The sequence below is a fragment of the Leptidea sinapis genome, chromosome 33, assembly GCF_905404315.1.
Source record: "Leptidea sinapis chromosome 33, ilLepSina1.1, whole genome shotgun sequence".
Classification (NCBI taxonomy): domain Eukaryota; kingdom Metazoa; phylum Arthropoda; class Insecta; order Lepidoptera; family Pieridae; genus Leptidea; species Leptidea sinapis.
This window is the reverse complement of record NC_066297.1, coordinates 11,003,842-11,075,930: the sequence shown is the minus strand read 5'-3', so window position 1 is coordinate 11,075,930 and position 72,089 is coordinate 11,003,842. Positions and strand designations below refer to the sequence as shown.

General features: G+C 34.8%; 1 protein-coding gene across 3 annotated transcripts; it reads left to right on the top strand.

The window, feature by feature from the left end:
- The first annotated feature begins 14,825 nt into the window (after positions 1–14,825).
- LOC126974651 (uncharacterized) lies at positions 14,826–54,506 on the top strand. 3 transcript variants are annotated; one of them, XM_050822189.1, is made up of 7 exons: positions 14,826–14,950; positions 20,618–20,716; positions 37,414–37,501; positions 44,240–44,325; positions 45,512–45,619; positions 52,816–52,875; positions 53,602–54,506. In XM_050822189.1, the coding sequence occupies exons 2-7, from the start codon at positions 20,618–20,620 to the stop codon at positions 53,686–53,688; spliced, it is 528 nt and encodes a 175-aa protein (XP_050678146.1). In that variant the 5' UTR covers positions 14,826–14,950; the 3' UTR covers positions 53,689–54,506. The 3 variants fall into 3 exon arrangements, with proteins under 3 accessions (XP_050678146.1, XP_050678145.1, XP_050678144.1); XM_050822188.1 differs by having other exon boundaries at positions 14,830–15,111; XM_050822187.1 differs by having other exon boundaries at positions 14,842–14,954.
- Positions 54,507–72,089: the final 17,583 nt, after the last annotated feature.

Here is a 72,089-nt window from a genome sequence, read left to right as displayed (position 1 = left end):
AGTTGTCCTACACTACGGTAACATCCGTCTACAAGCCGCCCAGCCATCCATTTCTTTTCACAGCCCCAAACAACTTCGGCAACATGAGTACCAGCATAATTATTGAAGGCTTTAACAGCCATAGATTCTCATGGGGCTACAGTGCAACAGATAGTAATGGAGAGGCTGTTGAAGAATGGAGCGAAGCCAGCAATCTTGCACTGGTTCGCGATCCGAAATTGTCCACATCTTTCAATAGTGGAAGATGGAAAAGGGGATACAACCCAGACTTAATCTTTGTTAGTGCAAACATTAGTTCTCAGTGCCAAAAACAAGTTGCAAAACCAATTCTTCGCACCCAGAATAGATCTATCTCCTGTGAAGTAAGTGTGGTCCAACCCATTACGGTCCCTTTCCGGAGGCGCTTCAACTTCAATAAGGCGCATTGGGAGAAGTTCTCAACCAAAATAGACAACAGAATCCGCACAATAGAAGCCAACCCACAGAATTATAACATCTTCATAGACATGGTAAAAGAAGTGTCCCACAAGACCATCCCGAGAGGGTGCGCCACATTTTATGTGCCCGGGCTGTCTGGAGAGGCTTCACGACTCCTACAGGAATACCAAACCGCATTTGAAAGAGACCCCTTCTCCCAATCCACAATCTCTATGGTAGAACACCTAATGCAATGCATCGGGGAATGCCGAAGGAAGAAATGGCAAGACCCGATTTAGTTAGTAGACATGACCCACAATAGCACAAAGGCCTGGTCAACTCTCAAGAAACTAACTGGTACTCAAAATTCACCCGGAGAGAACACAAACTTAACTGCAAACCAGGTCGCGCATCAACTGCTACTAAACGGAAAGACCAAATCCACTCCAGGAGCTACTAAAATCCTAAGAGATCTAACGACAGAAACGGATGCTCTGCATTAGCCTAAACGAACTAAAAGCTGCGCTCAAGAAGGTGAAGAGTGGGAAAGCGTGCGGACTTGACGATCTCACAGTCGAACAGATAAAGAATTTTAGCCCTGCAACGCTGGACTGGATTCTGAGGCTCTTCAACAAGTGCCTAGAAACTATAAACATCCCAAAAATGTGGCGCAAAGCCCGGGTCATTGCGTTACTTAAGCCTGGTAAACCTGCTGATGATCTCAAAAAATTCCGACCAATTTTCCTTCTTTGCCACCTGTACAAGCTGTTTGAAAGATTCCTTCATGGCCGACTTACACCACTCATTGATGAAAAGCTTATGCCCGAACAATCAGGTTTTCGCCCAGGCAAGTCCTGTTCGTCGCAAATTCTAAACCTGACCCAACTTATTGAGGATGGTTTCGAGAGGGGGAAAATTATCGGTGTCGCTTTTGTGGACCTATCGGCTGCTTACGAGACCGTAAACATCAGCGCAATGATCAAAAAGCTTTACGAAATCACGGCTGATTACACCTATCGCCAGATTGTGAGGCAGCTACTGAGCAGCCGCCAATTCCAGGTTTTCTTTCAAAATCAGAAGAGTCGGTGGAGGAAACAGCGTAATGGACTGCCACAGGGTAGCGTTCTGGCACCAGTCTGTTCAATATCTAACGACCAGCCTAGAGCACGGGTCACCAAAAGCTTCATTTTCGCAGATGACTTAGCACTAGCAGCCCAAGCGGACAGCTTCACGAGTGTAGAGGAAGCAATAACTATATCCCTAATCGAGCTCGGCAACTACTATACGGAAAATGCATAGAAACCAAACCCAAATAAAACCGAAGTCTGCGTAATACCACCTACGTAGTAAAGACGCAAACAGGGAACTTAACATCACATGGCAAAACACAAAATTATCCCATAATAGATTCCTCAAATACTTGGGCGTAACCCTTTACCGAAGCTTGACGATGAAACAGTACTGCATAAACACTCAGCAGAAGGTCTGCACATGCAACAACTTACTGAGAAAGCTGCCTTCGACTTCCTGGAGAGCTAAACCAACCGTCTTGCGTACTACAGCCATTGCACTCACCTACTCCGCGGCCAAATATGCCTCCCCTGCATGGGAACGGTCGGCACATACAAAGCTGATCGACGTAGCTCTGAATGAGTCCTGTCGTTTAAAAACCGGTTGTCTGAAGCCAACACCTACCGAAAAACTGTACCAGCTGGCAGGAATAGCCTTTCCTGGCTGGTTCCTGCCCCCTGAGGTGCGAAGAGCGGTCTCCAGCTCGGTAGAAAGAACAAAACAGACACAGGACAGACGGCACCCACTATTCAATCATAAACCGGCCTGCCCTATGCTACGCTCCAGGAATAGCTTCTTACACTCAGTACAGCCTCTCAAACAGTCCGCTGAAACTGCACGTCTTGCTATGTGGAGATTACGGCTAAGAACCTCAAACCCGAACATTAGCGTGAAAGAGAAACTAGCCGAAGGATACAACCTCAGCTGGCCTATGTGGAAGTCGCTCAACCACCTCAGAGCAGGAGTGAGGAAATCTAAGGCAAACTTAGCAAGGTGGAGTTTCATATCTGGACATGATCTGCGGTCATCCGAGACAGATTGTTGCGCACATGACAACATGCAGAAACGAGTAGCTACACAAGGCTAACGACCGAGCTATCACGGTTGCGGCTATTTGCGCTGCCCGTATTTGAGGTGACCGTCGATTCGATAAGAAGAAGACCTTGCGACATGAGATGTCTAGTCTAATTTGTCCAGTAATTTGACTAGCTACGGCGCCCTTCAGACCGAAACAATAATGCTTATACATTTTTGCTTCATGGTAGAAAAAGGCGCCGTTGTGGTATCCATAATCTAATCTGTGGCCGGCATCTGGTGCAAAGGAGCCTCCCACTGGTAATGATATTCTGATGGTCTACTGAACCGTGGTAAGCCCCAAGGAATTTGGCCAGGGCTTATTGAGTTCTAGCACCAAGATAGATAGATGATAAGGTATAGATTATGACACAAATTACGGTTTTTTTTAGTTAACCATCACTGGCCAAGCAGAAGTTTATTATTTAGTACGACAGTAGATTATATTTATTTAGTAGATCAATTTTTTAATTGTTATGTTACTGTTAGTAGAATTATATATTTATGTCTACCTCACGAGCAATGAGTTGTGATCCCCGCTGGGGACATTGCTATTTTCCACATCTGGTATCTGATTTTCTTCGACTATATTTCGGTTGGCAGAAATGCTTAACAACAATCCACCGTTGAGTACCCAATCAAAAGGCCTGTAAAGGTATTAAAAAAATAAAATTGATCCACTTTTATACAACTTATTATTTACAAAATTTAACATACATTTATACATATAAACATCCATGTCTCAGAAACAAACATCCAGGATATTCATCACGTTAATGTTTTACCCAAAATCAACAGGTCACTTACCCCTGATCTATATATGCAATGGCAATTATATGAAAATTTATGTAAAAACATCTTTAAAATTTCCATTGATAAGCCGTCGACAGATATAAATCTGCTTTATATACTAAAGTTTACAAAAGAATTAAATAAAAGTATTGCTTCCTACGAAAGCAATAGTTATTCCAAGTGCGACATCGAATATGCAATCATTAATTCAAATGCCAATATTTAAGTAAGGCCACAGTATTTTATATGCAACGATTCTACTAACTTTCGTACCCAGTGAGCACTCTTTGGAATAGTGCCAATAAAAACTATTAAACTTCGCTATTGAAGCAGAAATCTTGAGAGAATTTTTAGCAGACGAAAACTTTAAGGCCACTTGTAAAATAATTCAATTTAAATCCAATATTCTTACTTTATGGAAATCAAAAATTTTGGAAAAGAAACAAATACAATTTGAAAGTATTTTGGCATCTGATAATCTACAGTATCACATTTTTTTTTTTATGAAAATAAGGGACGAGTCGATCACGACGTTCAGCTGATTATAATTGATACGCCCTGCCCATTATGCAGTGCCGCTCAGGATTATAGAATAACCTAAAAATTATGAGCCGCACTACAATTGCGCTCGTCAGCTTGAGACATAAAATGTAAAGTCTCATTTGCCCAGTAATTTCACTAGCTACGGCGCCCTTCAGGCCGAGACACAGTAATGTTTACACATTACTGCTTCACAGCCAAAATAGGCGCCGTTGTGGTACCCATAATCCAGCCGGCATCCTGAGCAAAGAAGCCTCCCACTGGTAAATATTATACATATACTTTTTTATATTAAAATAAAATACTTTTTAAAAGATTAGGACGCCTATAATGTGTTTCTATATTTTTACATCAGGTATATTATTTATATTAACAGTTTATTGATATACATTTAATGATGCGTTTAGGACACGTCTGGGACATCATTCCCTTATGAATCATAATTGTATATAATATAATTGATTGAGGACAGTGTATGTTTGGTTTTGTTTAGTGTACTTGTTTGTATTGGCAATGACATTTGAAAGGAGGACGGCGAGTATGCATGTATTTTGGGACCCACTGAAAGAAGTGACGTACATCATGTATACTTATTAATAATAATAGTTTAATATAATTAACAAAAATAAGAAAAAGCATATCGTAAATAGGTCAAAAAAGTGGTAGAAAAAAGATATACCTAAAAGTAAAATATAACCTAAAATGATTAAACGATAATTTGTATTTTATGTGAATGTCTAACAGCTACTGTCTGCTTAAAGATAATATAATCATAATATAAATATATATAAGAGTTCTTAGAAATATTGCAGGTTGGAGTTTCATTGCTTTGCATATTTAATGGTAATTTTAATGCTGAATGGGCTGTTCGACCACCTTTAAGCAAAGTTGCTGCGATTCCCGACGAAGCGAGTGCAAGTGCAATTTTATTTTGTGAGCGAATCGTTGCTAATATTAATGAAATCAAAAAAGTTTTTCCTGTGCATCTAAGAAGTAAATCCCTTCAGTTTCATCATTTATTACTTTCATAAGATTTTCAAATACATAATTCTGTTGTTCATTCAATAGTGGAAGATTCTTTTGAATTAATTCTTTTAAAGTGTTGAGATCATAATTTTTTTCTCGGTTCAACTCTTGGTTAAAAGCATCATGCAGGACGATTGGGCGCGGCCAGGCCTAATTGAATTAATAGTTTGTTTGACATCATCAAGCGCATGTCCTATATTGAAATCAATGCTTCGTTGTAAATTTTCTCACTGATTTGTATATTTGGATTTCCCATTCTATTTCGTATTTGATACAAAATATCATCACACATGTTATTTTTGTACTTGATCCACAAATCAATTGGGTTTGATGGGAAGCATGTAGATATGATTATAGAAAACAATGTTCGTATTTGATGAGCGTGTAATGATATTACAACATCATTGAGAGTTTGATCCCAATGAGCGTCATTTTTTAGCAATTGCAAACGTTGACAGGCTTCCCTATAAGATCCACACAATTCACCATCAACATCACCATCGGCAACATGGTTTCATTAAAAAGAAATCGACAGCAACAAATCTTGTTGAGTATACTGAAGAAATTGTGGAAGCAGTCGATGGTAAAGCACAAATTGATGCCGTATACACCGACTTCAGCAGGGCTTTCGATACCGTTAATCAAGAAATTTTAATATACAAATTGCAGAAGTATGGAGTGTCGGATCCCTTGTTGAGTTGGTTTCGCTCATATCTCTGCAATAGGCAACTAAGAGTGGTTATCAATGGGTATACTTCGGAATCATACATAGCGACCTCAGGAATCCCACAGGGATCGCATCTCGGACCCCACCTCTTTAATGTGTTTATTAATGATATCTCTGAGTGTTTTAAGTATTCCAAAGTTTATCTTTTTGCTGACGATCTCAAGGTCTGTAAAGTTATCAAGTCACTGAACGATTCCTATCATCTGCAGGAAGAACTTGATAGTTTGGAAAATTGGTGCGAGCTTAACGATATGTCACTTAATGTAAGAAAATGTAAACATATTAAATTTAAGAAAAATAAGAATGTGCTGCCTACGTCGTATCACTTAAATGGAGTCATGTTGGAAGAAGTCACGTGTATACGTGATCTTGGAATTCATTTTGATACCAAATTGAATTTTAACACTCATACAGATAAAATAGTACATAAAGCTTCAAAATTATTAGGTTTTGTTTTAAGAGAGGAAAGAATTTTAAAGACCCAATGACTAATAAAATAATGTACAAATGTTTGGTGAGAAGTCATTTAGAGTACTGCAGTGTTGTTTGGTCGCCACATTATAAAGTAAATGTTGCTAGACTTGAGCGTGTCCAAAAAAAGATGGTATGGCATCTTGCGTTTGGTCATGGAGTTCTTAAAAAGATTAAAACATATAAAGAACGACTATCAGATTTACACATGAACTCACTAGAAGAACGAAGAAATTATTTGAACATAGTATTTCTGAAAAAAATATGCACTGGCCTAATTAATTGTCCCGACTTGCTCAGCAAAGTTAGAGTTCATATACCAAATAGAATTCCAAGACCATGTCAGCGACAAATCTTATTTTCATTACCAAATTGTCGCACTAATCTAAGAAAATTCTGCCCATTGTCACGAATGTATAACCTGTATGATCAGTATAACAAGGATTCCTTAGATATTTTCGCTTCCTCAAACTTTAAAAAAAATATTCTTGAAAGAAGAAGAAGGAAGAAGAAACATAGGTGTGTTGTTATCTTAATTAAGTAAAATTCTGTGCATGCTGTGATTTCCTGTAAGTGATTAGACACTTAGCATTAATTTAATTGTATTGTTTTTATTGTTGTTTTGGTGTACTTGTTGTTGGAAATCCTAATAAATAAATAAATAAACAGTTCGTAAATGTTAGAATGGTGTTGAGCCACGTACATTGACTAATACCAGTCGAAAATAAAAACATTCATCATTGCTTGGATGTACTGAATAAATTCGACCAATGGCATCGGTAGAATACAAATCTGCGTAACCTTGAACTTGTTTCCCTTGTTTCCGTCTTATAAATCTCCTTGAGGATTGATTCCAAGTATAATTTTTTGGCATTTCAGAATATAGCAATGTTTGTGCAAAATCATCGTTTTGGCATGTCTCATAAAAACTGGTTAAGAATCATCTCAGCCACCATCTTGGTAGATGGTGGCTGAGCAGCTCTTTGTACTGCGATCTGTGCTGTAAAATACACTATTTGTCCATTTTCTAAATGCACAGCTAAGTGAACAACAGAAGGGTGTCTCTCATGAATAGGAAAAGAAAATATTTGCCATACTGCTTCATTACCAGTAACATAGCGGCCCATTGGGTATTGTGTAACTTCATCATTGGAATTTTCTCCACCAATTCCAATCACAGCCATATCATTCCCTTTGGTTACATATTTGCAAATGTATTTAATAGATTTCACTGAATGGCAAGATTCTACTTTTATGTGTGCTTTGAAGGTCTTTGGTGAATATGGGACAATCCAACGATTATCTATTTCAATATCTTGTTGATTTAATTTGAAAATTGTTGATCTTCCATTGTCTGCTGTCGATCATCGACTATACAGTGGATAACCGTCATTACCTGTAATTGTTTCCGATATGAATGTCCGTGGATATCGTTTTTAACATTTACCAACTATCATACAGTGTGAATTTGGATTTAGAGTTCCACAGGGAAAATGTATCATATTTTTGATAACTACCTCATGCAATTCAGGATTTACTTGTACATTAGGGATTTCTGCTGATATCACTGCATCAACTTCATTTGGCCTTATCTTTTCAACCAACCAAATCAAAATGTGTGCATGTGGCAATCCTCGTTTCTGCCACTCCACAGATTACATCCAGCAGCGTGTCTCACCAAACACATAATGTTTTACGATGAAATCCTTTGAAGATATCAATTTTTGTCTAAAGACTCTTGCTGTTATATCATGATGATCAATGGGTGATTGCCCAGGGAATAACTCCTGCTTGATTTCTATCCATTGTGGATTGCATGTAAATGTGATGAACAAATCTGCTGTACCATAATGACGAACATATGACATGGCATCTTGAGCATATTCATGCATATGTCGAGGGCTTCCGATGTATGTTGCTGGAAGAATAGTCATCCGACCAACATTCTGTGCATTTCCATCAGTATTAATCGCATCTCGAAGGTGAATATACTCTTCAGATCGGAGTTTGGTCTGATTCCACCTGATGAATGTTAATCTCTCAGTTTCAATTTTGACATACATGTCAACAAGACATATGTGATATAATCGCCGACATTTCAATATGTGATTGTCTTCGTTTTCCCGAATCATTAGACGGTATGAATAATAGTTCATTGAACTGACTTTTTTATTCGTTTCAGAACCTGTAAATAGATTTTGTTTTAATAACATTGTTGAAATATAAAATTAAAATACATAATATAGTTAGTAAGTTAGTAGTTTATATTATCGCCATAGCTAAACTAATATTTTAATTACCTGTTTTAATTACCATGGGATTTATCATTTTTATTGAGAAATCATAGCCATCTTCACCTTGCCAAAATATAATGGGATATTGCAGTGCATCATATGAGCGGTCTGTTTCCTTTATACGTTGTAATTGATCTTTCCGACGATGTAAAACAATATCACGGGATTCCAAGTTTTCTCCAACTGCAACGATAGCAACTTCATCAATAGTTGGTACATTAAAACGTCTTGCATGTTGACCCGCAGGTGTTTTATCAGCTCTGATTACAATTTTGTGATTATCTGATGGCATCAGATCCAGGGCAGTTTTAAACAATATAATAAATTGATTGTGTTTATGAAATAAAGTTTGTAATTGTTCTACAATAGACCTCTTTACTAAATTGTTATGTGCACAACACATATTAATTTCTTGTGCTGAATTGCCCATAAAATAAATTTGAAGGAATTTGTAGTTGCCATCTGACACTGGTAACAGTGAACCGGCTCTATGATATATTTGGCCTTGTATCTGTAAATTAAAAAAAAAAATATTTTTGCACCAAACACTATAAAATAAAATAAATAATCAATGTGGGTTATAAATTTATGGATTGTCAATGATCAAACTTAAATATATATTTTTTCTTAAAAATTATATCTGTCTCCTAATTAGTTGTAACTAATATCTATCATCAAATAATTATATTTTGTTTCAAAATTATAAAAGTGTTGCTAAAAATGAATCACCAAGTAATATGATGACTAAGTGATGATTATGATTAGTGACACATCTTAACTTAGGTGACAGAACATATTGTTCGCTAAATTAATCATGATTAACTGCTATAATACATACCTTGAAAGTTGGCATAAAATTTTCCCGTACTACATTTGTTGACCCAAATGAAGTCATTTGAAAGCAATTGTTATATTGTTGGATATTTGTCAAAAATTTTATGGAATCTGTTCCTATTCCTGAAACCAATGAGTATAATGGCTCTGGTGGGGTTTCCAATGGTATCAATTTCACTTTACCATTTGCGCAACACAATCCATTAGCTTCGTTTTTATATTTCAATGCCGTACAATGTGAGCAAACCGAGTTCATCGAACCAATAACAACACATCGGTAGTTACTGTAGTCAATTGACACATCGTATCTGAAAGCAGCTCGATTCAAACTTGCGCGATTATTAGTTGAATGTCGCGCTCGCGCTTCACGCTTTTGAGATATCCGAATTCTTTCACGTTCATTTCGGTTGTTACGTTCTTGTGCAGCATGATTAGATCGGTAATCAGCTTAGTTTGTAGCATTTCGGGTTCTTCTACCTAAATTGCTTCGTCTAATGGGAGGCATATCTATATTATAGATTATTTTGTCACATGCAATAATTAGCGATCATAGGTAAATAAACACTGCACAAAACACTATATAGTTACGAATTTGTTATATGTATCAGTTGATAAAAGCAAACTCATTAGCTCATTAGAGTAGGAGGTAACCGAAAATCCAAGAAAAAAACCCACTGAAATTGAGAGTTTGTGGTTGTTTCAACTTTTTTTTTAATTTGATATGACTTGGAGTCAAATCCTTCAAGCCGTATTTAAAATAGGGATATGAAAAAATTTAAATATTAAAACACTTTTGGTAACGCTGTTTTTGTTTGACTGGTGTAATGACTTGAAAACTGATGCATTTTAAGGTAGAACAAATGAAATAATATCGCGAAACCGACCAAATTGAACTATTCGATTTCTTTTCCTTTTTTTTTTCTTCTTAATAAATAATAATAATATATTGGTATAATTTTACCCAAATTATTTTGTCCCACTCTAGGCACATAGGTTATGTATAATAATTATATATATTTAGTACAAAATACATAGTTAAACATCCATGATACAGGCAGAGTCACTAGCCATCACAAATGGGTCGTCATTGATTTAATGTTTTATATGACTTCATAGAATTTAATTAATTAGACACCCGCACGAACTTAACCAACACCATAATACAAATGGCGACTACGGGTCTCCGCCCAGTCACAAGATTGATATTTATTTGATTGATAGTCGATTGGAATTTATTACTTATTATTCACTTTCCTACAAATTACTATCAGTGTTTCGGTGATTTATTGCTAATACCAGTACTGGAAGACGTTGGTAAGCCCCCACAAGATGGAGCGACGATCTGGTCAAGATCCGGAATGCGTTGGATGAGGGCAGCGCATGTCCGATCGTCGTGGAGATGTTTGGTGGAGGCCTTGGTCCAGCAGTGGACGTCTTTCGGCTGATGATGATGATTACTACATAGTCAACCATAATGAGTGAGTATTATTACACATTACAATTTTAAGTTAGCCATTGTTCATATTTACATTAGTAAAAAAGACAAAAATTGTAATAATACCGAATCTATCGTATCACCGCTCTTCGACAACACTTCTCTTACTGCCTCGCCTAGTATCGGAATTCTGAGTCTCGAAATCTGAAGCGATTGCCAATTCCGCGGCCATCTGGAAAGCAAAGCCAAATTGGCTTCGATGAAGCTGGGCGTCATTAATAGAGCACGGCAATACTTGAAGCCGGCCCACATTCTAGCGCTCTACAAAGCACAAGTCAAGTCACAGATGGAGTATTGCTGTCACCTCTGGTCTGGCCCACCCCATGGTCTGGCTCGATCCATGTGACCGCGTGCAACGCAGAACAGTTCGAATTGTCGGGACCCAGTGCTCTGTGAACGCTTGGATCACTTGGCGTTGCGTAGAGACATCGCTTCATTTTGTTTTCTCTATCTCATTTACCACGGGAGCGTTTCGAAGAGCTGTTCGCTTGATTTCTGCCGCCGAATTCCACCTTGGCACGACATGCCATACATTAGGATATAAGCCCCACCATCTGGATGTGTAGTGGTCCTCCACAGTGCGGTTTTCAAGGAACTTTCTTTCATGTTCTACAAAGCTGTGGAATGAGCTTCTTTGTGCGGTGTTTCCGGGACGATATGACATGGGCATCTTGAAAAAAAGTGCGTACAACCTCCTTAAAGGCCGGAAACGCTCCTGTGATTCCTCTGGTGTTGCAAGAGAACATGGCAAGCATTTAGACAGCATTATCTGTAGGAAATAAAACCCGCATAATTAAGCTTTTTATTTGTGCCAATAAATATTATATTCCATCAAAAATTATTGGATTTTTTACAGTTGAAAATTGAACTTTCCGAGGGGACACACTGTACTTCATAAAGGCTATTATTACTATGATAAGAAGTAGCGACATGAGTGAGACGTACACCATGTTGAGAGTATGTCTCACAATTATTGCAACTGTAGTTAATAATTATCATCAGAAAAATTAACAAAAATTGTTAAAAAAAAATTGAAAATGCCCTAAACCACTATTAGGTGAAAAAAGCGGATAAAAGGGGAAAAAAAAGATTATCTCCTAAACTACGCAAAATCGTAGAACATACATAGGGGTGATTCGGATATTCATCACCATGAGGCTTTCAAATTTTGCTTTAAACTTTGGACATCATTTTCTCGGCCACCTGTATATTAAGATTAATATTTAGAACGGTTTATGATAATGGAACAAGTTATTAATTGAGTTATTATGATTTCAGCAGAGAAATTTCCTGTAAACACAGATGAAGATACACAGTTGTCCCGACAGAGGCGGACATCGGATTGATTCAAAAATGTTAAGGTATTTATTTTTGTTACATGTTTTATATATTCATGTTGGTAAATTCTCATGTCCCGGTGTTTGTTACCGAACTCCTTCGAAACGGCTAAACCAATTTGTTTGAAAATTTGTGTGTATATGATTGTATGTATATAATTGGCCAACAACTATTTTTCATACCCCTAAATCAGGGTCTTGCCAACCCTTAATATTTTTTTGGACATTTTTTTTGTGTTTGTTTTTATTATGATTCAGCATTGAAAAATGCATACAACTTCAAATTTTCACCCGTCTACGATCAACACCTATTTTTCTATCGCGATTTTAATATTTTTCTATTCCATCCACAGATACCCAACATGGCAATCAAATATAATGATTATTGTAGTACGATAAATTTCATGTACCGATATATTAGGTAGGTCTGAGAATCGGTCTTCATTTTTATACCCCAAAAGTTTTAATTTTTTTTTACTTTATATGGCAATACAACGTTTGCTGGGCCAGCTAGTATGTAATAGAAGTTAAATATCAGTAACTTTCTCTCTTAAATAATCACACTGGAATGAATGTCATAATTGGTTTCAAAATGTCATATTACAATATAGTATAATAATATAGAATAATTTATATTTATACAATTTATTCTTTATTAGTTTTTATGAAATGTTTGATCTTTAACTTTGTACATGATTCATATATTGGATGCCGCACCTTACAAACTAATTTGTTATGTATATCACAGCCATTGAAAATACCCTTCTACTTCTCACGAGCTCAACTTTTTCCGTACATAATATGATATTCAGTAATATAAAATAAATATTTATAGTGAGATTCAAAAGCGCTTACTTTTAGCCTAATTAAAAAACGATTATTCGACTTTAATTATGTTAATCTGGTGTTGCAAGAGACCATGGGATGCTAATAGAGGATCCGAATAGGAATTTACTTTCACAGTTCTATAAGTCTACTAAATTACGGAATATATATACGTTTCATAGATAAATTTAGTCTACAAATTTTATCTATAAACCATTATTTTTAACAATTTTAATTAAAAAATATATCGCTCTTTTTATTTTCTTTGTAAAAAGATTTTTTCTTAACTTAAATATTTCCAGGATGATTCAGAATCTGGTTCGGAAAATGAAAATAATGAAACAGTTATAGAGAGAAAACCTGAGGAGGAAACTAAATTACATGATGGTGTTAAAATGGAGACCAATGAACCCGCTGTGAACAACAAACCGGAGAAGACTGATGACAGCGAAAGGTTGGTAACTTGCTAGCTATGCTTTTGAAAGACCATTACACCCATATTTTTTTACATCTGTTAATTATTTACTGTTATCCACGGATGAGTTCAGGCAAATTTAATAGCAGGAGAATTGACCACTGCAATGTTGTAGTGGGGGCTTCTCACTCAGCTATGTACTTTTATCGGATGAGCGATGTTTCCGACAGGATAATAGGTCAGTCATAATATTGAGCTGGCGATAGTAAGAATTAACTGTATAAAAAAATGAATAGCTTTGAGGGATTTCAAATGCAAAAGCCTATCCTTGCAAATAAGAAATGCTCAAACTTAAATTTTTTATGAAAATAAGAGACGAGACGAGCAGGACGTTCAGCTGATGGTAATTGATACTCCCTGCCCATGACAATGCAGAGCCGCTCAAGATTATTGAAAAATCCAAAGATTCTGAGCAGTGCTACAACTGCGCTCGTCACTTTGAGACATAAGATGTGAGTCATAAGGCGCCCTTTAGACCGAAACACATTAATGCTTACACATTTCTGCTTCACGGCAGAAATTCGCGCCATCGTTGTACCCATACTCTAGCCGGCATCCGGGGCAAAGGAGCCTCCCACTGGTAAAACTTCGTTGTTCGTAAAATCTTGAGTTTGAAGACACATACTTCAGGAACATACATTACGAGGAATTCTTAAATTGTTAATAATTTTACTTCAATCGCGCGTAATGATTAGACGCGCACGAGTTTTTTATATGATTGACACAACAATATACGTACTTGCTGTAATAGATTTTTGAGACACTTTTATAATGCCCAGATAAATATTTATACAAGTTATTTATTTTGTACTTGGCCTTTTGTATGAGAATACAAGCTGACCCAGCAAACGTTGTATTGCCAATTAAAGTAATAAAAAAAAGTGATATTAAAATTTTTGGGGTATAAAAAATAGATGACGATCGATTCTCAGATATACCCGATATATAAACAAAATTTCTAACAAATTGGTTTAGCCGTGTCGGAGGATTTTGGTAACAAACACCGGGACACGAGAATTATATATATAAGTTGGACTTTTTGGGAGAGATGATAAATATTCTAAGTCATTCTATACGATAAAACAGATGAATAACACATCACGAATATATAAGAATATAATTTAGTTGTCAAATGGGCTAAATAGATGTTTAATAGACCACTGATTAATAACGCTGAATACTATAAAGTTAAAACTGTTTAGAAATCACAGAAAAAAAAAAAATTATGTCACTATTAGATCCTTAAATTACTGTTGCATTTATATAAAACATTTAACCGAAATTAAAAGTATACACGTTAAAATGTTCGCAAAGTATTAATGCAAGGAAAAGTCATTTATTATTCTCCAAACAAATCACTGATACCGTGGCTCGTAGGGAGAAAGCATTTTCGTAGCTGAAACGTAGCTTTTAGTCGCAACTTGTCGCCGTAGGCCAGTTTATAAGAATCCTTCGTAGAGGGAGCACGTCCCTTTGCGATAAATCCTATCTGTATTACGATTGCGAATATTAATATTGTGAAAATGTTAGTATGAAAACTGTGTTCAAAGTTGTAGTTCCATCATTCAAAAGGCAGGTAACAGAATATATGAAATGTTGTGGTTAAGCTTTTATTAACTGTTACTTATGTAATGATCATAAAAGTGTCGTAAAGTAGTTCGATAGATAAGTATTATGTGTAAAGACATAGCAGTTATCAGGCAACGAAGTCTCAAGGCTAACACAAAATAAAGGTAGTGATTATTTGAATTAGTTTTACTTTAGTAGCTAAAAAATTGTTTGACGTCGCGTCGACTACTATAGTATGTAGTCTCGATGAATTCTTGAATCTAAAAAAGTATATTTTTCATTTATGCTGTGTATTTTTTTGTTATTATTGTATTTTTATAAATATTTAACCAACAATATATCTTTTCGATTTTTTTAATTAGATTATTATGGATTTAGAAAAAAATTATTATTATTCTATTTTGATATATAAAATTATCCAAAAAAATAGAAAAATTATGAAACGCTTTAATTACGAAAAGGATAATATAATAACATTACGGGTGGCACGTCATTATATCTTATATCTTTAAACGAGCAATTCTTGTATATATATAATGAGAAATAGCTACAATGACATTAGAATACAAAGGTAAATTTCGCCTCTATATACATGACTATAATAGCTTAGATGGGACATCGGGTGATCCGGAAAGCAGAAGACCACGGTTCGAATCCAGATGTCCTATTAGATTTTTTTTGTTTTGTACATTCTTAAAAATCCGAGCAAGGCTCGGTCGCCGGATATTAAATAATTATTTCGAGATCAAATACTGGAAATATGTGGAAATATTTTATATAATCTCAGTAACAGATACGATAAAAGATGGACAATGGTAAACTGCAACAAATATTATAATGAAATAGCAATATGCTTTGAAATTAGCAAAACTGTTTCTATCGAAGATTTTATCAAACTAAAAATTCCTGGCTTCAGCCACAAATAAGAAAGTTATGAGTGACTTTGATAAAAAGTGGTCAATATATTCACTTTACAATTAAGAGGGTTTTGGTGTTAAAATAAATAAAAAATTGAGGGCATTTAATATCGGAGAGATAAATTGCTCGTTCGTCTGAGCATCGGCTGCCAAATTAAGCACACTCCAATGAACTATCTACAGTTCTGAAAATCCGACGCGCTATTTTAATTAAATTAACAATAAACTGATGCTTTATATTAAAACAAAATTCATAAATATATGCAAATTATATCATTTTAAAGATAATAATCATTCATATATGATAAAATATGTTAACCATTATGTCATAGGAACTGTTACGATACAGTTTATATATGAAAGTCCACAGTCCTTCCAGCTGTCTGTATGTTTGTCTTTCAGTGCGAAGTATTATATAATCCGTAATAGCTAACAACTGAAATTTTTATAGAATATTTCCGCATTACATAAAAATAATTAAAATCCACCATAACGATTTTAATTGATATTATATCTTGTACGATAGTATGGAAACATTCGAGTACAAATGTGAATTGAAATTGACCACCTGTTATATACGTAAATGATTTTATAATTGTTTAAAACCTTTTTATATTAAAGCAAGCAAAAGGGCAAGTAAATTATTAAAACTTTCGTGAGACATTGTTAAGTTATTTATTAATACGGCAGTAAGAGACGGGACGTTACAGCGAACTCACTACACTCACCCTGATGAAGGTCCTCCGATTGGTTTGAAACTAGTCTGTACCGACACCGATAAATAGTGAGTAAACCCGTATCTTATACCTCTGATCAAGCAATTCTTGTATATATATAATCTGAATCTCGGAAACGGCTCCAACGATTTTCATAAAATTTAGTATACAGGTAGTTTCGGGAGCGAGATATCGATCTAGCTAGGTTTCAATTTAAAAAAATGTAGTTTTATCCGTGTTTTAATGAGAGACAGCTACTATAACATTAGAATTCAAAGGTAAATTTCACCACTATATACAAGACTATAATAGCTCAGATGGGACATTGGGTGATCCGGTAAGCAGAAGACCCCGGTTCGAATCTAGATGTCCTATTAGTTTTTTTTTGTTCAAGTTTTGTACATTCTTAAAAATCCGAGCAAGGCTCGGTCTTCCGGATATTTAATAAAAAAAAGGCTATATGGTGCACATGGTGAAATAAACCAGATGTCCATGAAAATCGGCAATACTAGAGGTCCCGAGATGTAAATCCGGCCTTTGAGGTGGGAGTGCTTTAAGCTTGAAGGAATACAAGTCCTTGGGAATAACGCGGCCGGAAGTTGATTCCACAAAGTTGCTGTTCGAGGCGAAAAATGTTAATAAAGCTTTCGTCTTCTATGAAGATGTACTTATTCCTGATCTACACTTTTTTTATTGATTCACCGAGAATATTATTTTTCTGCCTTAAAATAATTTAATTAGCATGTATTATTATCACTTAAACGTCCTGCTCGACTCATCCCTTATTTTTATTTAAAAAAAAAAACACAAATTATCTCGTAGGGTTAGATAGTAAGGTATAGTCTGCAATGGGTTGCTAAACAGCGATATTCAGATATATCAAACACTTCCATACATTTAGTATGAGAATAGTAGAAAGGTCGTTCCCACATCCAACATACTTACTAAGAAATAAATATATTTAAAAAATATTTATAGTTTCATTTATTTGGTAATTAGGTTAATAAACAGTTGTCCTAATATCAGAACTAAGCTAAATTAACCTTTTAGAATAAGAAAAGTATAACATTTCTACTTATCTCATAATAAGTGTGTAGGAGAGTGTTTAATATTAAAAAAAAATGATACTTCTCGTTTGATTTAAAAAAAAGTTATTGTATTGTATGTATATGTCGTTTTATTGGTTATGTAACGTACTTTTCATATCAATTTATAGTTATGGAATTAAATGGCCTGGTCACACTTAACGATATAGCCTGTATAAAGTACAATATCCATTAACACATATAGCGTATAAAGGTTTGCATCTAGGATTTGAACTCGGGACCTTCAGCTAAGACGTCAGGATCACTAACCACTTTGCCATGAGTAAATATTTAACATGCATATGAAATTGAATGAATCGTTTATATCATTAAATATGTTTAGTTGTCGAATTTTACTTATTCCCCAATAATTATCAAATTTTAAAGAAATAAACCCATTTAACCCTTAATATGTGTAAAGTATATAAATATTTAGATATGTGTAAACTATATCTAATATCTTTAAACGAGCAATTCTTGTTTGTATATAATCTGAATCTCGGAAATGGCTCCAACGATTTTAATGAAATTTAGTGTACAGGTAGTTTCGGGGGCGAGAAATCGATCTAGGTTTCAATTTTAAAAAATGTAGTTTTATCCGTATTTTTATGAGAAACAGTTACAAAATAACATTAGAATACAAAGGTAAATTTCGCCACTATATACATGACTATAATGATGATGGGACGGGGTGATACGGAAAGCAGAAGACCCGGGTTCGAATCCAGATTACCTATAAGTTTTTTTTGTTCAAGTTTTGTACAATTTTAAAAATACGAGCAAGTCTCGGCCGTCCGGATATTAAATATTTAAATTAGATCATAATACTGAAATATTTTTTAATTTTAACATATATATAAATCATTAACATTAAAAATATATAATTAAGTAAATATAGATAAAAGTAATTAGTAGTAAATTCATTATTTTTATTTTTTAGTAACATCGTGCATACCTTTAATTTAGATATATATAAATAGTAACACTTGTAAATGTTTTTCTTATTCGTATATTTTAAATTATGTATCTAGTTAGTAAACTTTGATAAATAAATAAATATACATATATAGTTTATTATTCAATGATGGTATTATAGTCAAATAACCTAATGGGCCTTGGCGGAGTACTTTTGTAATCGCCATTTATCATTAAATTACTCAACTGGCACTGTTCATATATCATTAAGGTATTTAGAATGAATGACATAAGTTTATGAGAATACAAATGATAACAAAATACATAGATCCGATTTTCTATAGGTTTAATATTCATGAACACTTGGCACTCTCTCGTATTGGCACTTATCAGTGCTGGCTTGTATAATTTCTGTACTAATGGTACGGAACACATGATTTTCAGTGAGTTTTGTAAGAATTTTGTCCTATCTAATGATTGGCAATATTATTGACCATTGCAATGACGAATCGTCTATGTTTGCGATAAAAACTCGCAGGTTTAGTAGTAAAGGCTTCTGTTCTTACGAAGAAATTGGCCTATTCAATGATGTAGTTTAATTTCCGCAAGTACCAATCCACTAGGTTATAAGCAACTGTTCTCTTTAAAACTTAGCCAGATTATACTTTATCGCCAATCGCCATACTGTAATAATTATTATTTCAAACTTATGTGTCAAATCACTGCACGTTTCATACTAAACTAACTTTAATTCTTTACTTAGGCAGTCCCGCCTTTTATAACGTAGCATTTACCTCCTCTTTGAGTACTGCGGGGACATTATACACTTTTATAATACAGTCGCTTCTTCTCGCGGTAGTAGTATTTAGTATATTAGAAATGACATCAAAAACAATTTTAAGCGAATTAATTTTGAGAAAACAAATGCCTTTATATCATTGCAAGGACACGAAATAATAATAGTTATGATTGAACTTCTGCAAATTTCGTAAAATATGTTAAATTTTGTAGGAAGTTTTGTGTATTTGCATTTGGTTAGGTGAAGTAAAGCACACCGGTCACCAGATAGGATATGTGTTATGTTATATAAATATGTATTTTTATAATGTACCTATAATAATAATAATCCATTTATTCTATAACCCTTATTTTACAATCAAATGTTAGTAATTTAAAGTTCTTAAAATCTAGTGCTAATTTTATTTAAAGTGACCAAATTAATTATATTTTCTTATATAATTTTGGTTATGGACCCCATTTTGGGTATAGGCCTTCTTCAACTTTTTCCATTTTTCCCTAGCCTTGCCCTGATCGATCTAGTTTGTCCCCACCGCCTGCACGATGTCATCTGCCCATCGCTGCTTTGGTCTACCAGTGCTTCTTTTACCTGGTGATCCTTTCCAATTGGTGGTCTCTTGATGGTCCACCGCCTGTCTGTGTAGCGTGCAATGTGGCCACCCCATTGCCACTTCAATGTTAGCGCGAGTCTTAGTGCATCAGTAAGCTTGATTTTCTTTCTTATGTCTTCGCTACGTACTTTTTAAATTTTTTCAATTTAATGCTTACCAAACACTATTTCTCAAGTATATCAGATGTTATGTAACTCTCTGTGCGTATAATAAATACTGTTATCAGTTTGCTATTGTGTTTATATAGTATTTAGTAGTATTATTATGTATTAAGTATAGTAAATATATGTAAATTTGCTTTTTTATTTTTTATATTAATCATAAGTATGTGTGTAATATTATTGTTATTATTAAACAACTTAAATTGAGTAAAGGAATATTTACAGATATTATTTTCAAGATACCTGTTATAATAACTTATTGTATCCTGTATCTTTTTGGGTTGTCTGGAAGAGATCGCTTTAAGCGATAAGACCGCCAATTGCGTACCTGTAATTAGCTTTCGATCTTTTTTATATAAATTCCTATTTTTAAGTCTATATGGTATGCAATAAAGTGTCTATCTATCTATCTACTTTTTGTGTATAATGTACGTACGTACGTATTAATTACATAACTTGATTCACAGATGAAAGCGTGGTCAGCACATGAGCAGGACACAACATTGCCATGCTGTCGCACGCTGCACGTCAAGCATGCTGCATATGTAAGCGCATTGTATACTTTGGTAAGTTTCATGGAAAAAATTTATTTATGTATAAGGTATATACTTAGAAAGTTATATGAAAGAAATGTCTGAATTCAGAAATGATTAATAAAGAATACAGATAATTAAAACAGTAGGTATTGTGTATCTAAATTAACAACAACATTTTTTTCCTCTAACAAATAGTCAACGGCGCCTTTTTCTGTCGTGAAGCAGTAATGTGTAAGCATTGTTGTGTTTCGGTCTGAAGGGCGCCGTAGCTAGTGAAATTACGGGGCAAATGAGACTTAACATCTTGTCTCAAGGTGACGAGCGCAGTTGTAGTGCCGCTCATAATTTTTAAGTTTTTCAATAATCCTGAGCGGTACTGCATTGTAATGGGCAGGGTGTATCAAGTACCATCAGCTGAACGTACTGATCTCGTCCCTTATTTTCATAAAAAAAGTCACCACCACAGTATGAAAAGTAATAGATATATTGATGTTATATTTTAACCTAACTGGTTTTCAACGCCTGAGTTTTATGGTGTTGGGTGCCACCAACAAGTGAGCCCAAACAGGCTTTGACTAGTGGTTTTATAAAGGAGTTCGTTTATATATCCCGGCTTCATCACCAGATGAGTCTGTCGCTATAATTTTCATTTAAATCCTTATAATTTGGTTGCTTCAAGTCAAAAAGTTAATTATAATGTAGCATTTTTACCAGTGGGAGGCTCTGCTGCACAGGATACCAGCTAGATTATCGGGACCGCAACGGTGTCACTATGCCGTGAAGCAGTAATGTGTAAGCATTATTGTGTTTTGGTCTGCAGGGCGCCGTAGCTTGTGAAATTACGGGGCAAGTGAGACGTAACATCTTACGAGTCAAGGTGAATAGTGAAGTTGTAGTGTCGCTAAGCATTTATGAGTTTCTCAAGAATCCTGAGCAGCATTGTAATGAGCAGGGCATATCGATTAAGATCAGGTTAACGTCCTGCTCGTCTCGTCCCTAACTGGCATGAAACAAAAACCGTGAAACCTATAATTAGGAAGTTCCGGAAGCAATTTTACCACATAGTCATCGTCATCAAATTATTGCACTAAAACGAAACCTATAAAATTTGAGTGCCCTCAGGCCGAATCAAAGTACTGCTTCACGGCAGAAATAAGCGCCGTTGTGGTACCCATACTCTAGGAGGCATCCTGTGCAAAGGAGCCTCCCACTGATGTGAATATAATATTAAAATAAGCGCTCAAAATGCAGTTGAAGAGCACATTATAACTCTTCTTTTTTGATGTAGGTAAGTAAGTGAGGAACTATAACATTATACCTATAAATACACAATCTACTTCCAATATTAATGATGGTCTCAGCAGTGTAATTAATTAACTGTTTTCTGTTTAGATGATTGAGTAGACTATACCTGGAGTGCGCACTTGATGTAAATTGATTGAGATTTAGATAATGCTATTATTAATACGGAAACCTACCTTGTAAGTTCAAATAACAAATTAAAATCAAATCAATTAAATCAAATGCGGCTTCAGTCTATTTTTATGACGTTCACCTGGTTGTTAAAAAACACAACATTTTGAGCAGTATCGCAATGGAGTTCATCAACTCGCGCCTTAATTAAGATGTTATGTCTCATTAAGGCAGTAATTTAAGTAGTTATTGCGTGCTACAAAAAAATATATCAATGTGCCTGATTGTGACTCTAAGAATTGTGATATCTCAGTAATGGTAACTCTTAGGAAAAAAATCCTTAAGACCATTTTTGTAGAAAATTTTAAGATTTACAACCTTGGTTTGAGGATTGATTTTGATAAAACTTATCGTTTTCGTTTGTGTGACCCCAAATAACTTTTGTGGCACACATAGGATCGATGGGGTTTTTTAAAACTTTATTTGTAATGGTAATCCCTAGTTCTCCACCAAAATTTGCACCTCCGGCAATTTTTGTTATTTTAAATGTCTACATTAACCGGACTATTCATTTTTTTTATGACATTCACCTGGTAGTTGAAAAACACTACATTTTGAGCGGTATCGCAATGGAGTTCATAACCTCGAGACTTCATTAAGATGTTAAGTCTCATTAAGGCAGTAATTTTACTAGCTATTCCGCGCTACAAAAAAAACAACAATGCTCACACACTGACATGATAGCTACTTCGCCGACGAGTAGCTTTCAAGTCAAGAGGATGAGGCCTACACTATTAAGGTAGACGATGTTTATTGCGCGGTGTTTCCTGCACGATATGCCATGGGTACCTCTAAAAAACGCCTACATCTCTCTCTCTTTTATTAATTGGAGTTTAATAGAGTGTGCGCCCAGTGATCAGAAGGTGAACATAAGTTGGCTCACATGCTCGTCCTCTTCCATAAATAAATATGTATTTAAAGTTTTATAAAAAGTCTTTCGTACACTATCATCACTATGGGCCTTATGAGGAAGCTCATTGTATATAGGACAATGGAGAGGGCTATGCTCGGAGTTTCCGTGCGAGATCGAATAAGGAATGAGGAGATCCGCAGGAGAACCAAAGTCACCGACATATGCCATATGATTGTGAAACTAAAGTGGCAGTGGGCAGGGCAGGTAGTTCGACGGACAGACGACCGTCGGGGCAGTCAAGTCCTCAAATGGCGACCACGTACCGGATGACGCAGTGTCGATAAGCCCCGGTAAGCCACAAGATGGACCGACGATCTGGTCAAGATCACCGGAATACGTTGGACGAGGGCGGCGCAGGATCGGTCGTCGTGGAAATCTTTGGGGGCGGCCTTTGTCCAGCAGTGAACATGTTCCGGCTGATGATGATGATTATGATTTCGTAGAAAATAACCGTTTGCCCCTCTTAAACTCATTTCCCCAAAAACTTCTCACTCAAGTTTTATAAAAAATATATTATATCAATTTTATTACCTTGGAATAATCCCAGCAAATTCCAATTAATATAAAATAATTCCAACTCCAATAAGACAAAATGAATACTTTGATTATATGCAAATTCAACCCCGGAGCTGGTCGATTTGCTCGTCAACTTACCAACTCTAGCAAATGTTTCGAGGTTGAATAAATTTAAGAACATCGTTGTGAAATATTTAGCTGATATCGATTGTTTCCTCCCGAAGTGTTCTTTATAATCTGCGTAGAGGTTCTGAAAGATTTATTGAAAAATTCTTATGTTATTACCATATTTTCAAAGTCAACTATCATCAACTTCTAGAAACCAAGATTATGTAACATTATACAAAAAATGTAAACATTATATATACATTCAATGTATTCTATAAAGGGTTGACACGCGTGTAATTTTTGAAGTGAAAACTTCTTTAGAGGCGTTGAGGAGTTGTCTTCGCACTCGCGTCAGGACACGTGAACCTGATCGAAAATTCGTAAGACAGTCGTTGAAATCATGGTGAAAGTTTATAGGATTCAAATTAGATTGTCAAACTTTAACTTCAGTTGATATATTAATATCAACATTGACTATAAACATGCAGAGATGGAGCTCTGTACCATAACTCTGGTCTTTGTAACTTATTTTTTATGGGGTAGTATTGTCATCCATATTCAATTGATATTTTTGAAGTGAAATTTTCTTTAGCGGCGTTGAGTGCTTTTTTGGGATGGGTATAAAATATTAAACTCGCATCAGGTCAAGTGACCTGATCAAAAATTCGTAAGGAGGGACTTGAGTCTTTTGTGAAAATTGTAAACTATTTATGATATAATAACAAAAATTTAATTTCAAATATGTCACATAAATTGTTATATTTGTGTTCGATAGTGCAATAAATGAATATTGTATTTAACCACATTCACGCTAGCAGTTATATACTGATAGTTAAAAGTCAAAGTCATAATACATTTAATTGATCATTAGTCAATCACCAAAATTACAATTCAAATACATCTTAATTACTTACACAAAAGTTAAAACATTTATATTTTAAAAATAATGCAATCCACTGAAACAATAACATGCTGAACCATAAAAAAAACAACTATGATACTATTTATTCCAAATTGTAATATCGTTTAAGTAATCTTCAATACTATAATAAGCCTTCCACATAGGTCTGCGTAAATAATAAAGCAAGCATAATAAATAAAGCAATTCGTGCGAAATCATTCCTTATCAATTTCAAAAATGTTCAAGTTTTCACTTCTTCCGGCACACCCGGAGGGCAATCCGTTATTTTTTTTAAATTACATTAAGTAATCAATTTGAGTTGTCATAATATTTTTATCAGCCAATTACAAATATATTTAAATGGATATTATCTTCATAACTCTATGTGCTCTAATATAACTCTCGCTTACCAACTTTTCGAAATAAGTTATTACAGACATTTCTCAAAACTTTTATCACTACGTCGACTCCACCTTGTCATAACGGGAATTTTTCTCTTCGGATAAAGACAGGCTTTATTCCAAATAATTTTCCTTATTTTGAAACTCATTTATCCACGTTATTTTCTAATCAAGCCAGTTAGTGACGTAATTACTTATATTTTTACCTAATAAACATTTTTTTAAATCAGGAATCAGAGAAATTGTTATAATTTGAAAGATTTTCGTTATATTTAACCGAACTACATTTTCTCATTGATACCTGAAAAATTCAAAATAGATTTCATTCTAATGCGTATTTAGAATGTTATTCATAACTTGTTTACTATAATTCATTTTATTTAAATAAAAGATTAAATTAAAGCGCATGTAATTGTTTTGTAACTTTGCTTTTACATTAGATTTTTACGTAAAAGTTACATTTTTATTATTATTTTAGTTAACCCGACGTTTCAAGAACTTTCCAAATCTCATATTCACTCGACAGTCAATTCGGACCGGGAAATTCATTTTATACCATAGTACAGCTATTAATTTCTTACATAATATTATTTAGTAGTATGTCTCTTTTTTGAAGTATGAAGATATTATTGACTTCCGCTGCACTACCCCATAGTATAATTCCATACGACATAACGCTATGAAAATAACTAAAATAGACAATTCTTGCTATATCTATGTCAGTAAGTTCCCATATCCTTTTTACAGCAAAAGCTGGTAAACTCAATTTACTACTTAAATTGTGTAAGTGAGGCCCCCACTGAAGTTTGGAATCTATTGTTATACCTAAAAATACTGCATTATCATTAATTTTCAATTCTGTGTCATTAATATTTACTTTTGTATGTACTTGCCTTACATTAGGCAACGTAAATTTCAAACATTTTGTTTTAATTTTATTTAATAATAAATTCATATTGAACCAGTTTGATACTCCTAACAAAGCATTATTTACTTCTTCACACTGATCTTGCTGACGTTTGATTTTAAATAACAAGGATGTATCATCGGAAAATAAGACTACATGATGCTTGTTATTTATAAAAAATGGGAGATCGTTAATATACCTTACAAACAGGAAAGGTCCCAGTATTGAGACCAAGGAACCAGAGGATTGCTTTCCATTAACATTAACGAATTGGATTCTTCCTTGTAAATATGATTTTAATAGTTTCAGTGAGACTCCTCGTAGTCCGTAATGATATAATTTATTAATAAGGGTCTCATGATGAACACAATCAAACGCTTTTGTCAAGTCACAAAAAACACCCAAAGCATCAAAACAATCCTTCCAAGCATCAAAGATATTCTTTATTAATTCGATACCAGCATCAATTGTTGATGAACCTCGAGTAAAACCAAATTGATTTCGATGCATTAAGTTGTTTACATAAAAATGTGTCGTCAACTGTAATAAAATAATTTTTTCAAAAATTTTGCTTATAGTAGGTAAGACTGATATAGGTCTATAATTATTAGGATCAGTTACACTGCCAGATTTAAAAAATGGACTAATTTTGCTATATTTAAGTAAATCAGGAAAAACACCCTCATCAATACAGCTGTTATAAATTAAGGCCAAGTCAGGAGCAATAATTTCAATTAATGTTTTAACGATGTGAACTGAGACACCCCATAAGCCACTGGCTCTTTTGACTTTAAGTAAGTTAAATACTTTAATAATATAAGAGGGAGTTATATGAAAAAAATTAAAATTAATTTTACATTCTGGTACACTTTTCTTCATTTTGGCAACAGCGGAGGTCGTTGAGGAATTCAATTCCTTTGTTGTGGAGAGTGGAATATCGGTTAAAAATAATTCAAAAGCGTTGGCTACTTCAGTGTCTTCGCTTAAAAGTTTGCCTTTTATTTGTAATTTGTGCTTATTATTTACTCGACTTGCCCGTCCTGTTTCATTATTAATAACTTCCCATATAGTTTTTATTCTATTTGTGCTTTTTTGGATTTTCGAACATAGAAATTTGGATTTAGCTAAGAGACAGTCTTTTCTAAACTGCTTTGAGTACTGTTTAACATATTTCTTAAATGTATCGCTTCTGTTGAATTGTTTTTCTCTATATAATCCATACATTGTTTTCCTCCGTTTATGTAAGTCAGGTGTTGCCCATTCGCTGAACGTTAAAAAAATCGATACCCTTATCGGTCTAGGTGTAAATATTTCTTTTAAAAGATCGATAAAAGAATGAAAAAATAAATTATACTTTTCGTTTGAAGTCAGGTTGTCCGATAAAAACGGAAGTTTATGTAATAAAGATTCTTGCATCAATTTTGACCTAGTTTTAGTTGTGGGTATAATCTTTATATTTCCATATTTTATTTTTTTACTCATACTATGTTCGAATGTTATTAGCTGTCCTAAATGATCTGAGTCAAGTTTATGGACAACCTGTTTTGTTTTTGGAATTATATCTGTAAAAATGTTGTCGATACAAGTTGTAAGTAAATGTTAAGGTTATGAGATTGAAAAAGGTTAATTATGCTTTGGCTCATTGCGCACTTTTCCAAAATATTAACATTAAAATCTCCACACACAATTATTTTTTTATTCAAACGAGTTAATTTCGCTAATACGACTTCCATATTTGTAACAAATGTTTCAAAGTTCGATACGGGTGGTCTATACACACATACTACTACTAGTTGCTTCAATTCTACTGCGGATATCTCTATTGTTTTTTCAATTGAAAGCCCAACAATATCTCTCCGATTTTTAAAAGTTAAATCTTTTTTCATTATTATTAATGAACCACCATGAATAGAGTTTAATCTACAGAAGGAACTTCCTATTATATACTTACTAAAATTAAACATATTGTGTTCCTCAGCTTTCAACCAGTGTTCAGAAACACAAAAAATGTGAATATTTTCACTATTCAAGAACAAATCAATTTCTAAGTTCTTACCTCTAATAGACTGAATATTCTGGTGAACTAAATAAGTAATTAATTTTGCGGCAGTAGCTTGTTCAACTGATTTTCCAATACACTTCTTAGAACTATTACATTCAATATTATTATTTATAATATTAAGCACATTTATCGGATTGCTAGAGGAAATCTCTTTTGTCTTTGTATAAGTTTTAAAGAGTCTTTACTACTCAAGTTTTTTTCTGAAACTTCTAAGTAATAATATAGAGAAATAGCAATTTGTTTTTTATAATTATAGGTAACTTGAGTGTGTGCTTTATATATATAACAACCACCTTTGATGTAACTAAAATTGTTTTAATCAATAATTTTAAATTTATTATTATAGGTAGATAAATTATATAATGTCATGTTTAGTTTGTACCTCAATTCATTTTCTACGTGAGACACCTGATGACTATATGGAAACGAATATATGAAAATTTTTTTGACGTTTAAGTTAGACAGAGTATCAAGGTATTTTACCAAATAATCTCTTTTCAAGTCTTTAGTTTCCCCAATAAATATTATTAAAGTAGAGCTGTTAGTAATGTTTCGGTCTAGAATATTTTTTTTCATTATGTAGTCAAAGTTACAAGAGGGAAAACAATTATTAATTATTTCATATCCCTTCAAGTAAGTGTTAAATAAGGGTCCCATTTTTTCCCTATATCATTACTATACATGATTACTTTCTGTTTTGAAAGTTGATCGCAAGCAATTGGCGATTTTATATTTTTTTGGCTGTGACTTGTTTCATCACGAAGTTCAGAATTAATTCCCACTTTAATTCTATTACGGGATTTGTTACAATTACACAGTATCTGGTTATTGGTAAGAGATTCAAATAGCTCAGCATTGTAAGAGGAGAGTTTTATAATTTCGTCCATGTTGTGTGAATATTCATTAATTAATTTTTGAGAACTAATATATTTATCATTTAAAGATTGTATCGATTTTTGTTAATTTTATATAATAGATTGCAGTGACTGTGTATCATTTATATATTTTAATATATCGCTCTCTAGTTTTGTAATTAATTTCTCCGCTTTATTTTTTAATTTAATATTAGTTTTTTTGTATAATTTCCTTACCGATTGTTTATTCTGACTAATTAATTTTTGAGTTTTTCGAATACACTTATTTATTTTAACATATTTTTTTTATTTTGTTACCGCTACATGAAGCTAATAAATTATTTGGTGTAGTTTCCTCGTAAATTGTGAGTGGCTGTCGATTGTTATTAATAAGTTAAAATTCCGTGCTGTAATTAAAATGCATTCAACAGAGTATTAGACTTGAGCTCTGTGATACTAATATATTCAGTGGGTTGTGTAGTTATTCACTATAGTAAAGGATGTGACCTTCTTTTACTATGGTGAATGCTCTTCTCATTCCGTCATCAATTATTAATACGAATGCCAATGCCAGAGTCTTACATAATTTATACATCTAGATAGAGCCTTTTGCTGCTAAAAAACCTATGAAAACAGGCCAGGTACGTCAGACAAGCTAGGTCTTACACTCGCGATTTGTATGTCACTTTGTGTTAGTCAAAATAGAGGTTAGCAGTTAACCTCAAATTTTTTCGACGTTTTCACAGCTGTCACGTTGTATCTAGATGTATGAATGATCTTAGGCCACAGTATTATCATTTTTAACATGCAAACTGTAAATCATCCAAACCGACTGACCGTCCAACAACAAATCGCCAAAATAAATTCTTCAAAGGTATTATCCCTTATTATAATAATACTTTATTATAATAGACACTCAATTGTTAGTAAGATCTAAATTTTAATAGTAATATCAAACACATCTGCGAGATTTTAGATTTTTCAAATTCAAATTCAAATTTTTTTATTGAATGGATGTGACATCACTTAAATGAAAGTCAAAAAGTACCACCCATTCCAAAACGAATGCCTCAGACCTGAGAATAATGGGCGCAAAAACCTCTGCGGGCTTCTTTTTCAACAAAAAAATATGATTACAAACTAATATTGTACAATTAAACTTATTATTTAATAGCCTGAAGGCGGTCACTCCATTCTGTCAAGTCATTTATGTTATAGTAACCTTTACCACACAAATGTTTTTTAACAATTCTTTTGAATAACGTAATACTTTTATTTTGACCATTTTCTGGGATATTGTTGTAAAAGCATATACATCGCCCCACAAAAGACTTACTAACTCGACTTAGCCGAGTAGTAGGCATTATAAGTTTATGTCTGTTCCTGGTGTTAACATTATGGTTATGACAGTTTATAGACAGTTTCTACTTCACTTATGTGCCTATGTATATTACATTACATTATCAAGAATATATTGACATCCACTCTAGACTTGGATATAATACACACATCAAAAAAGTCTAAGCAACATGTACTAATTTAAATTTTAGGATGGTTTTGCACATTATACCGTTGTATTTTATTTTTAAAATATTATTTTTAGGGTCATATGACGTAAAAATAACAGCTGCTGTCTTTATAAGTTCTTTTAAAAACAGAAATTAACAATATTAGAATATACCGCAGAAACTAAGGTGCATAAGCAACTAAACATTTTTTTAACAAAATTTATTGTGAAAGAATAGGATAATTTAATACAAAGTATGGCCTCCTCTGCTATTTAGAACTTGTCGGCAATGATTATTCATTGAATTAATGAGACTGTTTATGTCATCTTGTGGTATTCGCTCCCAATGGAATTGTAGCAAACCCTTCAGCTGTTGGGTTGTTGTCACTCCGTCCAAGTACTTCAAAACACGTCTATGGAGCATGTCCCATGCATGCTCGATGGAGTTGAGGTCTAGCGATTGTGCAGGACAGTGCAATACCCGGACGTTCTCCGTTGCCAAGTATTGACTGGTTCGCCGAGCTGTATGTGAACGCGCATTGTCATGTATTAACGTAAAATTGGAGCCAAAGGTTTGTGGGGGGTTTGCAAATGGATGGACATAAGGTCTGAGAGTATCCTGAACGTAATTTTCAGCGTTCATGTTTCCATTTACATAAACGAGCTCAGTTCGCCTGTTCTTCATAATACCCGCCCATATCATAACTGTTTATCCGCTGCACTGTATGGATAAACTTCCTGAATGCACCTGAGCCTTTCAGTATTTCCGGGCCCACGGTACACCCCTTCTTGTATCAGGCCTAAACCCGAATCGCGACTCATCGGAAAACATAATTTTATCCCATTTTCCCTGGGTCCATGTTCTGCGTTCTCTACACCATTCATTTCGACGAGCCCCGTGACGTATCGGTGGGCACCTAATTGGGCGTCGAGCTCGTAGGCCGTACTCATGCAGTCGATTTCGTACAGTTTGGGGACTTACATCAACACCACTTGAATTTTGTAGCCTCAAACTCATCTCTCGAGCGATTAACATCGGCTGGCGTCTTGCAGTCAGTTGTATGTACCGGTCTTGCCGAGTGGTTGTACTCCTTTTACGGCCTGAATGCTGTTCAGCGGGTTCCCTTGTATTATTGAAGCGCTGCCAAAGACGACAAATTACACTACTATGAATGCCAAAATGCCGAGATAGCTGAGATTGATTACTTCCCGCTTGCAACATCCCTACAGCTTTTTGCATTTCATTTGCCATCAAATGACATCGCTCCATGACGTAAAGAATATCTAAAAATTCAATTTTGTCGCTAACTTTATTTAAATGGTTGTTAAAATTATAAAATCAAGACTATACGTAGCAATAAAACCGCACTTAAATTCAAACAAATTCCCTTTCATTTAATTTTATGAAAAAACAAAATATAATCGAATTTTTTTTTACAACCAGCCAGTATGTCATCAATAACAAAAAAGTTTACATACTTATGCACTTTGAGTGAATAAAGACTTAGAAATAATTTAATATAAATGGTAAATTTGTAATATCATGCATGTTGCTTAGACTTTTTTGATGTGTGTAGGTCGCAACTTAATGCTTCACTTCACTGCATCATATTTAAACTTGCCATTAATATGCACTTAAATGGAATGACGTCACCATTGTTAGAGCCAGTGAACATGAAATTTACCGCAGTTCTTTGTCTCTCCCCAGATGTGCGGTGATGTGGAAAGCTCTGCATAATTGTTGATATATGAATACACTTCCCGGAGTTGAATACTTGTAGCAATCTATACAATCCTCTTACATCTTTTGTTTAGTGTGTGCTTATAGTGGATTATATTTATTGTATTCTATAAAGGACTTGTATTGAGGTTTTAATAATAATAATAATTTAATTCAGCAAAAAAATTCCATAATAATTATTAGCAAAATGTGAGATGGATTGGTTTTGTGAAAGGATTAAAAATTAACTTTAGTAATAAAGTGAAACTCAGACGTCGCTTCTTTGTGTTCTTCTACTGCATTTATCACGGGGAGTGTTCCGAAGAGCTGTTTCACCTGATTCCTGCTGCCGAATTCCACCTCGGACACGACACGTCACAAGTTAGGATATCAACCCCACCATCTGGTTTTCGAGCGGTTTTCTAGGAACTTTGTTCCACGTACAACAAAGCTGTTTAATGAGATTTCTAGTGCAGTGTTTCCGGGACGATAGGATGTATTTAGTACTTATACACTCAACTGTGTAATTTAAGACTTAAATTAATAAACGTTTTTTGAATTTATATTTGAGTATACCGCAGTGTCTGAAACTTTAAGCGGTAATCTTCAGACTCGAAATTTTATTCTAAGCTTTTATTTGATTGAAGACGGCCAGTGGATTTTTTTTAAATTTTCTTCTTAGACTTGAGGCAAAATTTAACATTTCCTAAAAGTCAGAAGTCAGTCCTTGTTTATATACCCAAAGTAGCTTATTTGAAATAGAAATATATTTATTTATCATAGAAGAAACAGTAACATAACATATTGCAACAACGCTTGGTTAACGTCGTGAATGTACATCAGTTCGTACAGAGGCTTTGACACGGGGAGAAAAATAACTGATAAGAAATTCCCAGACCATCTTTTAAATCATTTAACAACTTAGAGTATTTAATGTTATATTATACAATTTTAGGTGGCCTAGAACCAGACAAGAACCATACATCATTATCCTCTATATAATCTACGAAACTTTAATATTTTTCTTAAATTTGTGCTCAGTGGATCCTAGTATATACTGTCTGGTATTTTACTGTAAAATTGAATAAGAAAACCTATGAAGGAGCCCTTAACTCTATCTAACTTAATTATTAATTAATGCTCAGACATAACTAACTAAAAGCCTACTGCCATCATCTGCCATTCCTCCAAAAACGTGAAGTACACTGTAAGCCGCCAGATCTAAAGAAACATACAGGCTCAACGTCATTTTCATACAGTGAGAGTGAATAGTTTCCGCTAATATAGATGTTGTAAAAAGTAAAAAATTAAAAATTAAAACTACGTTCAAAACAACCGATCTCAAAGTCGGTGCCAAGCTAATTCTAATAGTAGGTACCTACACTCGCCACGCGTGACTTTGAGGGGGATAGCTTCGTGAACAAAACAACCCAAGCGGGCACCGACTTAAGCCCTATCAATAAGTAATATTTTATTAATATTAAAGGTATAAGTATTAAGGTATAAGGTTTGCATAACAGGTGAATTAAATTAACTCTTAATAAAGTTATTTTATACTTTTCAGTTATTTTTAACGTAATTTTTTTATATAGTGAGAGTGTATTGCTTCCACTATTATATATATATTGTGCCGCTCACTTTCACATGAATTATTTTCTTTTCCAGATATAGCAACTGCATACAGGAAATGCGACAGTTACAAACAAACAATAATAATACATGGGGCACACTAAATATCAAAAAATGCAGCATTAAATAATTAACCAAACATTACATTAGAAATATTACATTAATTAATTATTATAATTACATCACACCAGAAAATAGAAAAATCTTGAACAACATCAACAACTATTTACCATAACAAACTACATATAACAATACCCTTGCGAGTTCATTCCACATACACCCAAAAAGGTCCACTTTGTTGTGGAGTTCATTTATAGTGCGAATTATATTTGTTTCGGATTGGTGTGCGCTCGTGAATCAAAATAGTTAACTCCGGCCAAACGCTGAAGTTCGTTGGCGTGATCCTGAGCGTCAAACTATTTATTCTTATATGAACTTATTAGCATTTGAAAACTGTGAATAAGCAATACATTAATCACTGCCTGAAAGGTACTTCCAATCAAACAATATTAAATTAACATTCCCAACAGGTTGAATCAAATTTCAAATGAGAATAACCTTGACATGAAACAGAAATTATCAAAAGCCGTTCAAATTATACTAGAACAAATTGAGTTACCTCGCTGAATAGAATTAAAACTCAATTGAATTATTCATTGGAAATCGAGTTTTGATATGAATTAAGTCTGCCTTGCTTCGCGTATTTCGATAAAAGGGTTGTTGAATGAATAATTCAATTATTATGAATAAATAATGAATACTTAAATAATACCTTTGGGAGCATAATTTTGTCACCGTATAGGTATAGGACAGATTAGAACTAAAACGTGACAAGAGATTAACGTAGAACTATTTGGACAAAAATTCCAGATTTTTCACATCCCTCATAATATTAATGTCAAGAACTTGTTATACCTACTACTCGGCTATGTCGAGTTAGTAGTATTTCGTAGGGCAAAGTTATGGCTTCTAAAAAGATCAAAGATTTTCTAAATGCATTTTGTCTTGCAAAATTTAAAATAATTGAAATAAATAGTAGTTAAATAAAACTAAAAAACTCGTTTTTTATAGAAAACCGAACTAAAAAATTGAAATTCATTTTGAAATTTAAAATTACCATTATATCCTGCCTTATAGCTGATTGATGATAATTAACAAAAATATTATTATGCAAATTGAAAAATGGGATAATTTAATCAAATTAATATACCTATTGTTATCGGTCCTCGGTAAATCAACGAATTTGAACGAAGACTGTCCGTTTAAAGTGGGCCAGGATCGCACCCAAATAAGTCGAAAACAAACAAACTAAAAGGTGAAGCTTATAAAAAGGCATAAAAGGCATTTATTTTCTCAAAATTGATTCCTTTAGAATTCTTTTTTGATGTAATTTCTAATATACTAGATACTACTACCGCTTCGAAAGCAATTGGCGCTCTGAGAGAGAAGAAGCAGCGCAGGAAACTCTGCAATCGTTCTTGTTTTTGTGCTCTTTCCAATAAAAATATACAATATTGTACATTCATTTCTATCGCTATAAAACAATCAAAATCTAGTCCCAGGCTGTCCGATCACTTAGATATTCAGCTGAGGAGTTGTAGGAGTTTTGACAGAGCCATTTTTTAATAAAACATTTAAATTTATTTATAGATGATGCCTGAACAGTGGCTGGGACTTTGTTATAAAAGTGTATACATTTACCCTTAAAGCTATTATGTATCTTATGAAGCCTACTAGAATTAGTTACAAGCAATCTCTTATTTCTAGTGTTATAATAATGAAAATCAGTTAAGAGGAAAAGCGTGTGTGTTTACGTCACCACAGAAGTGAAATAAATATAGCTTTACTCACCGAACGAGTGTCCGATAGCAATAGCCGTCTTATACCGTGATAGCTCACTATCATTATTACATTTTATAGTGCACATTGCGCCTAAACAGGTTTTATGAAAATAAGGGACGATACGAGCAGGACGTTCAACTGATGGTAATTGAAACCCTGCCCATTACAATGCAGTGCCGCTCAGGATTCTTGAAAAACCTAAAAAATTTTGGGTGGCTCTACAATTGCGCTCGTCACTTTGAGACATAAGATGTTAAGTCTCATTTGCCCAGTAATTTTACTAGCTGCGGCACCCTTCTGACCGAAACACAAAAATATTTGCACATTATTGTTTCACGGCAGAAATAGGCGCCGTTGTGGTACCCATAATCTAACCGGCATCCTGTACAAAGGAGCCTCCCATTTATAAACAATTGTGTTGAAAAGTTTGCTACAGCATAAATGACCATTGGGAGTGTAGCGATCGCAAACAGGCTATTTTGATTTATGAAGTAAAACTTACTTTGGCGTGCCGAGCACTTTCGTTTTAGGTATTAAATAAGAGTAAGCAATCACGCTAAATAAAGCTCGTTTGGGATAATGTTAACTTGAGTCGACTTAAAGGGTTCCAAAAGAAAACATTTCGAGTTGTTACTGTATGAAACAAAAATATTCTAGATTTATGAAGAAATAATGGAAGAAACAACTAACTTGTAATGACTTATCGACTTTTTTATCTTTGGTGATGGTGGGTTATTTTTTATGGAACGAATTCTCATACTGTTCATATCATCTCAATCTCTTCATATCACCTGTGGGTATGATCAGTATTATGCTGAGAAGACCACCAATTCTGCATGTTAATATAAACTAATAAATAAGTCTATTTGTATACTAGGTTTAAGTTGCAGAATAAATGATTTATCTTTGTTTCTTTCTTTCTTTCAAACTTCTGAATTTCAGACCTATTACACTTTGGAACTGAGGTATCGTAATATGAATGCATTTTTTATCATATAATGTGATATTGATTCAACTTATAGGTATTTATTTATTGAACTCCCATTAATGCCTGCCTTCAAATTGCCTGACCACGAATCTATAAATTTGACGCACTGACTCAATGTCGGCGAGTCGCTTAAAGCAGGCTGTCTTGTAAGCCTGATCATTAATTTCTTTCACGGTGGATCCAGGTCAAGATTTTTTTAGGGGGAAGTAAGTGGCTGATGGAAACTAATACCAGAGCTGAAGAGATGCGTTGCTTGCCATTGGGATGATGCTATAAGTTGAACGTCCAGAAATACAGAAACAATTTACAACTCTAAATGCTGTATGACATGGGTATTTTCACGAGAACCAAATGTTACAACGTGACAACTCTCATGTAATTTCTGTTGTATGTTGAAAGAGGATGAGCGACGGTTATGACTCACCATTGGGAGAAGAGTATTATTTTTTATTATTTTTCTTTATAAGATTTTTTTTTTAATGAAAATACTGGACGAGACGAGCAGGGCGTTCAGCTGATAGTAATTGTTACGCCCTGCCCATTACAATGCAGTGCCACTCAGGATTCTTGAAAAGCCCAAATTTTCTGAGCGGCACTACAATTGCGATCGTCACCTTGAGACATAAAATGTTAAGTCTCATTTTCCCAGTAATATCACTAGCTACGGCACCGTTCAGACCGAAACACAGTATTGCTTACACCTTTACCCTTACTCTTTACCCTTAATATAGTCGGCATCCTGTGCAAAGGAGCCTTCGACTGGTAAAAATACTCGGGATTTATTTTATTAGAATTTTTATTGTTGAAGATGTCTCCATTTATCTTTGAACTAAGTTGGATAATCTTTCAATAAATGATAGTATCAACATGTCACGTATAAATATAATGTTTCAATTTTTGTTTCAGAATATATCTATATTAGTGGTTCTGCTGTATAGTTGGAGAATCGGAGTTAATGCTAAGAAATATAAAGAACTAGATGATGTGTATTATGGTTAGTATAGTAGTTTTAATACCACACAAATAAAATTCAAACCCACGACCTCTCGCGATCTGTGTGAGTGCTCTGCCAACTGAGGTCACCATTCGAGTGACGTAACGTTGATAAAATCTTGTATGCTCTGTTCAACTCTCAGGTTGTGGCTTCATCTACAGGATCTACTTTACAGTTGATAACCTGCTCAACCCCAATATTTGCATATTAGCAAATGGACTTGTGATGTCGCTCTTGCTAATCTAAACAATTTGTAATGTTATGAAGCCACAACCTGAGAGTTGAACAGACCATACAAGATTTTATGAAGATTCGTTACTCGAACGATTGGCTCAGTTAGATTGCGAGAGGTCATGGGTTTGAGTCCCGCATCATTCATAAAATTTTGTTTTCGAATTTTATTTGTTTATTAGTCCTAGAAGTGAGGGTTATCACTTTAAAAACATAACAAATTGTAGTTTTAATTGTAAAATAGTTTTAATACTGTTACGATTTACTAGCTGACCCGGCAGACGTTGTTCTATTCATAATAAAAAAAACTATATATATAGATGAACCAGCTGACCCAGCACACGTTGTATGGCCATATAAAGTAATAAAAAATTTTTGGGGTTTCAAAAATAAAATAAATAAATATATCGTACATAAAATTTATCGTTCTACAATAATTATTATATTCGATTGCCATCTTGCAACCCAATCGGATTTGTGGATGGAAAAGAATAATATAAAAGTCGTGATACAAAAATAGTTGTAGATCGAGGATCGATAGAGGGCGAAAATTTAAAGTTGTATGTATTTTAATGCTGAATCATTATAAAATAAAAATAAAAAAGGTGTCAAAACAATAAAAAAATATATTAAGGGCTGTGTGACCCTTATAACATTAAAACACCTAATGTCTTATAACTATAACATAATGGAAACGAGTGTTGTAATGAAATTCTGTACAACATTACATCATCCGTTTTCATAATAACACTCCTTTGGTTACTAGGACTGGATTTTTTAATTTAAGCAGATAGCTGTTTCAGAATCTTTTATAGAGGATTCATAATATTATGGGTGTAGATAGAGTCTTGTATGCAACTGTTGATAATTAGGTATTAAAACATTCAAGTGGTACTATTATGAAACCCACATTCGTTCCACAACAGTTGCATAAATAACTATAAAAGGATATATTATAACATTATTATATTTTTCTTTTATGATAAAAATCTAAGTTTTATCATTTTGATTACAATCTAGCCTTACGCTTATAAGCAATTTAATTTTAACTAAATTTAGTAAATTGAGATTTACTAAGAAAAGAGTAAAACTAAGAAAGTGTCCATTAGCACTATTGTTAGTATCTCTATTAAGGGGAAGACGCTACGTCCTTGTTTTCTTTACACTTAGCACATGTTAGTTTCACTATTCACTACAATACATTGCACTAGCTTTTCACTACACTAAAATAAAAGGTTTCGTTCTTTTGAGGCTTCTTACTAGGTTTATGTTGTTGAGGAAATGAATAGGCGTGCACATGATGGTGAAGTCTTAGCTCATGCTACCAGTGGGAGGCTCCTTTGTACAGGATGCCGGCTAGATTATGCGTACTACAACCGCAGCTATTTCTGCCGTGAAGTAGTAATGTGTAAGCATTACTGTGTTTCGGTCTGAAGGGCGCTGTAGTTCGTGAAATTACTGGGCAAATGAGACTTAACATCTTAAGTCTCAAGATAACGAGCGCAGTTGTAGTGCCACTCAGAATTTTTGAGTTTTTCAAGAATCCTGAGCGATACTGCATTGTAATGGACAACGATATCAATTACCATAGGCTGAACGTCCTGCTCTTCTCGTCCCTTATTATCATTTTAAAAAAATTCTCATTTTTACTACTAAATTCACCAATTACTTATTTTAAATGATTAATATATTATCCCAATATGTGAAATTAAAAAAATGTTCAGTCGACTCTACTCATTTACAAACTACAAACGCTTGATATTTCAATTAAAAATATATTTTAGTTTGAGTAACTTCATAACTTTCGCAATTATAAAATTAGTTTGAAGTTACATTATTTTGATTTAAATAAAACACTTTCAAAATTATTAATACGCGTGTTACTGTGTTTTTACATTAGATTTTAAAGTTACATTTTTATTATTTTTTTAGAAAATCTGATGTTTCGTGACCTTTTCAGAGTTTTCAGGGGGACTGCGGTGGACAGGAGTTGAGATAGTATTTGTACAAATAACAGGGACAAATATATTAGCAATATTGCATGAAAACAGGCTTCTAAAAAAAGTTGATACTCTAATCTTAACAAAAAACAATATAAAATAGACGCAAAAATAAAGCTCAAACAAAAATACTTAAGTTATTGTTATGCTATCGCTACAGGACGCTCGGGACGAATTAGGGGAGTCGTGTGGGGTTGCGGGGTAAGGGAACTGGAACTCCAACGTAATGCCTAGTCAAGTCTCCCGTGGATATATTTTGACTTTAACGAACGTGTAATTCAAAGGTGGAGGAAATAATTTAAGAAGAAAAGAATTAATTAAGATTGATCTTGACTTCAGAATAAAAACAGTTGCCTGTTGACTTTAGCGACCTTTTTACGTAACGTCTGGAGTTATAATTTATACAAACAATAAAAGTCAAAGCTCCCGAAACTTTTAAATTGACGCAATTAGATGATTCTAACATTATTTTGAAGAAAGAAGGCTCAGAAAAAGGTGTTTTTGTTAAATCTTTATCTTTCATCGCTTTGAATTTGAATTTGAATGAATGAAAAAATATGAAAGAATTATCTTTTCTATCAATATTTTCTATTGCAAAACAGATAATAGATTTGGGTTTTTGCAAAGTTCCGTTATATTATGTGTAATAAGAACTAATGGTAGGAGAGTATTAAGGATATCAAGGATTGGGCAGTCCATTTTTTTAATGACAATAAGGGACCAGACGAGCAGGACGTTCACGTGATGGTAATTGATATGCCCTGCCCAATTACAATGTAGTGCCGCTCAGGATTCTTGATAAACCCCAAAATTCTTAGCGCACAACGATTGTGCTCCTCACCTTATGTTCTGGTCGTTGTCGAAAGCTGCTCTTGGTAACTTCAGCCAGCCGTCCATGCCGCCGTTGCACATGAAGAATGACACCCTGGCCCATACGGCAAAAGAGAAAGCCCATCTCTTGTGCACTCTTTTCAACTCCAACTCGACTCTTGACGTCAACGGAAAAACACCGCCGACCATTCCGCGGTGTCAGAGCTCTATGCCTGAAGTACAGTTCAGACAGAAAACTGTTAGGCGAGCTCTGTTTTCGTTGGACGTCAGGAAGTCGAGCGGGCCGGATGGCATTTCTCCAATCGTGCTTAGAACGTGTGCCCCTGAGTTGACGCCGGTGCTAACGCGTTTATTCCGGCACTCTTATTCTAAAGGCGTAGTCCCTGACTCATGGAAGTCAGCCTTTGTCCATCCGATGCAAAAAAAAGGAGACAGTTCGGATCCGGCAAACTACAGGCCTATTGCTATTACCTCCCTGCTCTCCAAAATCATGGAGAGCATAATTAGCCGTCAGCTCTTGGTATACCTAGAGGGTTACCAGTTGATTAACGACCGACAAAACGGGTTTCGCCATGGTCGGTCGGCAGGTGATCTTCTGGTATACCTGACACATAGATGGGCTGCGGCTATTGAAAGCAAAGGGGAAGGCCTGGCAGTTAGCGTGGATATAGCGAAGGCCTTTGATCGTGTATGGCACAAGGCGCTCCTCTCCAAACTTCCATAATTTGGGCTTCCCGAGAGCTTGTGCAAGTGGACCTCCAGCTTCCTCACTGGGCGTAGCATACAGGTCGTTGTCGACGGATATTGCTCGAACCCGAAGCCCGTGAATGCTGGAGTGCCCCAAGGCTGTGTGCTGTCTCCCACGCTGTTTCTTCTGCAAATCAATGATATGTTGGACACCGCCAACATTCATTGCTATGCAGACGACAGCACTGGTGATGCCATATACACGGGCCATGCAGGTCTCTCTCGGGAAATCGTCGACCAGTGCCGGGAGAAACTTGTGTCTTCTATCGAGTCCTCTCTTGAGAAGGTCGCGGAATGGGGAAAATTGAACCTTGTCCAATTTAACCCCCAGAAGACTCAAGTTTGCGCGTTTACCACTAAAAAAACCCCATTTGTCGTATCACCGCTCTTCGACAACACTTCCCTCAAAGCCTCGCCTAGTATCGGAATACTGGGTCTCAAAATCTCGAGCCAATTTCGTGGTCATCTGGAAAAGGGCAAAGCCAAGTTGGCTTCAAAGAAACTGGGCGTCATTAATAGAGCATGGCAATACTTCAAGCCGGCCCACATACTAGCGCTCTACAAAGCGCAGGTCCGGCCACACATGGAGTATTGCTGTCATCTCTGATCTGGCGCACCCCAATATCAGCTCGATCCATTTGACCGCGTGCAACGCAGAGCAGCTCGAATTGTCGGGGACCCAGTGCTCTGTGAACGGCTGGATCACTTGGCGTTGCGTAGAGACGTCGCTTCAGTGTGTGTCTTCTACCGCATTTATCACGGGGAGTGTTCCGAAGAGCTGTTCCTGCTTGCTGATTCCTGCCGCCGAATTCCACCTTCGCACGACACGCCACAAGTTAGGATATCATCCTCACCATCTGGATGTGTGGCGGTCCTCCACAGTGCGGTTTCCAAGGAGCTTTCTTCCACGTACTACAAAGCTGTGGAATGAGCTTCATTGTGCGGTGTTTCCGGGATGATACGACATGGGTACCTTCAAAAAAAGCGCGTACACCTTCTTTAAAGGCCGGCAACGCTCCTGTGATTCCTCTGGTGTTGCAAGAGATTGTGGGCGGCGGTGATCACTTCACAACAGGTGACCCGTACGCTCGTTTGTCCTCCTTTTCCATAAAAAAAAAACCTAGTAAGATGCCTCAAAAGAACTAAACCTTTTATTTTAGTGTAGTGAAAAGCTAGTGTAATGTATTGTAGTGAATAGTGAAACTAACATGTGCCAAGTGTAAAGAAAACAAGGACGTAGCGTCTTTCCCTTAATAGAGATACTAACAATAGTGCTAATGGACACTTTCTTAGTTTTACTCTTTTCTTAGTAAATCTCAATTTACTAAATTAAGTTAAAATTAAATTGCTTATAAACGTAAGGCTAGATTGTAATCAAAATGATAAAACTTAGATTTTTATCATAAAAGAAAAATATAATAATGTTATAATATATCCTTTTATAGTTATTTATGCAACTGTTGTGGAACGAATGTGGGTTTCATAATAGTACCACTTGAATGTTTTAATACCTAATTATCAACAGTTGCATACAAGACTCTATCTACACCCATAATATTATGAATCCTCTATAAAAGATTCTGAAACAGCTAACTGCTTAAATTAAAAAATCCAGTCCTAGTAACCAAAGGAGTGTTATTATGAAAACGGATGATATAATGTTGTACAGAATTTCATTACAACACTCGTTTGCATTATGTTATGGTTATTAGGACATTGGGTGTTTTAATGTTATAAGGGTCCCACACCCCTTAATATATTTTTTTATTGTTTTGACAGCTTTTTTATTTTTATTTTATAATGATTCAGCATTAAAATACATATAACTTTAAATTTTCGCCCTCTATCGATCCTCGATCTACAACTATTTTTGTATCACGACTTTTATATTATTCTTTTCCATCCACAAATCCGATTGGGTTGCAAGATGGCAATCGAATATAATAATTATTGTAGAACGATAAATTTTATGTACGATATATTTATTTATTTTATTTTTGAAACCCCAAAAATTTTTTATTACTTTATATGGCCATACAACGTGTGCTGGGTCAGCTGGTTCATCATCATCTTATATATATATGTATGAATTATAACTCCAGACGTTACGTAAAAAGGTCGCTAAAGTCAACAGGCAACTGTTTTTATTCTGAAGTCAAGATCAATCTTAATTAATTCTTTTCTTCTTAAATTATTTCCTCCACCTTTGAATTACACGTTCGTTAAAGTCAAAATATATCCACGGGAGACTTGACTAGGCATTACGTTGGAGTTCCAGTTCCCTTCCCCCGCAACCCCACACGACTCCCCTAATTCGTCCCGAGCGTCCTGTAGCGATAGCACAAACAATAACTTAAGTATTTTTGTTTGAGCTTTATTTTTGTGTATATTTTATATTGTTTTTTGTTAAGATTACAGTATCAACATTTTTTAGAAGCCTGATTTCATGCAATATTGCTAATATATTTGTCCTCCTGTTTTACCTCCTCAACAACATAAACCAGGGAATTTCCTCAACAACATAAACCAAGACTCTATCTACACCCATAATATTATGAATCCTCTATAAAAGATTCTGAAACAGCTAACTGCTTAAATTAAAAAATCCAGTCCTAGTAACCATAGTATCAACCAAAGCAGTGTTATTATGAAAACGGATGATATAATGTTGTACAGAATTTCATTACAACACTAGTTTGCATTATGTTATGGTTATTAGGACATTGGGTGTTTTAATGTTAGCAATAAGATAACTGTTTAAGAATCTTTAATAGAGGATTTAAAGCAGGCGTGTAGATAAAATAGTATTTTATTTCAATATGCCTCAAAAAGCCGTGTCGTAAAAAAGATATTTGAATACTAGAGGTTAAGGTTAAGATATGCTACTATAATACAATATTATGTTTGTCACAAAATTATGTTGTTTCAGGTGTTCAAATTGCGTATTTCGCAATTATCGGCACACAGATGTTCATGATCGTTCTCAGCATATTTCTATTTTATGGAATTTATAAAGTAAGTATGATAAGAGTTAAAATATTTCCCAATTATATTGGCTTATAATTCCCCTTTTTATTTAATTATAATTTATTTTTCTTTTAGTTATAATTTATATTTCTTTTTATATGATGAATATGGATGTTTGTTTCCGATGTCATGGATGTTTATACGTATTTATGTATGTTTAAGTAAGTATATTGTATAAAATATATCGTTACCGCATAGTACAAGCTATGCCTCGTTTGGGGCAAGATAATTTGTGTAAAAGTGTGTCAATATTATTATTATTAATAAGTGCCTACAAAAGACAGTTTATTAGTTTATGCTATTATTGTTTTACTGTGGTCTTATTTACCTGTATGATGTTTTACTTTATTTATTGACAATATTACGAGATATGAAAATACCATTGAATTAAATGAAATACTCATAACCATCGTTTTCTATGTTTTAAAATAAGACGTTAAACGTTTTATAGACTGTTTTTTACTAATACTTTACAAGTAACTGTTTCGTTATAACGTTGTTTGGCCATACAAATTATGTACCCTGAATATATAAGTATTTATAAGTTAAAATTATATAGGTACTAGATAAGTATACCATCTTATGGTACAAGAATTTAACGAACCAAAAAAAGGTTTCCAATTATTAGAATATAATATTATATAGATTACCACTAATTGAAAAGACGTTTACACTCTCTTACGCCTACATAAATTGCTTTCGGACGGTTTTGCCTACTTCTATCTCTTTATGCCTTTTTTTATGGAAAAGGAGGACAAACGTCACCTGGTGTTAAGTGATCACCGTCTCCCACATTCTCTTGCAACACCAGAGAAATCACAGGAGCGTTGCCAGCCTTTTTGAAGTTCATTCTACAGCTTTGCGGAAGAAAGCTCCTTGAAAACCGCACTGTGGAGGACCGCCTCACATCCAGATGATGGGGATGATATCCTAACTTGTGGCGTGTCGTACAAAGGTGAAATTCGGCGATAGGAATCAGGTGAAACAGCTCTTCGGAATACTACCCGTGATAAATGCGGTAGAAGACACACAATGAAGCGACGTCTCTACGCAACGCCAACGCATAGGTGATACAGCCGTACCTGGTATTTAGGTGTAGACGTTTCAGTATATTTTGAATGTTTGCTCTTAATATTTATTTTATTGTTTTGCTTTAAATATTAATTATTTTTAGGAAAATATAGCTTTCCTAGTGCCATGGGTGGTCGGGTGCATGACGTTCATGGCACTTGAAGCTATGGCGGTGGTGTACTCGAATATCTTGAGAGATCATGTTAACAAGGTAATTTTTAATAATTTCGTTGTTCAGTTTATATAAATACTTAATGAATTTGTTCAAACAAAACAAATCCTCTAACTATATTTACAATAGTACATAAAAAAAAAACTATGATTTCGTGCAAACGTACGAAGAACACTGGCAGTATTTCCGCGTTGGATAGCTAGGCTGATCCGTTGACCGAAATAGCTGCCAGCGCTTGGGTTTCCAGTAGCCTTATGTAAGCGCGAAGATTGTGCTTTGAACATTCTCCGCGCCTCTGGGCCCCATGGGCCAAGTGTCTCGTTACCAAACGGCACAAAAATGTAAGACTCACTGAGATCGACATATTTGCGACGCTTCCTGTCTTCGACAGTTGAAGCAGCAGCCCCAGCACCAACTGACGTCACTTGGACATGAGAAGGAGCCAGATATTTAATTAAAAATGACTTAACTAAATTCTGTACATGTTATTATAAATATTTGCATTAGGGCTATATTTCACTGCGAAACCACGGTGGCACGGCTGGTTGGTGTTATAGTCCGTAAGCTACCAAACTAGACACCATAAAGACACCAGAGTTATGATGCGATTGAGCTGGTCACGCCACCAAATTGGTCGCGCATTCAAACGTACACCAGATAAGTATCCCTATAGAGCTGTATATATTTTGTTGGTAGTGGCGAGTGGTTGCGGCAGCTTGGTATCCTGGTGAAATATATCCGTAATCTTCATTATTCATTTAAACACTCATAACACTCATAAAGCTTTAATACAGTTTTATTGGTCACAACTTTCATTGTACCGAGCTTAAAACATTTTATTGTATTTCTGTCTCTATGTACTTACTTTTATAATTACTAAGGAACGGAAATGGTTTAAATGCAAATTGTGTGTAGTACGATCATGTGATTGTTTTTTAATGAAGATAAGGGACGAGACTCACGATTCTTGATAAACCCACAAATTCTGAGCGGCACTACTTAACTCGCTCGTTACCTTGAGACATAAGATGTTAAGTCTCATTTGGCTAGTAATTTCACAACTATATTCAGATAGTAGTATGAGATGAATTTATTCTGCCTGAGACCTCATCCGCATTAAATAAAAAATCTTCGTAAGATATACAAGTCAAAAGTATTAAAAGTTACAGGGTAAACGTACCCTATGAACTTTCCTAACCAAATTGTGTGTAAAGTTTCATGACCGTCTGTGTAGTTAAGGGATGAAAGCATGACATAATATAATATGTAATATTAAATAATTCTTATTCTGTTTTGAATTCTTATCGTTTGTTTGTTCCTTTATAATATATTTTAGCATATTTAAATTGAGAATATATTTTTAAACTACTACTACCTATATTTTATCGATATATGTTACCGACTAAGCCAGGATAGAAAACACTATCCCACATCATCAAATTCATAACTTATTTATTAATACGGCTTTACTCACGATTTATCGGTGTCGGTACCGATTAGTTTCTGACCATTCGGAGGTCCTTCATCAGGGTAAGTGTAGTGGGTTCGCGATAACGTCCCGTCTCTTACTGCGGACTTGGGCTCGTAGTGCGCGCTGGACAGGGCGGGGGGCGCCGATGGTGATGACGCGCACAGTATCACTGACACTGTGTCACTATTGGTGTCCACGGGTGCACAAAATGTACTCACAATGTCCACTACGTGATCATCGGCACTATGTGTCTTATTGCGAGATACGTTTCATAACACTGGTTTCAAATACCTGGTACTGGTACCCATACCGATATATTGTCAGTAAAGTCGTATTAATAAATAAGTTAAGAATATCTCCCGAAAGTTTTAATAATTTAATTTATAACTTAATAAGTGTACAAACGCTTTGATAAGCTCGGCGTTTCAAGTTCATGATCAGTGTATTTATAGGTCAGGTTCCAGTGGCCGTGAATAAGGCTTGCGGATTATAATAAGAATACCGACAGATTATTGCTATCAATCTCTCAACAAACAATTCTGATTTCATAATTCTCTGCCTTGGCAACTTCAATAAATTAAACGTTGCTTGATTAATATATTGAAATACTTCTATGAATATAAAGTTTGAATCAATTTCAATAAAAATTTACTTTCTTGTAAAATCTTGAGTCATCAATGATAATATAAACAGTTATTTATCGCTCGCCAATTTTCTATTAGTAAGTTTTAAAAATTCAATGTTAACATTGATTTCAAAGAGTGGGCCATCGAGTGTTTTAAATTTGAAGTACTAATTTTTTTGTCTTTAGAGACTCTAATTTTTAAGTAAGTTTTTAATATTTCCCAATTTTGTTCAAGGTTTTAGCGTCCCATTTTGCAAACATCCAACATACAATTAACTTCAAAGTCAAAGTAAGCGGTACTTCAAATTTAAAACACTAGATGGCCCACCCTTTGGTTTTGAGACTTATACTGTTTGTTTAGTAAAATCACTTTTGCATAAATATTATATGTAACATTGAGTAACATAAATATTATATGTAAATATTTATATGTAACATTGAGTTTAAAGGCGGTGCTAAATTACATATTTACAATCGTAACAATATATTTCTCATAACGATACAATTTATCAACTACCATTAATCTTGATCGTCTCCGTACACGTGGTACTAGGAAAGCAACTAATTGTACAAACGAATAAAATAATGTTAATTCATTAATAAACAAAATTTGAAATTTGAAAATTAAAAGTATATCCAAAAGTATTTTATTAACCGACTTAAAAAGGAGGAGGTTATCAATTCGATCGGTATTTTTTTTATGTATGTACACCCATTACTCTGAGATTTGTGATCCGATTTACGTAATTCTTCTTATGTTTTATGCGAAAGACATGCCATGATTTGGTCCCATAAAAATTTTACATAGTTTGGCCGAGTAGTTTTCATTTTATGAACATTTATATGAAAATATTCGTCTTCCTGGATGACATAATTGTTTTCTGTGTACTGCTTTGTTTGGAGTTTTCATTCAAGTTGATTATATATTGTTATAAACTGACCCTAAAACGTAAAAAATAAAAAAAACTACGTTTAAAAAAACCGACTTCAAAAACTGAAAAGTATCAAATAACTAAAAATTTAATTTAATACACCTCTGCAAACCTTTACCTTTAATATTAATATAATACTATTTATATATCAAATTTATAAAAAAAATTCAACTTCTATTAACCTTAATCGTCTCAACACGTGGTAGGGTAGAGCGGGGCTTGTTGAGCATAGGGGCAAGTTGGGCAATCGAAATATCTCGAAAACTATTCACCGTACGTATAGACATCGTATGGCGGAAAGAGGGAGGCGCGGGAGGGGTAAACATCATGCGATTGCTAGTGGCCGCTGGGTAAGCGAGTGAGGCGCACGGGCGTTTTGTTTATTTTAAGACCAAAAAGTAAAAGCGTCATTTATCGCAAGTTTTCGTCTGTATTAGTCAAATGTTATTTGTTTTTAATAAGGTAAGTGTTAATCTTCCATATAATTATCGTACTTTTGATATGCAGAGAGGTTCTGGGTATAATTCTCACGCTTTTTTATAACCTCACTTTTATTTTGAAATTCTGGGTTGGGGTTAGTTGAGCATAGTTGCTCAACTTTGCCCATGATTCAAACAACTAAACTAATGAATGTTTTATTTTTTGTTAGAATGCGGACTTACAAGAGAAAAACTACAAGATGTTCTTACACTACTGAAGATTTAAAAAATGCTGCAAAGGCTGTGAACGATGAAGGTAAAAGTGTTAATGCCACCGCTACAGAATTCGGTATCAAACGGATGACTTTGACAAGATATCTGAAAAAATTAAATGAAGACAGCGATTCATCCATGGGCTATGCAACACCGAGACAAGTATTTTCTTGTACACAGGAGATTCACTGAAAAAATACTTGCTACAAATGGCATCAACCTTCTACGGATATTCTCCAAAAGATGTCTGTCTACGAATGTGCTCATAAATTTGAAATAAAAATTCCACCCAGCTGGGCTGCAAATAAGATGGCCGGAAAAGAATGGCTTACGATGTTTTTAAAACGAAATCCAGAGCTATCCATACGAAAACCAGAACCCACCAGCCTTGGTAGGGCAACATCATTTAATGCGCAGAATGTTAAAGTTTTCTTTGATAAATTAGCGGAAGTAATGGATAGATATGGATTTACAGCGGCAGACATTTGGAATATAGATGAGACAGGAGTATCCACTGTGCTGAAGCCAAATAAAATTGTAGCTGCCAAAGGTAAGCGCAACGTCGGCACAATGACTTCTGGAGAACGAGGGACTAACGTTACAGTGGTAACTGCTGTATCTGCTGTTGGAAATGCTGTACCTGCTATGTTTGTATTTCCGAGAAAAAAGTTTAAGACACACTTTCTTAATGGTGGCCCTTGAATATATAGGAACAGGCAATGCCAGTGGATGGGTTACAGACGAAGAATTCTATCAGTTTATGCAACATTTTATAAAACATGTGAAACCGTTTTGTTAGTGTTGGATAATCATTCCTCTCACTTGAACGTGAAGACACTAACTTTAGCCAAAGAGAATGGAGTTGTAATGCTGTCCTTTCCACCGCATTGTAGCCATAAGTTACAACCGTTGGATGTGTCAGTTTTTGGACCGTTCAAAAAATATTGCGCTGCTGCTCAAGATGCGTGGCTTCGTAACAACCCCGGGAAAATCCTTACTATTTATGACATACCAAAAATAGTCGCAGATTCGTTGCCGTTTGCTCAGACAAGTATAAATATTGTTAACGGTTTCCGAAAGACAGGCATCTTCCCGTATAATGCAAACATTTTTGGTGAGGATGAGTTTTCCGCATCATTTGTAACTGACCGTCCTGGATTAGAAAATAGCAAGCCGGGAAAAGATTATCTAGAGCAACCTGTGATGTCCAGCACTGAATCTAATCCCACTCCTTCTACCTCCACAAGCCAAGCTGAACCCGAAACAAAAAAACCCAAAACAAGTATTTTCCGCGGAAATTGTAAGACCATTCCCAAAGGCTGGTCCTAGAAAAGTAGGTACAACTAACAGAAGAAAGAGGAAAGCTGCAATACTAACTGACACACCCAAGAAGAACGCCCTAGAAGAACAACAAAATAAAACCACAAAAAAGTTAAGAAGACAAAGAAGAACGTGGGTAAGAAAAAGGGTGTCTGTAAAAAAGTACTCCAGTCAAGTAATGAAAGTAACATTGGTGAATACTCCTGTCTGATTTGTTGTGAAGACTATGCTGAAAGTTTACCAGGCGAAACTTGGATCCAGTGTCAAACTTGCAGGGAATGGGCCCATACAAAATGTGTTCCAGGTGCTGGTCTTACTTTCGTTTGTGTCAATTGCAATAGTGACAACGACGATTAAGTTGCAAAGATCTTATTAATATATATTTTGAAATATTCAAGTCTAATTTTAAATAAAAATACTGAATTTAATCCTAAAGTCTGTCTTAAGATTCGTTGATGTTTTGTTTATTCTATTTTCAGTTAATTACGTGAAGAAAATTACTTTAAGTTTTGTTGTTCTGTCACTAAGACAATTAACTTACGGTTCCAAAGATTAATTATTATTTTAAGATATAAGCTAAGTATATGCGTAATAATATAAAAAAATAAGTCTAATTTTAAACAGAAAGACTGAATCTAATGGTGAAGTTATTCCTAAGATACATTATTGTTTTGTTGATTCTACTTTTGGTTAATTATTCAAAGAAAATTACTATAAGTTTTGTTTTCTCTGTCACTAAAAGACTATAAATAAAGAACTGTTTTTGTAATTGTTAAACACTTATTTTATTTCATCACTAGTCAACATTGAACCTATGGTTTCATTATACCTTCTTAGTGCTTAACTTGCCCCACACCTTTGTTCAACTTACCCCACCTATGGGGTACATTGAGCGTACTTGACTTTCTGCATTAAAACAGCTGTAGCTCTTAAATTTTACTTATTACAAAAAAATACTATTGACACTTTTATTAAGCGATAAACAACAAATCCATCAAGCCAAATTATTAACATAACAATAATTTATTGAGACTTATCATTAAGGAGCTACATCCATTCAAGTAAAAATTTTCTCAACTAGCCCCGCCCTACCCTACTAGAAAAACAAAGAATCGTAGAAATGAATAAAACAATGTTAATTCATTAAAAAACAAATTAAAAATTTGAAAATTCAGTTGTGTCAATTACACGCGTATCAATCTATCCAAAAGTATTTGATTTAAAGTCAAAGTTAAAAATATTTTATAGACATAAAATCAAAAGATTGCTCGTCAACGTCAATCACCCAAAAATATAATTCATATACATGTTAATTACACAAAAGTTTAAACGTAAATATGTTAAAAATAATGCAATTTAGTAAAAAAATACAATGCCGAACCATGAAATTCATAAAAAATACGACTATAATACTATTCAATTCCACATTCTAATATCTTTTACGTAATCTTCAATACTGTAATAAGCCTTCGACATAAGTCTGCGTTTAATAAAAGATTTAAATTCATTTATTGATAATTCAGACACAGTTTTTGGTTATTTACTGTAAATTTTAACACCATTGCATGCAAAACAATTGTTTATTTTACAGAGCCTATTAAAAAAAGATTCAATGTTGATAGTCGCGTCACAGATTGTATGTAATAATTATGAGTTTTGCAACCGGTTTCAAAGCATAAGTATATTATTATGTATAAATATGTTGTTATTATTCTGGTAAACCTTTCAATAAACAATACACGAAAGAAAATGTTGTATTTGGGGAAATGCTTTTCCCGTGGACGTAATATCGTATTTTGGAGCGTTTGTTTAATGGAAGAAAAATATTTGCTTAATAAAATTAGCTTTTGTTCTGTTTTGTGAGTTTGGGACACAAAGCTGCTTATATCATCTGAAGAATTTTCTTACAGATATAAGCTATTTTCACACTTTTCTGTTTAACGAAGAGTGAAAACATATGATCCGTGTACCGATTGATGCTAGAACCAGTGGGCTCCCTTGCACCGGATGCCAGCTAGATTATGGGTACCACATCGGCGCCTATTTGAAGTAAAGCAGTAATGTGTAAGCGTTACTGTGTTTCGGTCTGAAATTAAGCGAAAAAAATTCTGTCCTTACCTGCAGACAATTTTTTTCTTTCATTCAATTAGTAGCTAAGCATAATATTTATAATTTATTTAAACTTTTATTTACAGCAGTTCGACGCAATGTGCAAAGCAGAGATATCGTTTTTGATACCAAGATTAATTTTAAATGTAAGTAACTATACTACTCCTTCTATAACTGTTGTCAAATTTTAAAGGTTTTGAGATCGTATAAAGTTTTTATGTTGATATATATCTTTGAAAATTTTAATGTTGTCGTAACTTGCAAAACTACGTCATGGTTTGAAGAGTAATTAGGTTGAATTCGTAATATACAGTTAGTACTTATTTTTGTAACTTTTAGCTTAGCTTTAATATTCATCTTACCCAACAGCGCAATGCAAAGGAGAGTGTGTTTATCAGTTCAATTATCTTTATTATCATAATAATAATACAGTCTTTATTATCATAATAAAAATAAAAATAATGTCATAATTATCTTTATATTGCGAGTTTCAGCAAATTTTTAAAGTTGAGAGAGTTTGAGAGTAATATTTTAAGATGCGCGCGCATCACTGTAACACAAAAGTAACAGGTTGAAGTTGGTTCCTAAAATTTTCTGACGTTTGCTTCATTCGTTATTTTTTTGGTTTCTTGGTCCATTATTAGGACAGGCAAAGGGTTCAAGCCCACACAGCCGTATTCATTATTTAATAATTAATCGTCAAAGCCATCTTTGCAAGATTTTACAAAATTGTTCTTTCTAAAAACGTAGAAGAGCACGAGGAATAAATCATTTTAATTATTTTTGCTTCGTTAGGCCAATGAAGTATAACTTCTTGCGTGCATACATAATACACACACACTTTTTTAATGTTTTTCTATATTTTGCTTTAGTGCCTCTCTATCTGGTGTGTGTTGCGACTCTACCATCTTCTGAGGGTCGGTGTGAGTTGGAAAGGTGCAGCCCCAATCGAGCTGTGACTATTGCCTCCGGAAAGCCAAGCTTGTCGCCCAACCACCCCTCGGGAGACAACCTTGCTGCTGTCCATAGACAGCGACACTGACGCTAGTTCACATTCTCTATGACACCGAAGACACATCCAATAATAATACACTAAATAATTATGTACCATTCACGCATTCAGTTTGAATGAAGCACTTGAGGAATCCTGGTGAAGAATGGACAACGTTTTCTTGCCCTGAATTGGAAGCTCCAAGCATTACATTACTTATGTTATCATATATAATATTATTGTAATGAAACTCAAAATTAACATGCGAATTACACATGATTCGTAGGCAAATCCGATAAATATTATTCATCTTAAGAATTATATACCATTTTTATTATTTTAATTATTGATGTTGTATTTATAATAGATAATCTAAATGCTAGATATTTATTTTTGCTGTACATATTAAATTTATTCTGTATAATATAATAAGATATCAAACTTCTACGAAAGCATTGTTGCTTAGGTATGTTAAAAATTGTTGTATCATTAGAGATGTTCTAAGTCATATTAACGTTTTAATAAATATGTATTGCTTTTGAAAAGAGTTTTAGAAAAAATATATTTTATATTATATCGTCAGAAAAAATAAAAAGTATATCATGTAATAATTGAACTTTATTTTAATCAATATTTTATCTCCTGTATTCGTTCAAAACTGACAAATAGATTGTAAATATTTTATTTACCAATTTATATAAATAGAAAACTTAAGACACTAGTTTTAATAACCGTTAAAATGTTACTTAAATGCAATGTTGTAAAAATATTAAATATATTATGGCATGTTGTTTCTCATTTTATTTTCTTTAATAAAGTTGGTGAGTGATATTGATATAACTGATAAAAAAGTACGAAGAAAATCATCAATTAGAGGTTCTGTTAAATATGATACTAAACATATATATCTCACTGGAAAAGCAATAAATAAAACTAAACACCAAAAGTCAATTGTAAAAGAGAGCGATAAATTCGCTTTATTATTATGCATGATGAATGAAAATGCTCAGATGGTCTGGTGGCGTCACTCGCTTGGACAAAGTGAGGAATGAGCACATCCGCAGCACTTTTAGAATTAGGCCAATCCCAGGAAAGCTGTTGGAGACTGGATTGAGTTTGTACGGGCATGACATTAGGCGGCCATAAGATTATATGACCATGAGAGTGCTTGATATTAACACTGGACCAAGAGGACGTGGAAGACCCCGATTAACATGGAAATCAGTTATAGACAAAGATCTACCAAAAGTCCAAATAAATCCGCACACGACCCAGGACAGAACGTCCTGGTGAAGACTGATCAGGAGAGCCGACCCCAACTAAAATGGGATAGGGCGAGGATAAAGAAGAATAGAAATTCACTGTATTACTATTTAGTGGCGAAAAAGTCACTCGATACATTTTAAGCGAGATCTAGAAGATTCTACAGAGAGCAGACAATAAAGCACCTATACAGGTTGGTTTTTTGAGAAGGGCGGTGAAAGAATTACATCCTGTCATATTGAACCCAATGGACTCTGTTGCTGATAAGGATCAAAGTTTTCAAAGATATGTATTTAAAAAATTTACAAATTGCTCTTCATATCAACAAAAAAAGTAAGATTTCTAACAAAAATTTTGAATTATAGGTGAGTTTTCTTCCATGAGAAAAAAACAAAAAAATTGGTATTTCCTTTCATCTTTAGTAATACATTTATTTGCAATGATTGATTTATCAGCAACAAAGTCCATTGGTCATAATACAGGGTAATTTTCAAGTTCAAGATATTTAAAATTAAAACAAAAAACTTAATATGAAGTTACAGGTTTCTTATAAATCGAAGGCATGACTCCTTCCACGATTTTCCTCTAAGTTTCGTAGTTTCCTACTTGGCCATCACCGCCCTTCTCAAAAAACCATCCTGTGTAGTAGATATGAGTTATAACACAGTGTTGAGTAACATATTATCATATGGTCATTGAAGCTATAGATATTATCAAGCGCTGATTATTGCAGCTATAATATTGCAATAAATCATGTTCTATCTTCATTTGTAACATATCTCAGTTGTACGGAAATTGCCATGTCATGCGAACATCGCTCATCACGCAGAGATTTAGTACCAAACACAATAATCCGAAGTATATTATGTGAGGAGGGAACTGTTTAGGTTTCCGAACAATATTAAACAATGACGCATCATTGATGTTACGATAAATTGTAAAGTGAAAAAAGTTTTTTTTATGACAATAAGGGACGAGATAAGCAGGACGTTCAGCTGATGGTGATTGATACGCCCCGTCCATAACAAAATAGTGCCGCTCAGGATTATTGAAAAACCTTGAGACATAAGATGTTAAGTCTCATATGCCCAGTAATTTCACTAGCTGCGGCGCCCTTTAGACCGAAACACAATAATGCTTTAGTTTTAAAATGTATAAAAAATTACTCTTTTTTAAATCTGGTATTGCAGAAATCTATGAGTGCTTAGATAATTTATACGCCTAGATAGAGTCTCTTGCTCTTAGACAACCGATAAAAATAAGCCAGGAATAATAGTTTAGTGTGCGTGACAAACTCCGTCTTACACACGCGATTTGTATGATACTTCGTATTAGTGTGCGTGAATTGCTCAAAATAGAGGTAAGCTCTGAACTCCATTTTTTTCGACGTTTTTACAGCTGTCATAGTCATCGTCATCTAGACGTATAATGATCTAAGGATGAGCGGTTTGTTTTCAACTTTACATCATGCCCGTTTACCCTCAATTATATTAAAAAATATGTATATACTCCTATTCATATGTGACACACATATTTGCCCTTCAACATAGCAGCCGGAAGCTATCCACTGCTGGATAAAGGCACCCCTCAAAGATCTCCTCGAAGACCTCAGAGATCGGTCCTGCACTGCCCTCATCCAACGTATTCCGGCAATCCGGTACCTACGTGGTCGCCATTCGAGGTCTTTACTGCCCCAACAGTCACCTGTCGAGCTTGGCGTCTGCCCACTGCCACTTCCGTTTCGCAATCAACTGGGCTATGTGGGTTACTTTAGTTTTCCTATTCGACCTATCCCTATAAGAAATTACATACGTACTTGTATACGTCGTGAGTCTGCTTATTGAGAAAAAACATTTGTGCTTTCAAACAGATATTGATTGAACAAAAGCCAAAAGAAATAAAATAGGCTTAACATTAGCCTCTTCACTGAATTTGATGTGTTACTGCATGTATATATGTCGAATATGAGGTAAAACACGCACCATCTTCTTATCAAATTGATTATACTAAAATCACTCTCTCATTGATGATCGCCTGTCAGGTATATACATCATGTATGTTACAAGCTATTATTGTACTCTGTTTTCCAATCGCTACAGCAAATAAAGTCTGATTTCAAATTTAAATAAATATATGCATACTTAGTCTTGCCCTTACTTCTGATATAATAAAAATGCATTTATTTTATTAAAGCGTAATATTATCTCAATAAAGCTTACTTAACAGGCGAAAGACGTTCATTGCTGGACAACAACCTCTCCGAAAACAATAAAATTTGGATGTATTTATTTACTGAAGTCTCGGCGATAAAATAAAATAATTTTATTCTAAAGACTACCTTTGGCTTTAATGCAGGCTTTTAACACAATACAGTTACAGAACAGTAGCGTATCTGAGCAACTGTCTCCTTGAAATGTACGAGTATACCCTACCCTACTATAATGTATCCTACGTCTGGGTGGGTCGTTATGGTGCGTACAGATTGGTGAAACGTAACTTGAAATATAGAATTAGCTGTAAACATTGCTGGAATATACCATGATAGGTACGCACTTTTTAACAATTCATTGGATGTAGTAGCAAATATATTGTTGCACATGCATTAAAATCGATATCTATTTGATCGATTTATTTTTCTATTATTTACCACCATCTATGTCATTGTGAAATGTCAACATACAAATTAACTGCCGTTTGTATTTACCATATGAACGTAGTGTTTAAATTCTCTTTGGTATTTGCGTGTGCGTTTTCAATTTGTTTTTCTCTGTTATTGCTATTTAACCCTTTTTTTATTTTGTTATAGTTGTGCAGCCCTTAGATTCAATTCCTAGACGTTCTGCTTATAATGTATAACCCCCAAAATATGCGTAAAATAAGGAAAATGTATATGGAATTCGATATAAAGCAGTGATATTATGAACAGTAAAAATATTTTTTTCTTCAAAACCCATTCTTTTTTTAAGCCAATATCCTAACTATTTTCTTATGTAACGTTCATATTCCAAGCCCCATATACTTTTCTATGTGTGCACTCGTTGCCGAAGTTGGTATGGCTGATGGGCATCCCCCTTTGTAACTCCTTGATAAAAAGAATTCCACCAAACTATGACTGACGCAAGATTGCACGATGTCGTACTTTTTCGAGAGAGCATTTTTTATTGAAGAGGACAAACAAGCATTCGTATCACCTGATAGTAAGTGATCACCGCAGCCACCCTGTAACACCAGAGGAATCACAGGAGCGTTGCCGAGTTTATAGAGCGTCGAATAAACGTAGATATGTATCCAAAACCGAAGACACAATGTGGCGGGCGAGGATCGAACCGGGGGCTCCGTGGTGATAGTCAACGGTTAAAAATATTGCAACACCGGCGCTTCATTTGTGAAAGAGTTCTAGCGGGATTCTTCATTTGTCGCGATAAATTATTTTGTGTCCTTTAAATACTTCGGCGAATTCTGACGTTAACAGTCATTATAATACGAGCTTAGCTTTTGAAGTATTTTCAAAATGACTGACAGCTATACGTAGGTGTTATTACATATTCCTTGATATAGTTATGCAAGGAAACACTGCAATACTGTTTTCTTTAAAATCTCATTCTATTATTGTGTCACGGGAAATGATCTAAGTTTCCAGCATAATAAACGAGCTCCAAATTTGAATAAAAAAAAAAACTTAGAAGTTTTTATGTCCAAATATTTATGGCCAGTTAACGTACATACTTCGAATAGAAACCATAAACTCGCATAAGCGTGTTTGACAGCACATTTACTTTGGTTATCGTTGACGCGAAGTTTAATGTATCAAAAATCCCTGCCTACGTTAGTGGCCGCACCTTATCACAAAAGAATGACATCAAAACACGTTAATGTAATTAAGGCGTGAGCGTAAATAACATAAAGCGTTAGAAAATGAAAGTTTCCAGCTTAACCATATTTGATATAATATATTCTGGTCCTATTGATACAGCATCTCACGTCCGTTTCATTCACCAGTGGCTCCTTTGCACAGGATGCCGGCTAAATTATGGGTATCACTACGGCGCCTATTTCAGCCTTGTAGCAGTAATGTGTAAGCATTACTGTGTTTCGGTCTGTAGGGTGCCGTTGCTAGTGCAATTACTGGGCAAATTAGGCCTAAAATCTTATGTCCCAAAGTGACGAGCGCAGTTGTAGTGCCGCTCAGAATTTTTGTGTTTTTCAATAATCCTCAGCGGCACTGAATTGTAATGGGCAGGACGTATCCATTACCATAAGCTGAACGTCCTGCTCGTCTCGTCCCTTATTTTAATTAAAAAAAAAACCTATTCTGCTTAAAATGTCGAATATCCTAGTGCTTAAGAATAATAAATATTTAAATTTGGGCAAATGTGCGAGTTTGTGCGACTGCAACATAGATTTAAAAATTTAAATTAAATCAATCAATATATTATTCGCTTTCAGAAGTAGAAAATAACTTTGTTTGGAAACTAAAATAATATGACAAATATTAAAACCATAACCTACTTTATATTCTTTTATTCCATAGACAATGTTTTTTTTCTCTAATCTACCTCCTGACAACTTAACCTCCTCTTCACTCATTTAGTTGTCAGTCGATTACTGAAGTACAGCCCAGCGAATCTCTCTAAGAAAAAAGCGATTCACTCGATTGTACGAAACGTATTGATAGTTTGACAGATGACGGCTATAATCTTGTAAAAAAAGGAGACAGCCGAAATCCACTACGTTTTAAGAAACTAATCGCTTTCAAATTTAGCCGGTTTATTTTATTTGATTTGATTGATATTAATTTAATCTGTTTGATATTATTTATTTACTGTTATGAAATTAAGTGTGTGACTGAACTTAAGCCATTGTTAATCAATGTTATGAGTTCAATAAACGTTTTGATTTGATTTGATTATCATAACCATTCAAATTTATTTAATACCCTTAATTCAGAACAATTTGAGCCAAATTAAATGGCCTTCCAAGTTAACGGTCAAACAAACTATGTACGGTTCCTTATACTTATAATCGATCGGTGCTAAACTACTGCTTCGAAACGTTACTTTAGAGCTATGTACTACGTAACTTTATCTGTAGCTAAGCCAAGCAAGACCGTTTCTGAATGATACTTGTAAGTTAAGTTGAATGACTTAACATTACTTAATGGTTGTTGTATACTTCTTAAAAAAAAAATTGCCAGTTTTATGTCTAGGTTTTATGTTTATTTGTAAAAGCATATAAGAGGTTATTGCATATGTATATTTTTAAGTATATAAATTAAACAAGATTTTATAACGATACGTTACTCGAACGGTTGGCTCAGTTGGTTAGAGCACCAGCACGGAACGCCAGAGGTCGTGGGTTCAAGTCCCGCATCGTTCATAAAACTATGTTTTTCAAATTTTATTTTTACATAAATTAAGTTTGTATACCTAAACTTATGGACGATGCGGGACTTGAACCCGCACCTCTCAGGAAACGTCCCAGCGCTCTACCAACTTATCCAACCGTCCGCATGCCGTATAATCCGAAAATCTTGGCTTGTTTTGTTCAACTCTCGGATTGAGGCTCCATATTTTGCTTATAAAATTAATTTGTATAATAATTAATCCCAGAAGTGAGGAATACCACTCAATAAAATATGAGAACTATATATTTAAGTATTTTAATGGTACAAAAAGTAGTAGTAAGTTTTTTTTGTGTTATTGGGGTTTTTAACAGTTGATTTACAGTAGAGGTCTAGAAGAGTTATTTTAGATCAATTGATGCGCTAGTGATAAAAGCATATTCGTCTTTAAACAATTCGCCACATGTTCCGCCTCTATACGAGGCATCTTCAGATGTTGACTCGCCAAAGTCTAGCACGAGACCTGAGATTCGAATATTGGCGGAATTACCACTCAAGAAAACTCAACACATTTGAATGTTTGTTTCGTCACTTTGATTTGAGTCTCATTAGCTTGCTGTGTTTGTTGGGCATTTCATTATCCACGCGCTCTTTGAATAGAAACACAAATTGTGCAAAAAAGCCTCCCAGAAGATAAATAGCTTAATGATTATTCCGCCGTGCATTGCGTATTTATTCCTATAATTAGCTAAAGCTATTTTATGATGGTTTTTCTCTTCCCATACCACAAAAGGAAAAAAGAGGAACCCTTATAGAAAACTACTTTGTTGTCCATCTGTCTGTCCGTCCGTCCGTCCGTCCGTCTGTCTGTCTGTCTGTCTGTCTGTCTGTCTGTCAAGACCCTTTATTTCTGGAACACGTCGAGGTATCGAGTTGAAATTAAAATGATAAACTCAAGTCTACATTCTCTTGAAGCTGTGATAAAATCAAACTTCGAAGTTAACGTAACGAAAAAATAACGGCCGTTTATGCGGCATAAAACGTATTTATGACACTCTCAAGGGACACAAAATGTATAGGGTATTTTTCGTTGACCGAGAATTATGTAATATGTCAAGAAAGTATATTATAGTCATACGCAGTGTTGGTATATATGGACCGACGATCTGGTCAAGATCGCCGGAATACGTTAGATGAGGGCAACGCAGGACTGATCGTCGTGGAAATCTTTGGGGGAGGCCTTTGTCCAGCAGTGGACGTCTTCCGGCTGATGATGATGATGATAATCAAGATAACTTTACATTTGTAATTAAAAAAAACAGGGTGTTTGTGCAAGGAACGGCGGTCCAAATTTTGAATTAAGTGTGTGTGTCATACGGGTTATTAAGAGTTTCATTGGCACAAGCTTAAACAGATTTTTAATTATTTTTATGATGCATATGTTTTCCATTTATGATTTATATATATATGATTTATTAAAGCTGAAAACAATGCAAAATCTGAAAGCCTTTGAAGCTATAATACCATGCAAAAAAACCATCTTATAAACAAAATAATGGTCAGAAGTTTGTGAGAGAACAACTCGGTTTTGATGTATCTGAAAAATCTAGTGCCTTGGGTCTCTGCCGATTTGGGAAGTTTCGAAGAACCTTCGAAACAACGTCCATATTGTTGGAATCAAAGTATTATGAGGTATCCTCCTTGGGTTTAAAATTCATTCGCTAGTACTCCGAAAAACTAGGAAACGATAACCTGATAAATTGATGATTTTGCGCAGCCATCTTGCATTTCACAAATTGTTTCTACGCCATTCCGAAAACTGAAAATTGATTCTTTCTTTTATCATCGATTGTTTTTTTTTTTATAATTTACTAATAATGAAACACAAACTAACTTAACATCAATTACCAGTGGGACAACTTTGCACAGAATGCCACCTAGAATATGAGTACCACAACGGCGTCTATTTCTGCCGTGAAACAATATTGTGTAAGCATTATTGTGTTTCGGTCTGAAGGGTGCCGTAGCTAGTGAAATTACTGAGCAAATGACTTAACATCTTATGTCTCAATCTTCTGTCTCTTTTACTTCGTTGGGTACAGTCGTATCTTTCAAATAGATCTAAAGCGGTTGTGATTGGTGGTTACAGGTATGATCTCGTTGATATTCCCTGCGGTGTACCACAGGGTTCGCATTTAGGGCCATTGTTTTATAATGCATATCTCTATGATATCGGTTCCTGCTTAGCTAACTCTGAATATCTTATGTATGCTGACGATAAGAAGATATATCGTAGTATAAAATCTATAAATGATTGTCAGTTGATGCAAAAGGATCTCGACTGTTTTTTTGAATATTATAAAAGAAACAACATTACAGTCAACATACTCAAATGCGTGCAAATTAGTTATACGCGTAAATCAAAGCCCTTTGACTATAACTACACCTTAAATGGCACACTTTTACAGAAATACAAACATGTTCGCGACCTCGGAGTATATTTTGATCACAAAATGTTACTCTGCGACCACATTTACAACGTAGCAAAAAAAAGCATAAGAAATCTGGGCTTTGTCTTGCGCACGTGCAAACCATTTTCTGATATAGAACCTATTAACCTTTCCGCATCGACCGTGCCCGCGGGCACTGGTAATTCAAAAAACAATGAGAGCGGCTGTGCCGCGGGGCACTCTTTTACCTCATCCAGTTTTCACCCTTATTAGGTGTACAAGATGGTTTATTTGCCTACGCAGTTATGAACGAGTGAATTCCCAAACACATTTCGATCCGTTACGATTCAAGGCCACCAATATTCGACGTCATAGCTTTACGGACAAAGCACTTATGTGTCCACTTGTTCCCGGCCGGCGCAGCGAGCGGTCGTTATCAAGACTTAACACGAAGATCGTTCTTTGTGGAGATTTAAGCTTTATTTTATAATTAACATATACTATTCATTACAAAAACATAAAAGGAAATTAATAAAACAAGTAATTAACAATAATAACAATATTTATTTTAAAATATACCTAATTTTACACTTTTTTTCGAATGAAAAGTCTGTGTGAAATAAAAAAGAAAGACAATATGAATAATTTATACATGGTCTTATAGCTTGTTTCAATAGCTTTCAGTGACAGTCACTCAAATCACCCTAGTTATAAGCATTTTATAACTACACGTAAAATAATACACACGGGGAAAATGCCGCGAAAATGCCGGAAGCTTGCCGATCTACAGTGTACAGCGAGATCCGGAGCGCGCCGATCCGGAAAGGTTAAAGTTATCTACTATGCATATGTCAGGAGTATTCTGGAATATGCTTGTCCAATATGGTCTCCACAATATATAATTTACAATGAACGCTTGGAACGTATACAGAAAAAATTCCAAATTCCATTCTTAAACCAACTAAACTACCGTAAAAAATTACACACCGGCTCTTATTATGACAGTTGTTTACAACTGTGTTTGTGCGCTTTAGCGCACAAACTATTAACGTTGGAGCAGAGACGCATTTTACTTGATATGAGCCTACTATTTGATATTGTGAACAGCTTTGTTGACTGTGATAAATTGACCTCTAAAATATCATACTGTACACCGTCAACCCGCACGAGGCACACGAATCTACTATATGAACCACTACACTATGCAAACTATTCCAAAAACACTTTCATATCATGAGCAATACATACTTACAACACAACCATCAGTCACGTAGATCTTTTCACCATAAATAAATCTAAATTCAAATCAGAACTCATAGCTACTTTCAATGATACATCTAAGTAACTGATGCACTAACATAATATATTAATGTTTATTTATTTTACCACATATAGTATACATATTTATGTATTACCTTTTATGTATATATTTAGTAACAGTTCTTTTTTTATGTAATGAAACGACCTATATAATCTCAAGATAAATCTCATTTTTCTTTAGTAGGTATCGCACCATGTTGTAATTTTTCGGAAACCGAAATTTAATATAATATAATATAAGGGAAACCTGTTATTGGTATTATTATTGTAAAATATTATTAGTTGTTTATCTAATCTGTAATATACTGTTGGTTTTCTTAATAAAATAAAATAAAATAAAATTAAATGTCTCAAGGAGACGAGCGCAATTGTAGTGCCTCTCAGAATTTTTTGGTTTTCAAGAATCCTGCACGGCATTGTAATGGGCAGGGCGTATCAATCACCATCTGCTGAACATCCTGCTCGTCTTGTCCCTTATTGGCATTTAAAAATACCCTGGAAGAAATTATAGTTAACGGTAATTGGTGTTTTTGAGTTTGTGGAAATACTCGTATATGTGGAAATTCTTAAAATTTTCTGGATAAATGTACCCTGACAACGCGTGTGTACAGTATTTCATGATTATAAATTGAATAGCCTATGGGTGTCATCCAAAAGGTGAACTTCATTTAAATATTAACTTCAAACAGAAGTCCGGTAATATTACTAGGAAATTTGTTTCTATTATTGTGCGGCTCATTTACTCATTTAAGTAAATTGGGGTGAAATTCAGAGATTCTCTACTTAGAAGCCAAACGTCACCTAATTGTTATTTAATTACTCCCAAGGGAAGGTTATTTGGCGGAAGTAATCTTGAAGCTACGCTTCAATTACTGTAAGGTAGGCATTAACTTAACAATTTTCAACAATCTTGGCTTTTCCGATGTTTTTAACTAAATATATATGTGTATATAAAATTCAGAGAGCACTACATGTTAGGTAGTTAGGTAGTAAAAGTTTAATACTTCTATTATACTAGATTTATTACAGTCATATCGAGTTATAGTAGTCGCAGCTGATGTGTACCATCTGACATTTTATCCTACTTGTAACCAAAATATATGAGCGAGACTAGATGTAAATTAATCCTTGAAGTGAAGGTTATCACTTTGAAAAATTGTTAATATTATCCTACTACAACATTTAGATGGAATATAATATAAGCGAAGCAAATTTATTTGTTATATGATTGTTCGAATATATTCTAAACATGAAATTACCAATACTATATAATAATATCCGGACGACCGAGCCTTGCTCGGATTTTTAAGAATGTACAAAACTTGAACAAAAAAAAAACTAATAGGACATCTGGATTCGAACCGGGGTCTTCTGCTTTCTGGATCACCCAATCTGAGCTATAATAGTTTTGTATATAGTGGCGAAATTTACCTTTGTATTCTAATGTTATTGTAGCTGTTTCTCATTCAAACATGGATAAAACCATTTTTTTTAAATTGAAACCTAGCTAGATCGATTTATCACCCCCGAAATCCCCTGCATACTTAATTTTATTAAAATCGTTGGAGCCGTTTCCGAGATTCAGTGGGCCTTGCTCGCGCATATTTAATTCAAATCCTGGAAAAAATTAATCTTGTTCCATCTCACAGCCATCCACTCTGCCAATGAGCGCACGTTGGTGCTAAACAGCGCTATTCAACATCATCATCACATCAGCCGGAAGACGTCCAATGCTGAACAAAAATTGCCTGCCCCAAAGATCGCCACGACAATCGGTCCTGCGCTGCCCTCATCCAACGTATTACGGCGATCTTGACCCGATCGTCGGTCCATCTTGTGCGAGGGCCTACCAACACTTTACTGCCCGTCCGTCAAACTATGTGCTCTGCCCACTGCTACTTCAGTTTCGCAATCATTTGGGCTATGTCAGTAACTTTGGTTCTCCTACGGATATCCTTATTCTCTCTCGGAAACTCCGAGCAAAGCCCTCTCCATTACCCTCTGAGCGATCATTAGATTACTCTTAAGGCCCATAGTTAGCGACCACATCTGCGTACCGTAAGTCATCACTGGCAAGACTCACTGGTTGAAAACCTTCGTCTTCAGACACTGTAGTATTTGGGACGGGAATATTTTATGGAGCTTCCCGAACGCTGCCCATCCAAGTTGGATTCGATGAGTGACCTCTTTCGCGAAATTAGGCCTGCCTAACTGGATTGTTTGTCCGAGGTAGACGTACTCGTCGATAATTTCGAGAATACAGATCGAAATTCTTACGGGAGTAGGTGCGGTATGGACATTTGACATGATCTTCGTCTTGTCCATGTTGATATTGAGACCTACTCCTTGTGAAGCTGTATTGAGGCCATCGATCATATGGCTTAAATCCACCATGGTCTTGACAAAAAGACATCTTTTAACGCACGATGAACAGCTTGAGTGATATGACATCGACTTGTCTGACACCCCGCTGCAGTCGGATAGGCTTCGAGATCTGATCCTGGAGAAGGACATCACTTCAACGCTTCTACGTGGTTCATGGTGCTAAAACCTTTTCGGAATCCGGCTTATTCGGGAGGTTGAAAGTCGTCAAGCGTGCGCACGAGAGTATTCGTGAAAACCCTAGAAAACAGTTTATATACATGGCTCAGAAGTTATAAGGGCCTATTTTCATCAAAAGCATTAAAACTGCACACACAAATGCAAACATATCGCCCTTTTTGAAGAACAGCACCACTATACGTCCGTGCCTTGCTTGTGGCGTTTTGCCCTCGAGGATGACGTAATTGAATAGTTTCTGGAAGGTCTTAAGTACAGGGGTACCACCAATTCTCAGAAGCTAAGCTGTAATTTCCATCATCACATCACAAGCCTCCCCCAAAGATTTCCACGACGATCGGTCCTGCGGTGCCCTCATCCAACGTATTCCGCAATCTTGACCAGATCGTCGGTCGAACTTGTCTACGAATTCGTAGATAGTATTGAATAAGTCTTTGGATTTAAGATATAGTTGTATAGCTACATTTAGCCAGCCTGTAGGTACTTTCAGGACGATTTCTTTGTTGTTTGTCTATAGTTTATTTTTATAAAATTTTGTACATAGTTCATATTTATTAAAAAAATAATTAAGTGATTCCTGTTTGTTCCAAATTCCAAAATGTATTTATCTAATCAAAGAGCAAAATAGAGCTTTACTCACTTATTATTTTCTCGTCAGTGGATCACGCGCTGACACGCTTGCGCAGCGCTTCGCGACCCGTGTATTCAAATAATGTAATGGGGGACGCGCCACCTAACTTACCTCATCAGTGATAAGTGACCTAGAAGTACTCATGTAGAAGAAAAGATTAACATAAAGACCAGTTTGATTACCCCGGGGGCAATAGAGGAGTACCAGCATTTACCAGGTCAGGTCCCTCCGTACCTGAATATCTTTCCTCACCAGCACACCCATTTTCTGGCCTACTTCATACCCTCCTTTGGTTAAGTATTTGAAAAAGTTTGTAGCTATTAGTTTTAAAAACTTTGTTTCAATTCATTTAAAATTGTTGTACATAAAACCATTATATTAAAACTTGCCATTAATATGCACTTAAGTGGAATGACGTCACCATTGTTAGAGCCAGTGCACATGAAATTTACCGCAGTTCTTTGTCTTTCCCCAGATGTGCGGTGACGTGGAAAGCTCTGCATAATTGTTGATATATGAATATAGTTCCCGGAGTTGAATACTTGTAGCAATCTATACAATACTCTAACATGTTTAGTTAATTGTGTTTTTACAATGCAATGATTCATTATTTAATGTTTCTGGGCATTTGAAATTAAACTTCTAATGGAGTGAATCAATAATTGTTAAGTAAACGAGGAGTTATATTTATTCATAGTCTAAGATTCATTTACTATCACTTCTTGAATATTTAATGAGAAGAGTGGCAAAAAACTAATTATCGCTCCTTTAAATCAATATTAACAGTTTTATCATTTTAAAAAGTCTATGCAAACTTATGCATCAAAATATTCAAACCTATCAACCTACTTAATTGCAAAATTATTATTTTTTTGGAAAAACATTTGCGTCAATTTAAGTTTTTTTATGGAAGAGAGGACAAACCAGCGTACGTGTCACCTGATGTTAAGTGATCACCGCCGCCCACATTTCCGGCCTTCAAGAAAGGTGAACGCGCGTTTTTTGAAGATACTCATGTGTTTTACGTGAAATAAAGTGCCTTGAAAACCTCACTGTGGAGGAACGCCACACATCCAGATGGTGGGGATGATATTCTTATATGGCGTGTCGTACGTAGGTGGAATTCGGCGGCAGGAATCAGTTGAAACAGCTCAATTTTAATGAACTGGCGCGATGTCTTATAAACTGAAATATATTATTGCCTTGTGTGTGAATCATAAGAGTAAACCGGTGGCAAAAGATTCTGTTAATTATTTTTATTAACAATCGTTGATTAACGTTAACAACGTTCATTAACAGTTGAATAAGAATTATGTTGAAGAGTATCAAAACCCGTTTAAATCACACTCGAACAAATTGAAATACTTGACTGAACTGAATTAAAATTCAATTGAATTATTCAGTGGAAGTGGAGTTTTGATATGAATTAATTATTTTGTCTTGCTTCGCGTATTCAAATAGGGTTGTTCAACTTGCACTAATAAAGGTTTTGACAATAATGAAGTTACTGGCTTCTGCCCGCGAATTCGTCTGTGCGCTCCCTCAGGACTATTAATAAAGTTCGAAATCAACATACTGATATTTTTACTGTATTCTTGACAATGTGTGTACCAAATTTCTTGATCGTCAATCGAGTAATTGAGGCGTGAAAGCGTAAGAAATAAACAAACTCACTTTTAAAACATTATAACTAGGAAATGGACAAATAATAAGAAGAAAGCATATTTACAATAGTAATAATATGGAGTACAGAAATGATGCATTGGTACGAAAAATACGAATATGTGTGGTTAAGATGGTTGCGGGAGACCTCGTAGAACATTTGTCGACCGAATTGTCCCCAATTTGCTCGTCGTTACGAAAAAAGGAAAAGTCCGAAGTATCCGGAACCGGCGAGCATTTAAATAAATAGTAATGAATCTCGAGGAAGAGCGTGAGGTTTGTAAGGATAGAAGCAAGTGGCGTTCTGTTGTCTCTGCCTATCCCGACGGGATCATAATAATGTGAAGAAGACTGTTCATAATAAAGGATGACGAGCTAAATTTAACAGTGGGAATCACCTAGACTATATTCATTGACAAGGAAATATATGGAGGAGGCCTTTGCAAGGATAAGGAAGGGTAAATAGACGAAGATGTCGCTGTCGATTCACTATAGATATATTTAGGCAATGTTTGTTTTATAGTTTATTAGTGTTATGTAAATTGTATGTACAAAAGACATTAAAGTAAGTTAAGATATGAATGTAACCTTCTGGTGATCAAAACTCCTGTCAATTTTGCTTGATTGATTGATTTTTATGATACCCTGGTGAGCTTGCTTGACGAGACCTTATACTCATGTATAGAAGAAGAATATACCACCCATGAACCCCTGGCGTTCTCTACTTCTTTTGAGTTTATTAGGATTCTATAGGACATTAAACGATTTAAAACTTCAAACATAAATTTAGTTCATTATATTTTGAAAAAAATATTAATATAATCTTTCAAAACTAGATATTATGTATTAAATGTTGAAGCAGGATTTTTAAATTCATAGTATTTTGTCATTGGGAAAAAACTTTCAGAATATTATAATTTATTTATTACAAAACAAACGAATGATAATTCAAATTCAAATTCAAAAACACTTTATTCATGTAGGTCACAAAAATGACACTTACGAATGTCAAAAAAAAATATATAAATATTGTTTCTTATTGAATTTACCGCTACTTCGTAAAGGGTTGAGCTAATGAGAAGAGGTAGCAAGAAACTCATTGCCACTCTTTTAAGTCAAGATTTACATTTTAGTTGTTTTACAAATCATTTCAATTACAATATATGCAAAGTGACGCAACAAAAATACTCAAAAGTCAAAAACTGAAAGGCTTACATGAGTAAGTCAAAAAAAGAAAAAAAAAGTGAATTAATACTTATAAACACAAGAGTTATTGAGTATAGTAGATGCATCAATCCACACATACCGTAAATAAATAGAGGCATTATGTGAGCATTTCATAAAATAAACTATATAATAACTTTAACTTTAAAGGAAATAATAATAATAAAAAACACATCAAGCAGACCTCCCGGTAACAAGATCATCCAGCCCCTACGAGTAGCATCCGTTCACGAGCATGACGCATGGACCAGTCATTGCCTCCCTCGACCATATTTTAGGGAAGGGAACGACCCGCCCCACGTCGCCGCCACAAGCAGAGGCATTTAAGCGAGCATGACGATACCTGTCACGAGAAATCTACCGTTAGTAGATCTTTAGCTACCTTCGCCGATTCTTATTGTATTTAAAATTGAAATGAAATATAATATACTAGCACGTGAGGCTATGAGCCACACATTAAATATCACATATTTCAAATTACCAAATAAGTAGTAAATGCTCTCCAAATTCCGTCTACCAAAATGAAATTTAATTAAGGCTGTGACGGTTAGAAATGAACGAGTAATGACATTGCTAACCAGATATTTTGAGGAAGCCCTAAAGTTTTGTTCCAAATTGATAAGTGCTTGAAATTCTTATATTTTTGATACACGAGAAATGAAATTGGAGTCTACATTTTAATGTTTCATTTTCAGTACCCATATTTTACTAGAAATATTTTGCAGCTTATAAAGAAACTCTTAAAAACCATGATGTCTTCAAATTATATCAAATCAAATTAAATAAAAAAAAATTTCGTAGGTAATTGCACTTAAAATATGTAATTTATTTTCAAAAACTCTTTTCAAAACAGAATGGAATTACAGGTTCCTATTTTCAGCTAAATTTACAAATCATTTCAATTATAATAATATATGCAAAGTGATGCAATAAAATACACAAACGTCAATTACTAAATGCCTTACACGAGTAAGTAAAAATAATGTTAATTAAAAAGTAAAAACATAGTTATATTTATTGAGTACATACCTGTATTGTATGGTATACTATACAATACAGTTGATGCATCAATCCACACATAATATATCTATAACCTACTCTATCTATAACCTATGGCGTAAAGAATCATTACGATTTTTTTGTTAAAAGAACTAGCCATTTTAACTGTAGCAGCTCAATGTATTCTTGATAATTTTATGTATGTACATAAGCATACCGTCAAAAAGACAAAGTCGCTAACTTTACAAGAAACTGATAATGACAATGTTAACACGTCAAGTTACGAGTAATACATAAATCTGTTGTTAGGCGATGTATATGCTAACATGATTCCAAAAAATGTACAAAACAAATTTTGCCCTGTACTTTCCCCGGGGCATAAAAAGAACAGTGGAGTCCCAGGCCCATGGGTGTCGTAAGAGGCGACTAAGGGCTTTTTAGAAGTGGGAGAGTCACGCTGCCGTCTTTTGACGTCAGCACAATCGGGCCAGACTCGTCCGGGTTAATTACCACACTCGCACAGAATACCGGCGTGAAGTAGCGGCCTAGTGCCGCTATGTTTCGTATAGGTTAGTGTCGAGGACCGGAGGCCATTTCCATACCCCGGGTATAAAATTGAGCACAATTTTTTGCCTCATGCCGGGGTATGTGTGTACGTTCGGGAGGATATCTGCTGTCGCCGTCTCGGCAATTTTGAGAGTAGGGACCTGTCCACTCTCTGGCTTCGCGTAGATTTAGAGGACCGCGTCCGCATCTATGCGTGTCTCTACAGGTCCCATAGTGGTAACACAGAAACCGATCATCTCATGGGCTGCGTTCAAGCGGCAATTGACGACGTGCTTGCACAGATCCCCTCCGCTGAAATCGTAGTCTTGGGTGATTTCAACGAGCATAATGCCGAATGGCTTGGATCACGTACC

What these genes read in the sequence shown, in the direction of transcription:
- LOC126974651 (XM_050822187.1), top strand. Translation starts at nt 14,910, where the DNA reads ATGAAAACTGTGTTCAAAGTTGTAGTTCCATCATTCAAAAGGCAG. An exon ending in TTCCATCATTCAAAAGGCAG is followed by an intron (nt 14,955 to 20,617) that starts GTAACAGAATAT and finishes CTTGATTCACAG; the next exon opens with ATGAAAGCGTGGTCAGCACA. An exon ending in TAAGCGCATTGTATACTTTG is followed by an intron (nt 20,717 to 37,413) that starts GTAAGTTTCATG and finishes TTTTTGTTTCAG; the next exon opens with AATATATCTATATTAGTGGT.